The sequence below is a fragment of the Heterodontus francisci genome, chromosome 18 (assembly GCF_036365525.1).
Source record: "Heterodontus francisci isolate sHetFra1 chromosome 18, sHetFra1.hap1, whole genome shotgun sequence".
Lineage (NCBI taxonomy): Eukaryota > Metazoa > Chordata > Chondrichthyes > Heterodontiformes > Heterodontidae > Heterodontus > Heterodontus francisci.
This window is the reverse complement of record NC_090388.1, coordinates 68787338-68859426: the sequence shown is the minus strand read 5'-3', so window position 1 is coordinate 68859426 and position 72089 is coordinate 68787338. Positions and strand designations below refer to the sequence as shown.

At 42.6% G+C, this 72089-nt stretch overlaps 1 protein-coding gene across 1 annotated transcript; it reads left to right on the top strand.

Annotated features, from left to right (window-relative positions):
* The first annotated feature begins 16091 nt into the window (after positions 1-16091).
* Positions 16092-52620, top strand: LOC137379702 (synaptophysin-like protein 1). Its single transcript, XM_068050935.1, has 6 exons — positions 16092-16196; positions 16276-16346; positions 27923-28038; positions 28990-29185; positions 45099-45287; positions 50957-52620. Exons 2-6 carry the CDS (start codon positions 16278-16280, stop codon positions 51089-51091), a joined length of 705 nt encoding a protein of 234 aa, XP_067907036.1. The 5' UTR covers positions 16092-16196; positions 16276-16277; the 3' UTR covers positions 51092-52620.
* Positions 52621-72089: the final 19469 nt, after the last annotated feature.

The window sequence follows — 72089 nt, the reverse complement described above, 5'->3', positions numbered from 1 at the left end:
AGTAGGAGGTTCAATTTGAGAATTGTCTAGGCCTCCTGCCTCACTATCCCTTTCATTCTTAGCTGTCTCTATTACCTGACATACCTGTACTGGCTTATCCTCCTCCCTATGATAATCTTGCTTTAACATATTGATTTTTAAAAATTCATTCATGGGATGTGGGCATCGCTGGCTTGGACAGCACTTATTGCCCATCCCTAATCGTCCTTGAGAAGGTGGTGGTGAGCTGCCTTCTTGAACTGCTGCAGTCCATGTGAGGATATTGAATGGATAAGAAAGCCAGCATTCCAGGGTGTCTGCTAAGATGGAGAATCCACAAATGCAGGAGTTTGTTAAAACAGCTAGTCATATGACTAACCTGCTGGCCCAGGTTTTGTTTGAACTGCTCACAGCACAGTTTGGGTCAGATTACAGCTGAACTTGGACAAAGAGAGGCTCTCTTCTGACTAGCTGTCTCACGAATCTCCGTATCCACTGAAATCACTTAAAGCTCAAGAGAGGAAAGACTCCTTCATCGAAACAAGTTTTAAAGTGTGCACTGGGCCCCAATGAAACAGCAAGATGTGCCAGCAATCAAAGACTCTTTATCGAACTCGAAGAACTGTAAATAAATCCCAGCTATTACCTCAAATTTTCCCCTTTATTGTTTCTACTTTTCTGTTTCTATCTGCTTGTACATTTATCGCGAATGCATAGTAGCATGGTTGCATCGCGTATTCATAGTCATTAACCAAATTAGAGTTTAAGGTTAATAAACTTCCACCTTTCTTGTTTAAATCTAAGAAAACTTGTCTGGTTGATTCTTTGCCTTACAATTGGAAAGCAGTGAACAAGGATTCACTGAGGTGGAGCTAAAAACATGGTGTTCTTAAAAATTAAACACTATTACGGTCAAACCAGGAAAAGGCTGAGAGGGAACTCCTAGACCCCTTTCTCATCTGGTCGTAACAATGATTACTCAATAACTGATATGGGAATTAGAGGTGTCGATTTTATGGCATGTTGTTGTTTTCTCACAATCTGACACGTATGACATGTTTTACAAAACTGCACCACGTGCTTTGTAAGACTTGGTTAGTGCCGCAGCCTCACAGCTCCAGCGACCCAGGTTCAATTCTGGGTACTGCCTGTGTGGAGTTTGCAAGTTCTCCCTGTGTCCGCGTGGGTCTCCTCCGGTGCTCCGGTTTCCTCCCACAGCCAAAAGACTTGCAGGTTGATAGATAAATTGGCCATTATAAATTACCCCTAGTACAGGTAGGTGGTAGGGGAATATAGGGACAGGTGAGGATGTGGTAGGAATATGGGATTAGTGTAGGATTAGTATAAATGGGTGGTTAATGGTCGGCACAGACTCGGTGGGCCAAAGGGCCTGTTTCAGTGCTGTATCTCTAAATCTAAAATCTAAATCTTATACGTGATTTGGTCTTCTGGATCCCCATATGTCCTGCTATAGGAAAGTCATGTGCTAACCTTAATAATTCCCAGCAATATTTAGGTGGTACCCTTACCTGTCGAACAACCATCCAATCTTCAACCGCAGGTCTATGAGGCGGTCTCCACAGAGATGAGAATTTTTTCTTATGCAGTGAGTTATGATCTGGAGTTCAGTACCTGAAAGTGTGGTTGAAGCAGATTAAATGGTAACTTTCAGAAGAGAAATGGGTATACGCGTGAAAATGGAAAATTTGCAGGGCTATGGGGAAACAGCAGGGGACTGGGATTAATTGGATAGCTCTTTCAGAGCTAGCACATACTCAATGGGTCAAATAGCCTCCTATGCTGCAGGATTTTATGCCTTAGTATTAAGAAATATAGTGATGTACTTTTTTTTTTAATTGCCCACTTGAAAATTACTTGCTTTTCCCTTCCTGCTTAAATTAATTTCATCACATAGTATTTACAGCATAGAAAGAGGCCATTTGACCCATCATGCCTGTGTTCACTGAAAGAGCTCTGCCCTATGTCCCTTTCCCATAACTTTAATTTTTCAAATCTTTTGACTGCTTACCACGTTATAACATTGTTGTGCAAGAGCATACGAGGCATTGGAAGCGGCATGTTTTGCATTAGTTTGGAGGAACAAGACACTGTTGCCCAAACATTGGAGAGTGGGTGTGACAGATCAAGTGTTTCTTAATACTTCTGTATTGAATTCTGGGAGTTGGCCAGCCTGTTGTCACTTTGAATGTTGATTACTGCTTGCTGGAAGTAGCAAGTATTTCTTCTATTTCACTGCAGCTTAATGAATACTGGACACAAAGTTCACTAAGATGTTGTCTATTCTTGGTTTTTGCATTTGCCTAGTTAGGGGAACCTTGCCAAATGGTGCTAGCTAACAGACTGGGGGAACAGCTCTCACTCTCTCTCATGGGTGTAAACTTAAGCAGTAATCAAGAAAACCAGTACAGTAGATTCTGGATGTCCTATAAAGCGTGCCAGTTTGAATTTCAAAGTAAAGAGAAGAATATAAGTCAGTTTGGTAATGATGCTGTATTAGTTTACAAGCAGACGTTAACACAAGATTAATTTGGGAGTCCTAAAATATTTCCTCATAGATATGTGACCCAACTTGAGAATTACTAAAACTTCAGGACTATATTGAAATGGGGACAGTGAGCTAAGTATAAATCCCTCTCGGCATTTCTTTCAAGGAACTGGCTAGGAAATAGTTTCATACCACATTTGCAAGAGTTTTTTCCCAATAATTTCTTGTCAGTTAAGGGCAGGAAGGTGTCAAGAAAACCTACAATGCCAAATGAGGATTTTTTAATTCATCAGTTGGAAACCTACATTAAACTTTTAATGGAAAAAAAGGATTTGGAATCCTACAGTTAACTTTTAAAAAGCTGGCAGCCAAGATGGCCACCGCAATTTGCATCTGAAATACCTCACATTCCAGGACATCGAACTGGAGACACATGTCTAACAAGAAGCCCAGTCAAGACAATGCTTTGGCTAACTGAGGAGATTATCCAGATTACACTCGTTAGCAGGCCATTCAAAGCCATCTTGAGGCATTCATGAGTGGAGATGTCCCTCCAGGGGGTGAACACTGACAATACCACCTAAGAGAGGTTTTAGACTTTGGACCTCATTAAAAACAAAGAGGATTGAGAGAACCATGTGACCATCTCCCCAGGCTGTGTAAAACTTGGAGTTTTGTTACACTGAGCAGACAAGCTACTGAGACATTGAAGCAGAGGCTTCATGTGCTAACTAGGCAGAACCCCATTGTGTGTCTCTCTCACTCTCTCTCTCCACAAAACATCATAAGTTAAAAACTCATCTGCGACTGAGGACCATCCAAGCCTACAGATTGATACAGAAAGACACCAGGGGAAGAAAGGTACCTACAATTCTGTCTCCAAGAAAATCCTGAGCCAGGTGGGCCAGCCACAAGGCAAGACTTCAAGATCACAGCTTCAGCTGGAAGACAATGGAATAATCAGTAGCACCATTAATGACCGAGCTGGTCACGTCCTAAAGGACATAGCTGCTAGACTGGGTCTGTGACAGGTGCTGAGGGAACCAACAAGAGGGAAAGACATACTTGACCTCGTCCTCACCAATCTGCCTGTCGCAGATGCATTTGTCCATGACAGTATTGGTAAGAGTGACCACTCACAGTCCTTGTGGAAATGAAGTCCCATCTTCATCCACTGGGTTGTGTGGCACTACCACTGTGCTAAATGGGATAGATTTCGAACAGATCTAGCAATGCTAAATTGGGCATCCATGAGGTGCTGTGGGCCATCAGCAGCAGCAGAATTGTACTCAACCACAATCTGTAACTTCATGGCCCGGCATATCCCCCACTCTACCATTACCATCAAGATGGGGGATCAACCCTCATTCAATGAAGAGTGCAAGAGAGCATGCCAGGAGCAGTACCAGGCATACCTCAAAATGAGGTGGCAACCTGATGAAGCTACAAAATAGGACTACTTGCGTGGCAAAACACCAGAAGCAGCATGCAATAGACAGAGCTAAGTGACCCCACAACCAAACGGCTCAGATCTAGGCTCTGCAGTCCTGCCACATCCAGTCGTGAATGGTGGTGGACAATTAAACAACTAACAGGAGGCTCCACAAATATTCCCATCCTCACTGATGGAGGATCCCAGCATATCAGTGTAAAAGACAAGGCTGAAGCATTTGCAACCATCTTCAGCCAGAATTGCCAAGTGGATGATCCACTTCAGCCTCCTTCTGAGGTGCCCAGCATCATAGATGCCAGTTTTTAGCTAATCTAATTCACTCCACGTGATATCAAGAACTGACTGAAGGCACTGGTACTGCAAAGGCTATAGGCCCTGACAACATTCCACTAATAGTACTGAAGACCTGCGCTCCAGAACTGGCTATGCCCCAAGCCAAGCTGTTCTAGTACAGCTACAACACTGGCATCTACCCAGCAATGTGGAAAATTGCCCAGGTATGTCCTGTATACAAAAAGCAGGACAAATCCAACCTGGCCAATTACCACCCCATCAATCTACTCTCGATGATCAGTAAAATGATGGAAGGTGATGTCGACAGTGCTATCAAGCACTTGCTTAGCAATAATCTGCTCAGTGATGCTCAGTTTGGGTTCCGCCAGGGCCACTCAGCTCCTGATCTCATTACAACCTTGGTTCAAACATGGACAAAAAAGCTAAACTCAAGAGGTGAGGTGAACATAAGAACATAAGAACTAGGAGCAGGACAAGGCCATTCGGCCCCTCAATCCTGCCCCGCCATTCAATAAGATCATGGCTGATCTGCCTCAGACCTCAACTCCTTTTTCGTATGCCAGCTCCTCATAGCCCTCAACTCCCCAATATTTTAAAAATCTATCTACCTCCTCTTTAAATACTTGCAGTGATCTAGCCTCCACAACTCTCTGGGATAGAGAATTCCAGACATTCACTACCCTCTGAGAGAAGAAGTTCCTTTGCATCTCAGTTTTAAATGAGTGTCCCCTTATTCTGTAACTATGTCCCCTAGTTCGAGATTCCACCACTAGTGGAAACATATTCTCAACATCTACCCTGTCAAGCCTCCTCAGAATCTTATACGTTACAATAATATCACCCCTCATTCTTCTAAACTCTAATGAATAAAGGCCTAACCTGTTTAGCCGTTCTTGATAATTCAACCCCTTCATCCCAGGAATCAGCCTAGTGAATCTCTTTTGAACTGCCTCCAATGCCATTATTTCCTTTCTTAAATACGGGGAACAAAACTGTACACAGTACTCCACGTGCGGCCTCACCAACACCCTATACAGTTGTAACAAGACTTCCCTATTTTTAAACTCCAACTCCCTAGCAATAAAGACCAAAATTCCATTTGCCTTCTTAATTACTTTCTGCACCTGCATGCTAACTTTTTGTGTTTCATGCACAAGAACACCAAGATCCCTCTGTGCTGCACTTTTTTGGAGTCTCTCTCCAATTAAATATTAGTCTGCCTTTTGATTCTTCCGAGCAAAGTGCATGACCTCACACTTTCCTACACTAAACTCCATCTACCAAGTTTTTGCCCACTCACAACCTATCTATATCCCCTTGCAGATTTCTTATGTTCCCATCACAACACGCCCTCCCACCTATTTTTGTATCATCAGCAAATTTGGATATATTACACTCTGCCCCCTCCTCCAAGTCATTAATATAGATAGTAAATAATTGAGGCCCTAGGACTGATCCTTGTCGCACTCCACTAGTTACGTCTTTCCAACCTGAAAAAGACCCATTAATCCCGACTCTCTGTCTTCTGTGAGTTAACCAATCCTCAATCCATGCTAATACATTACCCCCAATACCGTGAGCTCCTATCTTGTGCAATAATCTTTTATGTGGCACCTTCTCGAAAGCCTTCTGGAAATCCAAATACATTACATCTACTAGTTCCCTTTATCAACTCTGCTTGTTATATCCTCAAAGAGTTCTGGCAAATTTGTCAAACATGATTTCCCTTTCACAAAACCATGTTGACTCTGTTTGATTGCGTTAAGCTTTTCTAAATGTCCTGCTATTTCTTCCTTAATAATGGACTCTAGCATTTTCCCAACGACCGATGTTAGGCTGACTGGCCTATAGTTTCCTGCTTTTTATCTCCCTCCCTTCTTGAACAGGGGCGTCACATTAGCAGTTTTCCAATCCGCTGGGACCCTCCCGGAATTCAGTGAGTTCTGAAATATTTTGACCAATGCCTCCACTATCTCTGCAGTCACTTCCTTTAAAATGCATGGATGCAGGCCATCAGGTCCTGGCGACTTGTCTGCCTTTAGTCCCATTAGTTTGTCAAATACTTTGTCTCTCACCATAGAGACTGTTACAAGATCTTTCCTCCTATTAGCTCCTTGCTTACCTGATATCTGTGGGATGTTTATAGTGTCCTCCACCGTGAAGACCGATGCAGATTATTGGTTTAAATTATCTGCTATTTCCCTGTTATCAGTTCTCCAGTTGCATCCTCCAAGGGTCCCGCGCTCACTTTAGCTACTCTCTTTCTTTTTATATACCTGTAGAAGTTCTTGCTGTTTGTTTTTATGTTTCTTCCCAATTTACTTTCATCATCAATTTTCTCCCTCTTTATTAGCTTTTTAGTGTTCCGCTGCTGGTTCCTAAAAAATTCCCAAATCTCTGGCCTACCACTAGTTTTCGCCGCTTTGTATGCCTTAGTTTTTGATTGGATACTCTCCTTGACTGCCTTTGTTAACCACAGGGGTTCATCCTTCTCATCGAGTCCTTCTTTTTGAACGGGATAAATTTTGCTGAGCATTATAAAATATCTGCTTAAATGTCTGCTACTGCTCATCCCTTGACCTTCCCCTTAGTCTACTTTCCCAGCCCACTTTAGACAACTCTTTCTTCATACCTCTGTAATTGCCCTTGTTTAAGTTGAGGACACTGGTTTGAGACCCAAGTTGCTCACCCTCAAACTGAATTTGAAATTCTACCATGTTGTGATTGCCACCCCCAGAGGATCCTTAACTACGATATATCACTGATTAATCCTACCTCATTACACATTACTAGACCTAAAATAGCCTGTTCCCGGGTAGGTTCTGCAACGTATTGCACTAAGTAACAATCCTTGATGCACTCTACAAATTCGTCTTCCATGTTACCTCTGCCAATCTGATTTGTCCAGTCAACATGCAGATTAAAATCACCCATGACAATTGTAGAGCCCTTCTTACACGCCTCCATTATTTCCCGAATTATACTTTGTCCTACAATGAGGCAACTCTTCGGGGGCCTATAGACGACTCCCACCCGTGACTTCTTCCCCTTATTTCCACCCAAACTGATTCCACATCATGATCTTTTGTATCGATATCACTACTCACCACCACACTGATACCTTCCTTTATTGACAAAGCTACCCCACCTCCTTTTCCTTTTTGCCTATTTTTCCGGAACATCAAATACCCTTGAATATTGAGTTCCCAGTCTTGGCCACCCTGCAACCATGTCTCTGTATTAGCTATCAAGTCATATTTATTTCTATTTGTGCCGTCAACTCATCTATCTTGTTACAAATGCTACGTGTATTCAGATAAAGGGCCTTAAGCTTTGACTATTTACCATTATTACTCATTCTGGTTCTAATTTCTGCTGCAATCTTCTGCTTATATTTTCGGCCCCTTCCTGTCACACTTTGATTACCGTTTGCCTCTTCCCTACCCGGCACCTCTGTTCTCTTGTTTCTTTTTGATTTTTTTAAACTTCCCTTCAATTGAACCCTCCCCCCCACTAATTAGTTTTACAAAGTGATTCCTGACAACGCTGGCCAGCGCCGACGTCATCAGGCTGCGCCGCGGTGCGCACATGCGCAGACGGTCTCCTGCTCTCTGCGCATGCGCTGCGTTCCGGCTTGTCAGGACCCGTTTGCGCATGCGCTTGTGACGTCATCGCGTTACGTCGTCTTCCTCGGGCAACGCGCCAGGTTGGCCTCTGCGCATGCGCTTCATGCAATGCCACCGGATATTCACGAATGTGTCAATCTTCCGATATTCACACATGCGTCAAAGCTTCGGCGCGAGTTTTTGAAAGTGGAAGGAGGAGAGGTTTCGTCTTGCATTTTATCTCAATTATTTAGTCGTTTTGGAGATTTGCTTCATTTTTATTAGACAGAGGAGATTGTTCCAAGGTAAGTTGCTCTGAAAACATTTCCATTGTCTGGGGCACTGCATGTGCTCCAGTCCCTGTTGTAAGTTGCTGTGTGCAGGCAGTACATGTGCTGCTGTCCAGCGAACAACCTTCCATCTAAACGGTCACTTTCGTTTTTGTAGCGTTTCAATGGAGTGCATTCGGTATTTCTGATCTCATCTCATGTATCCCGTGTGGTCCCTTAATAGCCTTCCTGAACTTCCTAAACATATGCCTGCCTGTTCAAAGCTCCACTTCCCCCACCTGCGGTACCCTCTCCTTGCTGTTCAGTTACACAGCCACCTGTTCCTGCACTCATCCGAGCAATGCACATGGACACACAGCCACCTCATGCCGTGTCCAGTGGTAGCACAAATGTGAATGCTCTTGCTGCGTACACAACTGGTGAGGTGGGAGTGCAGCCACACCATTCTCCATCCTCAGTGTTGCTTTAAGGCAAAGTTAGGTAAGAGTGAAAGAAATGGAAGGTGATGCTGATAGTAGTAGGCAGGATTAAATGGGAGCGTATGGGAAGGCGCAGGAGTAGCATAACCACTAGCAGGGAACAGCTGGGCTAAATGGCCTGCTTTATGTTCATAGTCCAAAAGAAATGTGCTTCTTTTTCCAGCACCCTCACATCATTCATGTTTTCCCCGAGAGCAGCATTGAACCATCACGAGATAGGGGCAGTTACATCATCCTGACTCTTATCGGGTACTAAGTGATTCATTGCGGTGTTATCAGTACATGCCTATCCTGCAGAGCATAAAGCATGCGCAACAGTAATTTCATTGGAGGGAGGGAAGCTCTGACTCTCCTGTTCTTTCCTTATTTCTTTTCATGTAAAACGTGCCCTTGAGAAAACAATCCTTGAGACTTAAGGATGGCATTCAAGCAAAGGAGGCAGTGCAGGAGAGGACGCAAGGATGTGCTGACTCCTGCATCTGAGGTGGGTAATAAGTGCTTCATTGGCGACGTTATCAATTGGTGCCTTCACTGCAGAACTTAAAAAGGTGTGCACAACAGTAATTTCAGTGGATGGAGGGAGGCAAGCTCTGACTCTGATTTGCTTTATTTCTTTTCATGTAAAACATGCCGTCGAGAAAACAACCCTTGAGACCTAAGGTCAGCATTCAAGCAACGAAGGCAACTGGATCATGCTGCGGAGCTCATCACGATGTGGAAAGGAACATTGCATTTATGGATGAATTGGGAATGCACATTGGGATGCGCTTGGGGAACATTCACCAAGAATAGACTGAGCTCAGACTCTTGTGACTTTGCCTTCTTCACATGGACAATACAGTAGTGGAATAGAGAGCCAAGCGTTCATTCACCACAAGGCTCTCCAGGAACAATCTCTTTAGCTGTGCATAGCAGAGACTCGGCCTGTCTGTCTCACAGGAATGCTGGACACAACACTCATGTATCCATGCACAGCAGCTCCTCGGATGCTTAATGAACTTAATAAAACTTCTCAATAATTAAAACCAGAATTGTTGAGGTTTTGTTTTGGATGCTATTTCCCCGACTTTGCAACTGCACTTCAGATATTCAACTGTGGTGGAGGGGTGGAGGTAGGGGGGTAGAGGGAGGGGTGGGTGAAGAGGGGGATAGAGGGGTGGGTGAAGAGGGGGAGGGAGGGGTGGGTGAAGAGGGGGATAGAGAGGTGGGTGAAGAGGGGGAGGGAGGGGTGAGTGAAGAGGGGGAGGTGAAGAGGGAGAGGGGGGAGGGGTGGGGAGAGGGAGCATGCAAAAGTCAGGGATCAGACAGTTGCAATGCCTGAAGTACTGTTGAGAAGTAGGGGAGAAAGCAACTGGATTGGGCATCCGCAGCTGGAGGGAAAGGCTGAATGGAGAGGGCCGAAAGCGAGAGGCTGTAGAGAGCCGCGGGGAGCGAGCGGCTGAAGACCTTGGTGTCGCCGGGTGCAGGGACTGGCCGGTAAGTCTTTTGCTGTTGTGTTTATGGTGCATGCACAGAAAAAGGCATTCCTCTTCCGCTCTGCTGCTCCCCCCCACACTCTCCCCCATCGCCGCCCTCCCCCCCACCACTCTCACCCACCGCCGCCCTCCCCCCGCTCTCCCCTCTCTCCCTCCCTCCCACTCTCTCTCCCTCCCTCCCTCTCTCTCCCTCCCTCTCTCCCCCTCCCTCTCTCTCCCCCTCCCTCTCTCTCCCCCTCCCTCCCTCCCTCTCTCTCTCTCCCTCCCTCTCTCCCTCAGCTCTCCCCCACCTCCGCCCCTCGTCGCTGCCACCGCCGCTGCTCTCCCCGCGCTGGTCTCCCCGCCACCCGCGCTGCTCTCCCCAGCCCGCTCCACTCTCTCACTCCGGCCATTGTATGCTGCTACGTGTTTGTTAGGTTGCCTCTGTGTGATTCTTTGACCAGCGCCATCTTTAGTCCTGACAGCTGCTACAGTCGCAAGCTGTGACGTTTTAGTGGCACATGCTGTATTTGTGCATGTGCCAAAACAGCGCCACCTACCGATAGCGTTGTCAATAAATGCAGTCTTAGTTTTAAGCCCTAGCTACAACCCTAGTTATACAATTTGCCAGGATACTGGTCCCAGCATGGTTCAAATGAAGCCTGTCCCAACTGCCCTTGACCAAATACGGCATCAAGGACCCCTAGCAAAACTGGAGTCAATGGGAGCCTGGGGGGAAAACTCTCCACTGCTTGGAGTCATACCTAGCACAAAGGAGGATGGTTGTGGCTGTTGGAGGTTAATCATTTCAGTCCCAGGACATCACTGCAGGAGTTCCTCAGGGTAGTGTCCTAGGCCCAACCATCTTCAGCTGCTTCATCAATGACCTTCCTTCAATCATAAGGCAGAAGTTGGGATGTTCGCTGATGATTGCACAATGTTCAGTACCATTCGCAACTCCTCAGATATTGAAGCAGTTTGTGTAGAAATGCAGCAAGACCTGGACAATAATCCAGGCTTGGACTGATAAGTGGCAAATAACAAGTGGCAAAGACTATCAAACAAAAGATAATCTAACCATCTCCCCTTGACATTCAATGGCATTAAAATCCCTGAATCCACCACCATCAATATCCTGAGAGTTACTATTGAGCAGAAACTGAACAGGAGTAGTCATATAAATACCATGGCAAGCCTGTCCACCATCTTCAAGGTACAAATCAGGAGTGTGATGGAATACTCTCCACTTGCCTGGATGGGTGCAGCTCCAACAACACTCAAGAAACTTGACACCATCCAGGACAAAGCAGCCTCCTTGATTGGCACCCCATCTACAAACATTCACTCCCTCCACCACTAATGCACAGTGGCAGCAGTGTGTACCATCTATAAGATGCACTGCAGCAATGCACCAAGGCTCCTTCAACAGCACCTTCCAAACCAGCGACCTTTAACGCCTAGAAGGACAAGGGCAGCAGTTGCATGGGAACATCACCACCTACAAGTTCCCCTCCAAGCCACGCACCAACCTGGCTTGGAACTATATTGCCATTGCTTCACAGTCGCTGGGTCAAAATCCTGGAACTCCCTCCAAACAGCACTGTGGATGTACCTACCCCATATGGACTGCAGCAGTTCAAGAAGGTGGCTCACCACCATCTTCTCAAGGGCAATTAGGAATGAGCAATAAATGCTGGCCGAGCCAGCGATGCCCACATCCCATGAACAAATATAAAAAACAATCCAACCCCACAGACTGTGTATTAATTTTTACTTGTTCAGGATTCTAATCCAAACCAAACTATTTCTTACCACTCCGTACTCTGTGTGTCTCATGTGCGCGTGAGTGAAAGTATAGCGTAATTTTATTATTTTATCTTGATCGGATTTAGTTTTTTTTAAGTGCAATAAACTCACCTCTTTCTTGTTTAAATTCAGGAAACCTGTCCGATTGGTTCTTTATGATCACAACAAAAGAAAACAGTAAAACACTCACTGAGGTGCTAAACGCAACCACTGTTTAAGAAGGAATAAACCCTTTTGTGGTCAAACTACCTTGTGACCCCTCTTCACCTGATCATAACAAAGGGATAAATATTCAACAAAATCTTCAATATTCTCTACCATTATATCTTGTGGAGATTAATTTCATGAGGTCACACTACCTGCACTAGACTACAAGGGCCTCAATTGGAGGGAAAAACTGACAGCATATAAAGGAATGTAGTAATTGTTTGATTATTTGTCTGTAGCTATTGGATTGTTCTGGTCATTTGGTGATATTTGCCAAATATATTTAGGCCTTAACCATTGACTAGAAGTTGAAGTTCAGCTGATCCAATGGATTCTGCAAAGGATTCTCTAACTAAAGTCTAGTTTGTTTTGTTTTGACAAAGTTAGGGATTATCTAGTCTTATAAATGATTTCTTCCACCCTTTTCTGGTGCTGTGAAGTAAACTACTAGAAGCAATTCCTTCCTCTTAATAGTTGGGATGTATCTATTTTGATGTTGGATACTGTCAGGCATACGGCTGAACAAAATTGCCCAGATCTACAAGTGTAGAACTTTTTTTTGATTGGTTCAGGACTGCATGAGATAACCTTCATGTCCAAATTTCCCCCCTCCAATGTCCCTTTCTTTTAACCTCCCCCGTAACGCCCCACATCCAATTTCCCCAACCCCTCCCCCGGCAATGTTGGACTTACCTGTCATGCAGACCCAGCTGTTTTTCAGTCCATCAGACTCCCAACCTGGCTGGCTGTCAGGTTCTGCTGTTAAATTCAGCAGCGTCTGCAGGAAACTCATACTTCTGCCTGCTCTTCTCTGGCACCAAGTATCAGCCCCAGGTGTCAGCCATGTTTCAGTGTGACAGATCCCCAGGACCAGATAGTTTCCATTGTAGTATTTAAAGTAGGTCAAAACATTGCAGATGTCCTAACTTAATGTTCCAAGTGTTCTTGGTTCGGGAACTGCTCCTTTAGATTGGAAAATTGAACATGTCACTCAGGACAGGGGGAAACCAGGCAATTAAAGATCAATTAGCCTAGCATCTGTTGTTGGGAAATTACTCTAGTCTATAATTATGGTTCGAGTACCTTAAGACCTTGAAAATTTTCAGCTGATCGGAGAGAGCCAGCATCACTTTATTAAACAGTAGGTCATGCCTGATGAACCTGATTGAATTTTTTGAGTAGGTCTCTAAAGTAGTGGCCAGGGTTATGTCAATGGATGTTATTTAAATGGACTTTCAGAAGACGTTTGATACGTCTCAAAAGATTGCTAGCTAAAGTTGAAGCTCATTGAATGGAAGGCAAATTATTGACCTGGTTTGGAAATTGTCTGATTGGCAGGAGACAGAGAGGAGGGATAATGGGCTGGTACTCCTAATTGACAGTGGAGTCCTGCAAGGATCTGGGGGCTTCAACTATTGACTACATTTATTAATGATTTCGATGTTGGGATGGACAGTCATACATCCAAGTTTGCCAATGACACAGAATAGGCGATATGTAAGCAGTGTAGATGGAAGCATAAAATTAGAAAAAGATATTAATAAATTAAGCACATGGGGAGAACTGTGGCTAATGGATTTCAATGTGGGCAAATATGAGGTCATTCACTTTAGACTTAAAAAGTACTAAAATGGCTTAAGAAGATCAAAGTACTTTCTAAATGGTGAAAAGCTGGAAACTGTGGAGGTCCAAAGAGACTTGGGGTCCATGTACATAGACCATTCAAATGTCATGGACAGGTACAGAAAATAATGAAAAAAGTTAATGGAATGCTGGCCTTTATAGCTAGAAGACTAGAATACAAGGGCATAGAAGTCATGCTTAAGCTATACAAAGCCCTGGTTAGACTACACCTGAAGTACTTTGAGTAGTGCTGGGCAACATACCTTAGGAAGGATATAATGGCCTTGGAGGGAGTGCAGCATAGATTTCCCAGAATGGATACCTGGACTTCAAGGGTTAAATCACAAGGAGAAATTACACAAACTAGGGTTGTATTCCCTGGAATTTAGAAGATTAAGGGGTGATTTGATCAAAATTTTCAACATATTAAGGGGAACAGATAAGGTACATAGAGAGGAACTATTCCTGCTGGTTTGGCATCTAGGACTAGGAGGTATAGTCTAAAAATTAGAGCCAGGCCTTTCAGGAGTGAATTTAGGAAACCCTTCCACACAAGAAGTTTAAAAATCTCTTCTGCAAATGGCAATTGATGCTAGGTCAATTGTAAATTTTAAAACTGAGGTTGATAGACTTTGTTAACCAAAGGTATTTAGGGAGATGGGGCAAAGGCAAAGACATATGGAGTAAGGTCACAGATCAGCTGTGATCTTACTGAATGGTGGAACAGGCTTGAGGGACTAAATAGCCTATTCCTGTTCCTATGTTTAGTGCTCGCACTCACACCTCTGAGTCAGATGGTTATGGATTCAAGTCCCTTTCCAGAGACTTGAGCACAAAAGCCAGGCTGACCCTCTAGTGTACTGCTGATGGAGCGATGTACTACTGTCTTTTCATGAGACATTAAACTTGCAGTTGTACGTAAAAATTCCCATGGTACTATTTGAAGAAGAGCAGGAGAGGTCTCCCTGATGTGGTGGTCAATATTTATGATAGGGTCATTATCACATTGTTGTTTGTTGGACTTAGTGCAATTGCCATTGTGTTTCCTACATTACAAGTGACTGCACTTCAAAAAAAACTTCATTGATTGTAAAGCCCTTTGTTATGTCCTGAGGTCTTGAAAGGAGCTATATTAATCTTAAATTAGTTACAGCACAAAAGGAGGCCTATCAGCCTGTCATATCTGTGCGGGTTCGCTGCAAGAACAACTCAACTGGTGCCACTCCCCCACCCTTTCCCCATGGCCCTGCAATTTTTTTTTCCTGTTCAGGTGCTTATCCAATTCCCTTTTAAAAGACCCGATTGTATCTGCTTCCACCACACTCTCAGGCAGTGCATTCCAGATCCTACTACTCACTGCGTAAAAAGGTTTTTCCTCATGTCGCCGCTTGTTTCTTTGCCAGTCACTGTAAATCAGTGTCGCCTAGTTCTTCACACTTCCGTCAATGGGAACAGTTTCTGTAATGAGCAGCTGTTTATGTTGTCTGATGCAACATAAATGAGATGCATGGAGTTCAGTTGATTGAATATCTCAAACAGATTTATTAAACAACTAACTATTATATGGAGTACAGAACTAACTATTTACAGGACTTGTCTCTTGCTGTTACAGTAGCAGAGTGACTCTGGCTCTGAGTCACATGACTATCCACTGGTACTCAGCTTATTAGCATACTAAGATCTTAAAGGGACATCACTCTCAATGGCAATCACACAATAGTTTCTCTCTATCAACTCTGTCTGGACCCCTCATGATTTTGAACATTTCTTTTAGATCTCCTCTCAACCTTCTCTTGCCTAAGGAGAGCAACTTCTCCAGCGTCTCCAATTTATCCATGTAACTGATGTTCCTTATGCTTGGAACTATTTTTGTAAATTTTTTCTGCACCTTATCAAAAGCCTTCACAACCTTCCTAAAAATGCAGTGCCCAGACTGGACACAATACTCCAGTTTTACAAAAGTTCATCATAACTTCCTTGCTTTTGTACTCTCTGTCTATATTTAATCACTTTCTCAACCTGCCCTGCCAACTTCATCTATACTCCTAGGTCTCTCTGTTCCTGTGCCCTCTTTAAAATTGCCCTCTTTGTTTTATATTGCCTCACCTCATTCTTTCTACCAAAATGTACTTAACACTTCTCTGCCCTTTGTACCAACTTATGTTTATCCTCGCAATTCACCTGTTTTCTGTCATCTTCAAATTTTGAAATTGTACACCCAAGTCTAAGTCATTAATATCGGTCAAGAAAAGCAATAAATGCAAATTCCTTTATTTCAACTAGTGCAATAGTCTGTCGCCAGTCTCTTTATTTGATCCCAAATGTCATTTCAGCAGTTGCCAGTGGGTGAGTGTTTTTCCCCTGTGTGGGCCGGAAGCTGAGCTTACAGACTGGTTTGGCCAGTGGAGGAGGAGTCTGACATCTCATTGCTCCATTTCAGCTGCTGCTCAAGGAGGAACTTTGTGGCCAGTTGCTCACCGGAAGTGGAGGCGGTGGACAGGTAGGAGTGGGGTGGCAGGAGCAGCATTGCAGTTGCTGACTGTTCGCCCAGATTTACTGCAACTCTCTTCCCTTTGCAGAAATGGCCGGGCTGCAGCTCGACTTCGGGCCCCTGAAGGAGCCGATCGGTTTCATCAAGCTCTTGGAGTGGGTGAGTTGCAGCTTCACGTCTTTCATTAATTAATTGATTGTAAAGATGGCCGGGCCGGGCGCTGTCAGCTCAGGAAAGGGGGTGGAGTCGCTTCAAACTCGAGCTCGGCCCCGGCCCTGGCCCTGGGACTGGGGCGGCGGGCCCGGGGCCCTTCCCAGGGCAGGATTCCTCCTGCTCGGCTCTGCCTTGTGATCAACCCCGGGGCTTGGCGCCAGCTCCTGGAGCAGACTCTTCACTGGAGGGGAATTCCGAGCAGATTTTTCTGCCAGGTCGTTGAGTCAAAAATATGCAGAACAAAAGCTAATTTATCAGTGAAAGTAAATTAATGCTCACTGGTGATATCAGAGTTTGATTGTTAAATTAATGTCTGATTAGTGCTGTTAATGTGTGGTGAACTTAATGTATGACTATTAGTGAAATTTATGATTACTATTTAGAGAAATGTTCGATTAGTGACTGATTTATTAAACGGGGTGGGGTAAGTACATGTTAGGACAGGTTTTTTTTACCCTAGCTGTTCCTCCTGAAGGTGTTCATTCTTGTCGGCTTCCATGGTAACAACCATCACCCATGGGGATGTTCGTGTGTGATTTGAGCCTCAGTGCTGTTTTACCCAAGGGAGAGTTGAGGGGGGAAATGCATCACAGGTAGGCTTAGGCTTGACATACCCTTGGTTTAGGTTTCATGCTGTAGTTCACGCTCACATTTACTTAGGATAGAAGCAAAATACTGCGGATGCTGGAAATCTGAAATAAAAACCAGAAATGCTGGAACCACTCAGCAGGTCTGGCAGCATCTGTGGAAAGAGAAGCAGAGTTAACATTTCGGGTCAGTGACCCTTCATTTACTTAGGATAGATTTGTTCTGACCCTGATGGTGGAATTGTAAATCCAATCGGAGTAAGTGCTGTATCTCTAAATAAATAAATAAGGTAGATGGTTTTAATAATTTAAATGGCATTATCCAGCTGCAGGTGAGAGTTGTGGTAGTTGCAGCACAAACTGGGTTATTTGCCATAAATCACCAGATGCATAGTGCACAGTGTTGTGGGTGTTGAGACACATGAAGTAAAGTGCATTTTGTAACTTAGTGGCTGTCTTGGTGAGTATGATTGTAAATTTGAGCATGCAAGATGCTTGTACTGTTTGTGTTAATGTTTTGAGTGAAAACTGAACTGGTAGCTCTGTGGTACTTTACACAACTTGTGATTTTGAAATCTTCTGGTTGTGGGTTTGGTAACTTACTTTTCAGACTTGTTTTTTTAAAACCACATTCCACTAAACCTACAACTGCTTAAGTCAAACGAGTTAAAAGTGCCACCATTTAAAAAAAAATGTGTATATTTCTGGTGTCACTGTAATTTTTTTTCAGTTTATAGCCTTGGTTGCTCTGGACAAGCAACTCCATTAGGATGTGTTAATGTTCCTTTTATAGACAAATATTGGGAGCGCACTCATGGGCAGTCAGAAAGGGCTTCCATCTACTATTCCTTCTCTTTTGGGCCTCCTTATCTCGAGAGACAATGGATACGCGCCTGGAGGTGGTCAGTGGTTTGTGAAGCAGCGCCTGGAGTGGCTATAAAGGCCAATTCTGGAGTGACAGGCTCTTCCACAGGTGCTGCAGAGAAATTTGTTTGTTGGGGCTGTTGCACAGTTGGCTCTCCCCTTGCGCCTCTGTCTTTTTTCCTGCCAACTACTAAGTCTCTTCGACTCGCCACAATTTAGCCCTGTCTTTATGGCTGCCCGCCAGCTCTGGCGAATGCTGGCAACTGACTCCCACGACTTGTGATCAATGTCACACGATTTCATGTCGCGTTTGCAGACGTCTTTATAACGGAGACATGGACGGCCGGTGGGTCTGATACCAGTGGCGAGCTCGCTGTACAATGTGTCTTTGGGGATCCTGCCATCTTCCATGCGGCTCACATGGCCAAGCCATCTCAAGCTTAATCAAACTATTCCTTAATCAAACTAATTTCCCTTTGTGTAAATAATTTGAGTTTAAATTACAAGTGTATGTACAAAAATTTGCTATCTGAGCTATTTGGTAATGGTTTCAGTATTTAAAAAAAAATTACTTTGTGACCAAAGCAAATATGGTGTAGTTTGAAATTCTTGAGTTTGGATTTCATGAAATGATACAGCACAGATGGAGGCCATTGGGTGTGGCAGCTCTCTGGAAAAAGTTACCAGTCAATCTCTCTCCCCTGTTCTCTCTTCATAACCCTGATTTTTTTCCTTTTTGAGTATATATCCAATTCCCTTTTGAAAGTTACTCTTGGACCTGCTTCCACTGCCCTTTCAGGCAGTGAATTCCAGAACATTACAGCTTATAAATAAAAAAACATTTCAACTCTTCTCCCTGCTGGCTTTGTTGCCAATCATCTTAAAATCTGTGTCCTGTGGTTACTGACCCTCCTGCTAGTGGAAACACTTATTCTATTAAAACCCTTCATAATTTTGAACATTATGCATTTTTTTGAAGTTCATATTCCTCCTTGTTTCTCTTCACTGGAATGCTCAGACAAATATTAATCTCCTGACATACACCTTCGATGCATCTCTCACTTGCTGTCCTGGAAATTTGAACTGCACAATTCTTCCTGTTGGGTAGAAGGGATTGGAAGCTTTGTTCCTGCTTCCTGAAGGCTGAAGGGTGGAAAATATTGGGTCAAGAATTCGCCTTTGGCTGTGCTGCATTGCTGCCCAAATCTAATCCATTAGAGTTTTAACTACCTCTCGCTTTTGAGGGCAGTTGTTTCCCAAGTGTTACTGTTTGTTTATTTTAACAGTTTTGAACTGAAATAACTTGAAATTAAGACTGTGCCATTGGTGGCGATGCCTTTAGCTGCCTAGGCCTTAAGTTGTGGAATTCCCTCCCTAAACCTCTTCAACGCTCTACTTCTCTTTCTTCCTTTATGATGCTCCTTCCAACCTACCTCTGTGTCTAAGCTGTTTGGCCATTTGCCCTAAAATTGCCAATGTGGCTCGATGTCTAACTTTGCTTTATAATCCTCCTGTGAAGCGCCTTGGGATGTTTTATTATGTTAAGTGTGGTATATAAATATGTTGTCAGTGGCCGACTCTAGGACTAAGTTAAACATAGGACCCCAACGTTGCTGTTAGCGTTTAGCTTGTGTATTTTTGAGGTCTTAAATTTTAAACAGTATCTCGTGTTGCTATTCTGAATTTAATATCTTTGTTATCCTTTTTGAGTTAGGAACACTAGTCTATTCAGTCAGGCCTGTATATATCTCTAGGGCAGGTATTACAACAACATGCATTTATATATCCCCTCCATCACATTGCTGTTTTTGGGAGCTTTCTGTGTGCAAATAAGCTTTCATGCTTCCTCCATTAAAACAGTGACTACACTTTAGAAGTACTTCATTGGCTGGAGAGTGCTTTGGGTCATCCTGAGGTTATGAAGGGTGCTATGTAAATGCAAGTTTTTTCTTTTCCTTAATGTATAAAATGTTCTAAATTATTCAGTTGGTTAACTTTCCTGGTGGTACACACATAGTAGTTCTTGGTGGGGGGGGTCACTGGATGCACCTTTCCTTCACTTCAGCGCTGTGTCCGAGCCACCACTCAGCCGCCTTGTGCATGGAATTTTGACAACTGGGATTCAGTGTGGTTTCCTCATCGTTTCCATACCTCCACCCAGACGAAAGAAAAAGCTCAATGAAAGCTACAGGACCAATTTAGTTTTCCTCAATCTGGTTGCCACAGTAGCTGGATTGAAGTTAGGGACTGGCCATATGAGGAGTCAAGACTGCAGACCAGAGTCCTATCATTCAGCAATGCAGTATGCTGAAGCATTGTGAAGAGTGGCCTCCGTATTCAAGACAGGAATTGAAATTGAACTTTTGGTTATGCGGCTTAGATTCTCTTTCTTGGGTTCAATTAATTTTAGTATATACAGTTTATTTTAATACGGATACTTTTTGATTGGTTAGGAATCAAGTTGCAATGAACACTCAAGCCTTTGCTGTATGTGCTTTAAAAATAATAGCCCAGTGGCCAGCACCTTTAAACCACTGACAATTTCTCCACCTGCTCGTTTTGATAAAATGTCAGTTTGTTTTCTTCTAGCCTTCAATATTGGTTGCTTCTAAAACCTATTTCAAAACCCTGCACCCAGCTATTCTTGCCCTCTTTCCTAGCCTCATGCAGCAAAGGTGAAGTCCTTTTCATTCAGTCCTGTAGATCGCAAGCCATTATGTTTTATACAGACGACATTGTGAGTGTCTACTTTGCTCTTTTAAAGGGCTGGTTTATTTGCTAAGTTTTTACTTAGAGGGGGAAATTAAAAAGAAACAATTTTTTTTTTAAAGTTTAGATTAGGGAGGGTGGCTGAGGGATGTTAAAATAATGTTTGTGTAATGCTCTGATAGATAAAAAATATATGCTGTATGTTCCAGTATGGTGTCTGAGATGTCCGAACAGATGGCATGCTATGTTTGTGTAATCTTTACAACCACTCATCTCTGCGCTTCCTGCATCAATTGGATGAGTGAACTGCAGATTCATTTGTGGCTTTGAAAAGGCAGTTTGCTCTGTGGTTTCTGTACCAGGAGGAGAGCTCAATCTGACGTTGATATAGTGCAGCTGATAGGTGTTAGTTCCACCAACAAGTGAAAGTTCCAACCATTAATAAATGATCGTTGCTTCTTAACTCTTTGCACTGGCCTGGGGAGAATTCAATTCTTTGAATTTCATCATGACTTCTTGTTTGAAACAGTGGTGGTAAATGGAAAAGAGCACACAAAGAGCACATGGCTGGGTGCAGGTTGGTGCCTGTTTGTGTTCTTCACTGAATAATGAGTCTTTTAGAACACAAGAGGTTGCTATGTTTGGAGATCTTTTCCATGAGTGAAAGAACACATGAAACTACTGATAGGATATTGGTCATTTTCAGCTTTGCTAACTGGTTAATTTGGATATGATTCCAAGAATTGTTATGCAGCCAGTAATTTGATGTCGCTATCAGCAATGAGTTATGATTACAGCCTGCTCCATTCAGATTGTTGCCAATGAATTCCCAGTTTGCTGTGTTATTTGTGTTGCTTAATTCAAACTATTGAGTAATTCAATTTTTTTGTGCACTAAGTGACTATCAGGAGGCAACTGTATTAACATAGCAATTTTATTTTGTGAAGTGTCACTTCACTGGGCTGTGGATGGGTTTACTCCTGCCTTAGATTTAAAAACCACAAGCTCTGTTGGACAGCGCAACTTCAGAGAAAAATTGTCTCTGCAATATTCTAATCTTTTGTGCTAATACTGCACACAAAATCTTTTTACTTGTATCTCAAGCTTTAAATATTTGTGCTATTTGGTAAAACTCCATAAGCGCTATCCTCAATAAAATTAATAACTTAAATAAATTCCTTGCAGTCGACAAGATGGCTGGGGAGGGAAGAAAGGACCTGAGTAATGGTTGTAAAGTTCTCAAATTGCACGCTTGCAGTTTACTGTTGTCCGGACTCTGAGTATATTGCACCTTGTTGTGTGCTCTAAACATAGTTTCTGCCCAGTACTTGGGCTGTCTACGCTTCTCATCAGCAGATGGCATGGACCATTTGCCATCACCATAGGAGTCAAATACAAAGTTGTTTATTTGAGCACACCCACTGTTTCTAGCAGTTCAGTAAGTATTTATCCACTTAAAAGGCTCTGCCTATCTCAGGCAAAGTTGGATCTTCACCAAAAACAACAATGCTTTTTAGCGGCTTTAACGTAATAAAATGCCCCAAGGCTCTTCATAGGAGCGTTATGAAGCAAAGTGTGACACCAAGTCACAAAGTGAGATATTGGTCAGGTGACCAAAAGCTTGGTCAAAAAGGTAGGTTTTAAAGAGTGTCTTAAAAGAAGAAAGCGAGGTAGGAAGGGTATTCCAGAGCTTGGAGCCTAGGCAACAGAAGGTGCGGCCACCAATGGTGGAGTGATTAAAATCAGGGATGAACGAGAGGCCAGAATTAGAAGAGTGCAGATGTCTTGGAGGATTGTGGGGATGGAGATGATTCAAGATGGGGAGGGGTGAGGCCACAGAGGGATTTGAAAACAAGGATAAGAATGTTTTCAATCTATGTTGCTTGACCAGGAGCCAGTAGGTCAGCGAGCACGGGTGATATGGAAACAGGACTTGGTACCAGTTAAGACATGGGCAGCAGAGTTTTGGATGGCCTCGTGTTTGTGCAGAGTAGAATGTGGGAGACCATCGAGGAGTGCTTTGGAATACTGTAGATTGCAGCGTATAAGTTGACCCCGGTGTCGAAGACAACCCCATTTTTCTGGTCCCAAAAATCATATTTTTGCATGTACTTGGTGTATAAGTTGACCCTCTTTTCTCCTCCCCTGACCCTTTTCAACCACAATATGCTATACTCCCATTAGTCGTCAGCCTCAATTTTTTGCCCCACAAATGCATGCTTAACTTATAACTGGCTGCAAGGGATCAAGTAGGCTATATGGCTGTGTTACGAAGATGTGTGGGAGTTTAAAATGCACCCACACAGAGCAGACACCATGTGGCGAACAACGAAGAGAAATGGGTCTTCCAGCAAAATGAATGAAGTATGAAGATGGTTTTCAGTAGATTCCATTTTATGCTCGGCATATAAGCTGACCCCAGATTTTTGGAATGATATTTGGAAGTTTCAAAGGTTGATTTGTATCCTGAGATCTACAGTGGTCAAGTCTAGAGGTAACGAAGGCATGAATGAGGGTTTCAGCAGCAGATGAGCTGAGATAGGCGAATTCGGGCGATGTTCCAGAGGTGGAAATGGGTGGTCTTAGTGATGGAATGGATATGTGGATGGAAGCTCATCTCGGGGTCAAATGTGATACCAAGTTTGGCAATAGACTGGTTTAATCTCAGACTGTTGCCAGGGAGTGGAATGGAGTTGCTAGCTGGGGAACAGAGTTTGGAGCATTTCAAACTATTTCAATCAGCTGTTCATACCTTCCAAAAGTGCAACTACCATAGCGATGAGATTCTGGATGTAACTGCAACCAAGTAAGAGAGGCAAGTGCTAAGAAAGATTGTATTTTTAAATAATATTTTGGTTACTTTTTGGTTTTACACTCTGCCATGTATAGAGGGCAAATCATGTTAACACTAACTTAAGCGGTGGGGACTGTATTCCGAAACAATACAAAATGAAGGAAGAAAGTAACAACGTGTGGTGTTTTAGAGATTGTTAGCAGTGTTGGTCAGAGCATTCATGTGGGCTTACGGCAAGTTGCGAAAGTTGTTTTTGTGAGTAAAATGGCACCGGGATTTCACTACTTTGCCTGCAATAGCTTCTCAATTTTGTGTTGGTGGGGGGGGGGGGGGGGTGCGTGTGCGTGTGTGTATGTGCGTGCGTGTGGGTGGGTGCGCGTTTGATGGTATGCATCCGTCCACCTGCCTGTTGTGGGCGGTAATAGTTCTGCCTGAATTATACTGTTGTGAAACCACCTTGCGTTGTACAATGCAGTGTTCTGTCTCCTGGAATATGTTTTGTAATAGTCACCATTTGAAAGTGAGAATAGCTTAAAGGAGGAGCAAAATGTCAGGGGTTGTGGTGGTGGAAGAAACAGTTGGGGAGGACAGGTATTTTATCCTACCTCACTGGAATGCCGCATCATTGCAGGCATCTGAATAAGGACCATTTGATCTGGATGATAATAGGGAGGTGCCTAGGCTGGGAAAATAATGCTGGTTACAGTACAGTATTGGTCTCCTTTTATTCAAGGAAGGATGTAAATGCATTGGAAGCAGTTCAGGAAAGGTTTACTAGACTAATACCAGGAATGCGCCGGTTGTTTTATGAGGAAAGGTTAGACAGGCTAGGCGTATACCTGCTGGAGTTTAGAAGAGTAAGAGGTGACTTGATTGAAACATATAAGATCTTGAGGGGTCTTGACAGGGTGTATGTGGAAAGGACATTTTCTCTTGTGGGAAAATCTAGAACGAGGGTCAATGCTTAAAATTAAGGGGTCATCCATTTAAGATAGATGAGGAGAAATTTTTTTCAGAGGGTCATGAGTCTTTGGAACACTCTTCCTCAAAAGGCAGTGGAAGCAGAGTGTTGAATTTTTTTTTTTTACAAAGTGACTTCTGACAATGCAGGACAATGCGGCGGTCTGCTGACATCAGCGTGCGCCAAGCTGCGCACATGCGCAGCTACAGCTTGCCAGGCCTAAATGGCTCATGCGTGGGATGACGTAATCGCGCAGCGCCAACGTCATCGTGTATCTGCGCCTGGTCCATCTTCGCATGCGCAATAAAGCGTCTTCGGGTATCCAGCCCCCCCACTCGGCTGGAGGAAGCAGCTGGATGGGAGACTGAGGTTGGAGCTCTCTTTTCTTCGCCCCCCTCCCCTCGGCAACTCGCTCCAGGCCTTGCTGCTCCTTCCTCCCCCCCACTCTCCTGGCCGATTTGTTCCTCACTTCACGGCCCGCTTTGCTTCTTAGCACAGCGCGCGGAGAACGATCAAACATGGGAGCGAGCAGCCGAGAGGAGGGAAGCGGCGCGGCCTAGAGCTAACAGGGAAGCGGGGAGGCAGCGGCCAGAGAGCGGCGTGGCGCGAGCACGGAACAATCGGCCAGAGAAATGAGGGGAGGTGCAGCGAGCAGATGAGGGGGGGGAAGCGAGTTGCCAAGGGAGCGAATGTCTAGTGGGGTGGGAGTTGTTAGCTGCGTTCGGGTGAAATCAGTCCTATAAACGAATCACAGTAATGAATTAGCAGCACGTTTTATACTCTTTTTTTTTTCATCAATCGGGGTGCCAGTTCACACTCTTCCAATGGAAATTCAATCATAAAATTCCTTTTGTATTTAATAGGATTACTGGAATATTAAATGGATTTGAGGATTAGTTAGTATCCTATAACTACATAGCATATTACTGGGCTTCTATCCAACTTAATGTAAGGTTAGTTTGTTAGAATGATCTAGTCATAAGCATTTCTTGTGATAAGTTGAGCAGCTCCATCTTTAATCCTGGCAGCTGCCTGACCATTGTAGACACTGACGTTCCAGTTGAAGAGCCTGTATTTGCGACTGTGCAAGTAATGCGCCACCTGGTGGTTGCATTGTCAGCAAATGCAGCCTTTTTTAAAGATCGCGATAGATAGATTGATTCTTGATGAGCAAAGAGGTGAAAGGTTATTGGGGATAGTCAGGAATATGAAGTTGAGGTTACAGTCAGATCAGCCATGATCTTGTTGAATGGCAGAGCAGGCTCGAGGGACTGAGTGGCCTACTCCCGTTTCTAATTCTTATGTTACTGCTTTACATTGACCTAAACTGGTAGGCTTCCAAAGGATGGAACAAAACATGACCAAAGTCTCCGAAGGGGCATACTTTGAAAGTGTTTTCTGTAGAATACCACTGTAGATCAGTACAATATTTACACGTGTTCAAGAAGTGGTTTAGATGTTTACAATCTATTTATCTACCATGAATTGCCATAATCCTTGCTTCCTGTTGCAAATGTTCGGAAAACTTTAGTGCAAACTGTATCCTCCTAGTGATGTCCGAACAACATGCGATTGTGAAGCAATTCCTAGTGAGCACTTTCTCTTTCCTGTTGCGTTTGTAAACCAGTATCCTAATATGAAAGCATTCAGAAATCGGGAGGAAAGAATTTGCAGTCGTTGGGCTATGCAATGTAGAAACCTGCTTTTCCTTCAGATGAGATAACTTAGTATGGGTCAGAGATTGAATTTGGTGTCTTTCTGGCTCATACGAAATTATTGGACAGGAAGAGACCTGCTCGTCCATCACAGTCGGGGCCATGCTCACAGTGGCTCGAGCATCGTGATTAAACTCCACCTCTCAACACCATATAACTTTTTTTTAAAAAGGGCAATAAGGGCAAAATTGCTTGGGAAAATTCCTTCTACGACCCCCTCAGATGATCAAAACCAGTCCATCGACTAATTATTATCTATAAAGACATTTACCTTTTATATGATGCAATCTCTGCTCCAGTTCGGAAGCAGTCCAGCTCTGTCTTGAAAGCATAGAGAGAGTGAACACCCATCACGCCAGCTGACAGTGTATTCCAGAGACTTACTATTTGCTTTTGCCCTCGAGATAAAATGAGAATCTTTTGGCTTTTCAACATGGTGGACAATATGGCGGACCTCATCAATGTGCGGCTCCACCAATCACCTGTGCCTTGCTTGCAGTTGAAAAAATGCCTATTTGTCCCCGCCTCAGGAGTAGAGTTTTCAAGGAAACAGGACCCGAGTTTAATGAGACTGGAGTATGGCTGACATTTTGGGCAGAGTGGGAAGCGACAGGAGGCAGCGTAGTCAAAGTGCTGAGTAAAACCTGGCGACAATGTGAAGATCATTGCTTCAGAATTAAAGAACTGATTTGCTGGCGGTTTGTAGAGTTTCAGGATTCATACTTAAACTTTGAAATGGTGAGAGCTATCTAAATGGATTCTTTAGGTGAGTTGGACAGTGGCTTCTGTAGAAGAATTTCTTAAATGTTCTTAAATAAAAATAAATATATTCAAGGTGTGAGCTGCTATCCTGTCCCAGTATAAAGGAATTTCTTGGAATAGGAGAGGAGTTTGGACAAATGGGGTAAAATCATGTTGGGCACACAAGTGCTTTAATTAGTGCCGAGCTGAAGTCGCTGTCAAGGACTTTGTAGCCCAGTGAACTGTGTTTTTGGAAATGTAAGAGCTAAGCTGAATTTTGGAGGGCTGGGCCCTTGAGAAATATTTGAACATCAGGACACTGCCTTTTTTTTCCTGATTTTCGTGCTCAGTACCACTCTTGGGCTCAAAAAAAAATGTACATTTGTGCACAGCATTCACCACTTGCAATACAAGTTAGCTCCGTTCTGACTGCTCAGATTTCAGAGTTGATGCGTTAGTGTACACAGAGTAGCAATGGTCTCTAGGCAAAGCAGGTCTAAAAGCTGCAATAGTTTGAATCTCTGGCTCTAGCTTGTATAAAACAAGCTTATTTTCATTGTAGTTAGTGTCTGTCGCTGAGCTCACTAATTCTATTAGCAGGGCTTCGTTATTTCAGGAGGGGTTGGATTTTGTTTGATGCTGGGGTGGTTGAAATATTTGCCAATTATCCATTTATATCATTTGAAAACATGGAAATCTTGCCATGGCTATTCAAATTTGCTGAACTAAGAATATGTCCCCACTCGCACACTTAACAGTACTTTTACTGTTTTGGTGGGCTGTAGATGGGTTGTTCTCAGCTATCAGTGACACTCCTAAATGTAGAGTAAATGGCAGTGGAGATCCAATTTTGATTTTCCTCTACCAGGACCTGAGCTGTGATAAAGAGCTGAGCATCTGCTGCTCTTTGTCAGATAAGATTCTCTTTTGTGCGATCTTTTGAAAGTGCTCACCGCTGCCTTATATCTCAGTACCACACCGTTCAATATGTTCACCGGCAAACTCAGTGATCCCATATTTGGCAGTTTAAAAGTTATGAAGAGGATTACAATTTGAACAGCTAACAATGAACCATTTTTTTATTTTTAAAAAGTTGCCAAAAAATTAAAGCTTGTTTTCATCGCTTAATTTTTGTTTTAACATAAACCCAGATATTTGCAATTTTTGGATTCGCAACCTGTGGCGGATTCAGTGGCAAAACAGCTTTGCGTGTGCAATGCAAGAATGAGACTCGAGAACTTGCTGCGGTCTTTCAATATCCATTCAGGTTAGTGTGCTTTGGGTTTTATTCTTTTGAAATAGTATTGAGAGTGTCAAGTCCAATTCTAGTCACTTCATAATGTTGTAACTTGTGCAGGACATGTGATATTGCATGCCTCTAAGTTAAATTAGCTTCGTAGCTATGCTGTTTATTGGGCGGGTTCAATTTGTCAACTTTCTATGTCAGCATCATTCTACGGCCGGATGCTTCAATTCAATGAGTGGCGCAGTGGTTAGCACTGCAGCCTCACAGCTCCAGCGACCCGGGTTCAATTCTGGGTACTGCCTGTGTGGAGTTTGCAAGTTCTCCCTGTGTCTGCGTGGGTTTCCTCCGGGTGCTCCGGTTTCCTCCCACATGCCAAAGACTTGCAGGTTGATAGGTAAATTGGCCATTATAAATTGCCCCTAGTATAGGTAGGTGGTAGGGAAATATAGGGACAGGTGGGGATGTGGTAGGAATATGGGATTAGTGTAGGATTAGTATAAATGGGTGGTTGATGGTCGGCACAGACTCGGTGGGCCGAAGGGCCTGTTTCAGTGCTGTATCTCTAAACTAAACTAATGGAAGCTTCCAGTGATTTTTGTGAGCAAGTTTGACTCTGTTGCATTTTGCAATCTTGAAATTTTTTTTTGCATTTAAAAAAATTCACTAAACCTGTGCCAGGGCAAGACCTTTCCACTATTTGCTGGATGGGCAAATAATTAGAACAATTAAACAAATACATGATGTAGACAGGGAATGAATGAGGTAGTATTTTTCCCTATAGTCACAGCATGTTATTGAGTGTTGTAGAGCAGTTATGGTGTTAGCATTTAAATGACAGCTTCCACATTTATTGTGCTAGAACTTTGAGGGAACAGTTGAGCATTTTTAAGAAAAACTTTGTAAGAGAACAAGTGAATTGAAAATATAATTTTTATGTAAAAGTAATTGTGGAATTTGTATGATATTTTCTAGGTTGAACTCTGTTCTGATTGTCCCCAAGGATACGTGCAATCATACGGAAAATATTTACCTAATGGGAGACTTTTCATCCTCTGCTGAGTTTTTTGTTGCAATCGCAGTGCTAGCGTTTCTCTACTGTATCGCTGCCCTTGTTCTGTATGTTGGGTATCTCCACATCTATCGTGATGGAAACCGTGGGCCGATTATTGTGAGTAACTCGAATATTTCGATGAAACTGCCAAGTGGATAACTGTACACATTATAATTCAATCATAATTGATCAAGTAGTATCTTTTGACAGATTAAAGTGTTTTTAGTCCTTATCAACCATAAACTATCTGGGATAAAATCAGTCTGGAGGGGGAGGGTTTAATAAGTCAAATTGTTAACAAATATTTACCATGCTTTTGCTTGTCATGTAGGGCTTCAAGCACTTGCTTATAGTGCCAGATCTCAGTACTAACTTCAGCTGATTATGCCATACTAGGCTTTCACATAGAAACAACCAATTTACTCTGTCAGTCAACTGGGTATATATTTGGAGCCCTGTTTGGCTATAGATGCCCACTTGTAGGTGATTGTGTGTTTTTTTGCTAGACTCATATATTCCTTATGCTTACATACATTGGATGAACCAAAATGTAATGTGCCAACAATCTGAACCCTACTTTTAAATCAGGACCAGGGAATGTTGTATCTATAAGCTTCATCTTGTGACCAAGCAAGGATGTAAAAGTTCACTGCATTTGCAAGATTTAATTGTTGGTGAAATAGAGTATTCCTTCAATGATTTTAGGCTTTTGCCATTGCAACCTATATTCCAGAAACCTACAGTATAGATGTCGGTGCTTAATGAGGAAGGACTGAAATATTGTGATTGGGTCTAGAAGGGGTGAACCTTTTGACATGAAATTCAATGCCCAATTGGAGAGACTCTCTCTCTCTCTCTCTCTCTCTCTCTCTCTCTCTCTCTCTCTCTCTCTCTCTCTCTCTCTCTCTCTCTCTCTCTCTCTCTCTCTCTCTCTGTAATTGCACCTATTAATGGCAATCAGTCATTAATTAGCACTGTTGTGAACTTGCTGTATGTTCCACTCCATTCAAAGGGGTTCAAATTAAGAAAATATCAATTTTAAAAAGCAATGTGACTTTAAACAGCATGTTAAGATGAGCCCTTCTAAACTAGCAGCTGTCATGATATCAAACATTTATTGCAATGGAATTATTACAATGCTTGGACCTACAATATACATTCTACACAGTGTAGTATACGTGGTGCACTGTGATACTTAGTGAACAAAATTCAGAGATTAAAAGTTTACTTCTAAATCCTTATTGTTGTGGACCCTCACCACTGCTGATCTATTTAACAGCAGAAAAAGATTTTTTAAAATGGGTTTGATGCACAGCAGTATCCAGTTAGTATAGACATTTCAAAGTTGATACCTAGGCTGATTCTAATTGTCCATTTCATGGTTTCCTTATGGAACAGCCCGTGATGCAAGGACAAAACTTCAATAACATTCTTCTAATTTGCAGAGAGTGTATTGGAATGGGTATTAGTTACAATCCTTGGTACTTTTTACTCAGCTTTTAATAGCTTTTAGAGAATCATAGCTACCACACAAAATGAAGTTTTTTGATCCATTGTGTCTGTGCTGGTTCTTTAGAGCTTTGCAATCAATCCCACCTCTTTTATCCTTTCAAGTACAAAGAACAAATAACAGTACAGCACAGGAACAGGCCATTCGGCCCTCCAAGCCTGCGCCAATCCTGATGCCTGCCTAAACTAACACCACCTGCACTTCTGGGGCCCATATCCCTCTATTCCCTTCCGATTCATGTATTTGTCAAGATGTCTCATAAATGTCCCTATCGTATCTGCTTCCACCACCTCCCCTGGCAGCAAGTTCCAGGCACTCCCCACCCTCTGTGTAAAAATAACTTGCCTTGCACATCCCCTCTAAACTTTGCCCCTCGCACCTTAAACCTATGTCCCCTAGTAACTGACTCTTCTAGGGCATATTTTATGTTTCAAGTATGTTAGTGATGAACATCTTTCATTGTTATATATTTTTAAATTTTTGCTCGTTTTAATGTCTCTAGTTTTTACAGATCTAAATTATTATTCTCATTCATGATTGAGTCAAAATGGGTAGCAAGGTTCTTGAGATTTAAAACGGCTTATCATTTTATTTCCTGCTGCACATATAAAAGGACAAATTTGAATTGTGGTAAGTTATATGGCATTTTAGGATGTGCTAATCTATCTCATGGGATCTGTTCTGTGATTGAGATTTGTTCTGTTAAAATCTTCAAGTAGCAGAAGTATATTGTTGGTTGCAACATGTGGCTGTTTCCATCTGATATTTTTCCAGGCTGTGCTTGCGGTGTTCCTAAATTACCTGCTCATATGTGAGACTTTCTGGAAGCCAACAAAAATAGTGATGTAGAAGGCAAGCTGCTCTAGGTATTTCCAGTAGGCTGGAGACATTGCGCTTATTCTATGTCAGTATGACTTTGCACTCCCAGCTGTGAAGCAGTGTGCTTTAATTGACTCTTACTGGTGTACATAGTCTCCAGAGCCTTGTGTGTCCCAGGATTTCTTTTCATAAGTGTGTGTAACTAGAAAGGGAGAATTTAATTTTTTTTATTCATTCATGGGATGTGGCCGTCGCTGGCTAGGCCAGCATTTATTGCCCATCCCTAATTGCCCTCGAGAAGGTGGTGGTGAGCTGCCTTCTTGAACCGCTGCAGTCCATGTGAGGTAGGTCACCCACAGTGCTGTTAGCAAGGGAGTTCCAGGATTTTGACCCAGTGAAGGAACGGCGATAAAGTTCCAAGTCATGATGGTGTGTGACTTGGAGGGGAACTTGCAGGTGGTGGTGTTCCCATCCATTTGCTGCCCTTGTCCTTCTAGTTGGTAGAGGTCGCGGGTTTGGAAGGTGCTGTCTAAGGAGCTTTGGTGCGTTGCTGCAGTGCATTTTGTAGATGGTACACACTGCTGCCACTGTGCATCGGTGGAGAAGGGAGTGAATGTTTGTGGATGAGGTGCCAATCAAGCAGGCTGCTTTGTCCTGGATGGTGTCGAGCTTCTTGAGTGTTGTTGGAGCTGCACCCATCCAGGAAAGTGGACAGTATTCCATCACACTCCTGACTTGTGCCCTGTACATGGTGGACAGACTTTGGGGAGTTATGAGGTGAGTTATTCACCGCAGGATTCCCAGCCTCTGTCCTGCTCTTGTAGCCACTGTATATGGCTATTCCAGTTCAGTTTCTGGTCAATGATAACCCCAAGGATGATGGTGGGGGATTAAGTGATGGTAATGCCATTGAATGTCAAGGGGAGATGGTTAGGTTCTCTTGTTGGAGATGGCCATTGTTTGGTACTTATGTGGCGCGAATGTTACTTGACACGAATGGTGCTGAACATTGTGCAATCATCAGCGAACATCCCCACTTCTGACCACCTGATTGAAGGAAGGTCATTGATGAAGCTGCTGAAGATGGTTGGGCCTACCACACTACCTTGAGGAACTCCTGCAGTGATGTCCTGGAGCTCAGATGATTGACATCCAATGGCACAGTGGTGCAGTAGTTAGCACCGCAGCCTCAGAGCTCCAGGGACCCGGATTCTGTTCTGGGTACTGCCTGTGCAGAGTTTGCAAGTTCTCCCTGTGACCGTGTGGGTTTTCGCCGGGTGCTCCGGTTTCCTCCCACAGCCAAAGACTTGCAGGTGATGGGTAAATTGGCCGTTGTAAATTGCCCCTAGTGTAGGTAGGTGGTCGGGGTAGGGAATATGGGATTACTGTAGGGTTAGTATAAATGGGTGGTTGTTGGTCGGCACAGACTCGGTGGGCCAAAGAGCCTGTTTCAGTGCTGTATCTCTCAAATAAAATAAAAAATAAACCACAGCCATCTTTCTTTTGAGCTAGATATGATTCCAACCAGTGGTAATTACAGTCAAGTGTGGGGAGAGAAGGAAAGTAGCCATCACTCTACTTGCCGTGTTACCTCAAATAACAAGATGGTCAGTGCTTTTTGATGAAGCAACTTTTAACTGTGGCGGTGTAAATTATTCAAGTCGGTTGGTTTTATGGAGCAAGTTATATTACTTAAAACTTTGCTAGATAAAATGACTTAAAACTGCAGAACCTGAATGAAGTCTGAACCTTTTGAATTTCTCATTGACCTTTTTCTGTAATCTCTGCCCTGTAAATCTGTGTTTAAATGTTTTATTCTAAAGGTCTAAGCAGCAGGCACTTATTTTCTGCCGATATGACATGAAAAAGCTGTGATTTTGCGAATCAGCGGTTCACGCCTTCTGTGCACAGCGAGGTGTCAATGTCTCTTGTGCCGGGGTGGGGACGTACTTTTTAAGATTTATTTTTCGAGACTTCTGGGCTGCTGAAGCATCCTTTATGTTGACAGTTTCTTATGCTTCCATTTCCAGCTGTTGAGTATCCCCTCACTACCTCAACTGTTCACACGTTCGGTGCTTTATAAATGTCATGGTAATTTTTAAAAAAAATTTCTCGTTATGCCTCCTTGTGCTTATCTCATTAACCATTTCCTGTGTTCCACTTGAACAGTTCACAGGTTGTTTTGTGCCTGTTCTATTTCTCTCTCCCTTCCCTTTGGTCTGTTCCTCGTTTAAATACGAACATATGATTTAGGAGTAGGCCACTCGGCCCCTCGAGCCTGCTCCGCCATTCAATAAGATCATGGCTGATCTGATTATAACATCTCCACGTTCCCGCCTACCCCCGATAACCTTTCACCGCCTCGCTTATCAAGAATCTATCTACCTCTGCCTTAAAAATATTAAAGACTCTGATTCTGCTGCCTTTTGAGGAAGAGTTCCAAAGACTCTCAACCTTCAGAAAACATTTCTCCTCATCTCTGTCTTAAATGAATGACCCCTTATTTTTAAATAGTGATCCCAGTTGTAGATTCTCCCACAAGGGGAAACATCCTTTCCACATCCACTCTGTCGAGACCCCTCAGGATCTTCTATATTTCAATCAAGTTGCCTGTTACTCTTCTAAACTCGAACGGACACAAACCTAGCCTGTCCAACCTTTCCCCATAAGACAATCCACCCATTCCAGGTATTAGTCAAGTAAACCTTCTCTGAACTATATACAGTGCATTTATATCCTTCCTTAAATGAGACCTATACTGTACATAGTACTCCAGATGTGGTCTCCCCAATGCCCTGTATAACTGAAGCATAACCTCCCTACTTTTGTATTCAATTCCCCTCGCAATAAATGATAACATTCTATTCACTTTCCTAATTGCTTGCTGAACCTGCATGCAACCTTTTGCAATTCATCCAGTAGGACACCCAGATCCCTCTATCTCCGATCTCTGCAATCTCTCACCATTTAGATAATATGCTTTTTTTATTCCTCCTGCCAAAATGGACAGTTTCACATTTTCTCACATTCTACTCCATTTGCCATATTTTTGCCCACTCATTTAACCTATCTATATCCCTTTGTATAAAAGCAAAATACTGCAGATGCTGGAAATCTGAACTAAAAACAAGAAATGCTGGAAATACTCAGGTCTGGCAGCATCTGTGGAGAGAAAAGCAGAGTTAATGTTTCAGTTCAGTGACCTTTCATCAGAACTGGCAAAAGTTAGAAATGTAATGGGTTTTAAGCAAATAAAGTAGGGGTGGGGCAAGAGATAACAGAAGGGAAGGTGTTGCTTGGACCGGGTCATAGAGAATAACTGACTAGAAGGTTATGGAGTAAAGGCAAATGGTATGTTAATGATGTGCTGAAAGACAAAGCATTAGCCCAGAGAGGGTGTTAATTGACAGAAAAATGAACAGCCCTGGCCCAAAGCATAAACATGAAAAATAACAGTGGGCAGGCACATGGTTAAAAAAAAATGAATGATGAAACAAACAAAAAAAAAGAAAAAAGAATTAAAAATAAAAAGGGGGGCCCGTCATGCTCTGAAATTATTGAACTCAATGTTCAGTCCAGCAGGCTACAGCGTCCCAAATCGGTAAATGAGATGCTGTTCCTCGAGCTTGTGTTGATGTTCGCTGGAACACTGCAGCAAGCTCACGACAGAAATGTGGGCATGAGAGCAGGGGGATGTGTTGAAATGGCAAGCAACCGGAAGCTCTGAATCATGCTTTCGAACTGAGCGGAGGTATTCCGCAAAGTGGTCACCCAATCTGCGTTTGGTCTCCCCAATGTAGAGGAGACCACATTGTGAGCAGTGAATACAGTATAATAAATTGAAAAAAGTACAAGTAAATCGCTGCTTCACCTGAAAGGAGTATTTGGGGCCTTGGATAGTGAGGAGAAAGGAGGTAAAAGGGCAGGTATTACACCTCCTGCGATTGCATGGGAAGGTGTTGGGAGGAGTGTTTGGGGGGGGGGGGGGGAGTGTTTGGTAGTGGCATCATGCTGGACATGGCGGAGGATGATCCTTTGGATGTGGATGGTGGTGGGGTGGAAAGTGAGGACAATGGGAACCCTGTCGCGGTTCTGGGAGGGAGGGGTGAGGGTAGAGGTGCGGGAAATGGGCCGGACATGGTTGAGGGCCCTGTCAACCACAGTGGGGGGGGGGGGTGAGGGGAATCCTCGGTTGAGGGAAAAGGGAAGACCTATCAGGAGCGCTGTCATGGAAGATTGCATCCGTCAGAGCAGATGCGTCGGAGACTGAGAAACTGGCAGAATGGAATGGAGTCCTTACAGGAGGCAGGGTGTGAAGAAGCATAGTCGAGGTAGCTGTGGGAGTCGGTGGGCTTGTAATGAATATTAGGAGACAGCCTATCCCCGGAGATGGAGACAGAAGTCGAGGAAGGGAAGTATCGGAAATGGACCATAGAAGGGTGTAAATTGGAAGCCAAGTTGATGACGTTTACCAGTTAAGGGTGGGAGCAGGAAATGGCACCGATACAGTCATCAATGTACCGGAAAAAGAGTTGGGGGAGGGGGCCTGAGTAGGACTGGAACAAGGAATGTTCAACATATCCCACAAAAAGACAGGCATAACTAGGACCCATGCGGATACTCATAGCAACACCTTTTACTTGAAGGAAGGGAGTGGAGTTGAAGGAGAAGTTGTTCAATGTGAGAACAAGCTCAGCCAGGCAGAGGAGGGTGGTAGTGGATGGGGACTGGTTGGGCCTCTGTTCAAGGAAGAAGCAGAGAGCCCTCAAACCGTCCTGGTAGGGGATGGAGGTGTGGAGAGATTGGATATCCACAGTGAAGAGGAGGCGGTTGGGGCCAAGAAACCTGAAATTGTCAAAATGACGTCGGGTGTCAGAAGAGTCACAGATGTAGGTGGGAAGAGACCAGGGAGAAAAGATAGTCAAGATAGAAAGAAATAAGTTCAGTGGGGCAGGAACAGGCTGAAACAATGGGTCTGCTGGGACAGTCTTGTTTGTGGATTTTAGGAAGGAGGTAGAAGTGGGCTGTCCGGGGTTGTGGGACGATGAGGTTGGAAGCTGTAGAGGGAATATCTCTGGAGGAGATGAGGTCAGTGGCAGTCCTGTGAACAGTAGCTTGATCGGTGGTGGGGTCATGGTCCAGGGGAGGTAGGAAGTTGCGTCTGAGAGTTGGCCCTGAGCCTCTGCGAGGTAAAGGTCAGTACGCCAGACAACAGCACCACCACCCTTGTCTGCAGGTTTGATGAACTGAGAACGGAGTCCAGCAAGTTCAGAGGGAAGACAGGTTAGAGTGAATGAGGGGGGGCGGAGAAATTGAGACGGCCGATGTCGCGCTGACAGTTTTCACTGAAAAGATCAAGAGTTGGTAAGTGGGTGGAGGGAGAATGCTGGAGGTGGGTGAATCCCTTTATAGCTTCCTTATGTCCGCTTCACAACTTTGTTTCCTATCTATCTTTGTTATCAGCAAATTTAGCAACAACACTTTCGGTCCCTTCATTTAAGTCATTTATATGAATTGTGAAAAGTTGAGGCCCCAGCACTGAATCCTGTGGCACACCAGTCGTTTCATCTTGCCAACCAGAAAATGACCCATTTATGCCTAATCTTTTTCCTGTTAGTTAACCAATCTTCGATCCGTGCCAATATCTTTCCCCCTACGCCATGAGCTTTTATTTTCTGCAGTAACCTTTGTGGCACCTTATCAAATGCCTTCTGGAAATCCAAGTACAATACGTCCACCGGTTCCCCTTTTATCCACAGCACATGTAACTCCCTCAAAGAACTCCAATAAATTGGTTAAACATGATTTCCCCTTCACAAAACCATGTTGACTCTGCCTGATTACCTTGAATTTTTCTAAATGCCCTGCCATAACGTCTTTAATAGCTTCCAATTTCCGTAAGACACCATGTTAATCTAACTGACCTGTATTTCCTGCTGTCTATCTCTATCCCTTTTTAAATAAAGGAGTTACATTTACTATTTTTCAATCAAATGGAACCTTCCCTGAATCTAGGGAATTTTGGAAAAATAAAACCAACGCATGATCTATTTCACTAGCCACTTCTTTTAGGACCCGCGAATGAAGTCTATCAGGGCATGGGAACTTGTCAGCCCACAGCTGCAACAATTTGCTCAGTACCACTACCCTGGTGATTGTAATTTTCTTGACTTCCTCCCTCCCTTCGATTTCCTGAATCCCAGCTAATACTGGGATGTTACTTGTATCCCCTATAGTGAAAACATATGCAAAATACCTGCTCAATTCATCTGCCATCTCCTTATTTTCCCTTATTCGTTCCTCAGACTCACTTTCTACAGGACCAATACTTACTTTGTTAATTTTTTTCTTTTTTAAATATGTTTAAAAACTCTTACTATCTGTTTACATTTCTAGCTAGCTTTCTCTCAAAGTCTGAATCTTTCCTCATCAACCTTTTAGTAATTTTCTAGCTGTTTTTTATATTCTGTCCAATCTTCTGACATGCCACCCATCTTTGCACAATTATATGCTTTTTCTTTAAGTTTGATACTAGCTTTAACCTTTTAGTCAGTGGGTTTCCCCCCTTGGAATTTTTCTTTCTCATTGGAATGTATCTATTCTGTGTATTCTGAACTATCCCCTGAAATGTCTGCCACTGCATCTCTATTGACATATCCCTTAACCTAATTTGCCAGTTCACTTTAGCTAGCTCTGCTTTCATGCCCTCATAATTACCCTTATTTAATTTAAAAATTCTAGTCTTGGACCCAATCTCCTCTCCCTCAAACTGAATGTAAAATTCATTCATATTATGATCGCTACTGCCTCGGGGCACCTTCACTGAGATTATCAATTAATCCTATCTCCTTGCACAGTATCAGGTCTAGTATAGCTTGCTCTCTGGCTCCAGAACGTGCAGTTCTAAGAAACTATCCTGAAAACATTCTATGAACTCTTCATCTCGGCTGCCTTTGCCCATCTGATTTTTCCAGTCTATATGTAGATTAAAACCCCCCATAATTATCGCTGTACCTTTCTGACAAGCTCCCATGTGTTTACTTTGGAGAGAGAAGCAGAGTTAACGTTTCGGGTCGTTCCGAAGAAGGGTCACTGACCCGAAACGTTAACTCTGCTTCTCTCTCCACAGATGCTGCCAGACCTGCTGAGTATTTCCAGCATTTCTTGTTTTTATTTCAGATTTCCAGCATCCGCAGTATTTTGCTTTTATTATACCCATGTGTTTACTGTTGGGGAGGCCTTTACTCCCACGAGTGACTTCTTGCCTTTTATCATTTCTCATCTCTACCCAAACTGATTCTATATCCTGGCTTCCTGAACTCTGGTCACCTCTCTATTGAGCTGATGCCATCATTAATTTACAGAGCCACCCGCCACCTTTTCCCAGCTTTCTGTCCTTCCTAAATGTCATGTATCCTTTAATATTGAGGTCACAATCTGTGTCATCCTGTAGCCATGTCTCTGTAATGGCCATCAGATAGCGCAACTAGAAGTAAATAAGTACTATCAGTTCATCTGTTCTGTTTCAAATGCTACGTGCATTCAGATACAGAGCCCTTAGTTTTTGTCCTTTTTAAAATATTTTTGTAACATCTAGCCTTATCTGTTGATTTACTCTTAGATTTGTACTCTGTCCATTCCTGTCGTTTTCATTTTCCATATTAATACTGTTCTCGTTTGCCTTGTCTCTACTCTTTGTACCATATTTTCCCAAATTTGATCCCTTGCCCCCACTATTTAGTTTAAAATCCTCTCTACTTCCCTAGTTATGCAACTAGCTAGATCACTGGTCCCAGCAGGGTCAGGTATAGACCGTCCAATGATGCAGCCACCACTCTTGCCAGTACTGGTGCCAGTGCCCCATGAACTGGAATCCACTTCTACCGTACCAGTCTTTGAGCCACGCATTTATTTTCCTAATCTTATTTGTCCATTGCCAATTTGCATGTGGCTCAGGTAGTCCAGAGATTATTACCTTTTGAGGTTCTGCTGCTTAATTTGGTGCCCAGCTCCTCATACTGACTAAGCAGAACCTCTTCCCTTGCCCTGTCTATGTTGCTGGTACCTACATGGACCACGACAACTGGATCCCTCCCCCTCCCACTGCAAATTCCTGTCCAGCCCTGAACAGATGTCCCGCACCAGGCAGGCAACACAGCCGTCTGGACTCTGGCTCTTTGCTGCAGAGAACAGTGTCTATCCCCCTCACTATACCGTCCCCTACTACCACTACATTATTTTTTGTTCCCCCCCACTTGAATGGCTTCCTGTAGCACGGTGCCATGGCCAGTTTGCTCATCCACCCTGCAGCTCCCACCCTCATCCAAACAAACTGAAAGGTCCTCAAACCTGTTGGACAATTGCAAAGGCAGAGACTCCTGCTCTCTGGGTCCCCTTCTGTCCCTGACCACTGACCAAATCAGAAGACCCTATTCTAAGGGGTGGGACTGCTGTGTGGAACAAAGCGTCCAGGTAACTTCCCCCTCCCTGATGCATCAGTGTTTATAGTTCGGCCTTCAGCTCACTGACTGAGCTGAAGCTCCCCGAGTCGCAGACACTTGGTGCAGACATGTTTGTCTGAAAGTCATAGTCTTACAGCATAGAAACAGGCCCTTCGGCCCATCGTGTCCATGCCGACCATAATGCCTATTATACTAATCCCACCTGCCTGCATTAATTCCATATCCCTCTATGCCTTGCTCATTCAAGTACCTGTCCAGATGCCTCTTAAATGTTGCTACTGTTCCTGCCTCCACCACCTCCTCTGGCAGCTCATTCCAGATACCCACTATTCTTTGTGTGAAAAATTTACCCCTTTGATCCCCTTTAAACCTCCTCCCTCTTACCTTAAATCTATGTCCTCTAGTTTTAGTCACCCCTACCATGGGAAACAGACTCTGGCTATCTACCCTATTTATGCCCCTCATAATTTTATATACCTCTTTCATGTCCCCTCTCAGCCTCCTTCACTCCAGGGAAAACAGACCCAGCCTATCCAATCTCTCTTTATAACTAAAGCCCTCCAAGCCAGGCAACATCCTTGTGAATCCTTTGGATCACGCTAATGTCCATGAGCTCCCACATACCGCAGTTGCAACACATCACCTGCCCTGCCATCTTTACAGTGTTTAATATACTTAATTGGAAATACTGACCAGCCAATCTATTAAGCTATGCAATTGGTAAATAGAATCTAATGACTATGATTGCCTGAGTTTTGAAGGATAAATGAGAGAAACTCTCACCAACCAATCAATTATTTTCCTGTGACACTGATTTTTTTTTTCGTTCAATGCAGTTGTTCTGCTCTGGTGGATTGGACTGGACTGGCTAGGATAGCTCTTTTAAACTCTGTTGCTGAACTCTGTGTGCTCCCCTCTCCCGCTCTTTTTAAATTCTGCTGCCACTCCTGTTTATTTGTAACGTTCTCTAGCTTTGACTAAGGGTCAACAACCAAAATGTTAACTCCTATATTCTTGCCACAGCTGCTGTCTGGCCTGCTCAATGTTTCCAACGTTTGGAGTTTTTTTCCTCCTTTTGTGTGTGATGTTTATGTTCCATTTTTTTTCTAGTGACACTAGATAACTTCTGTTTCCCTTCCGGAAGGAAGATTGCTGCATTCTGGATTCTACTTTGATTGCTACATCTGAAATGTGAAGTGACATTGCTGGAGCAGGTTGAATTTGTCTGTGTGCTATCACTAATACTGAAGGTCACAGCCAATGCCAGTAGTTGCAAAAGCCTTGTTATTTGTTGTATTTGGGATGGCAGACCAAAAAGGGACAACTGACATCTTTCCATACTTTTTTTTCCTTCAAGAACTAACAAGTTTTTTTTTTGCGATAGACTTCTGCAGAGAAAATTTCTGTATTTTTCAGTGTGTGTGTGTGTGAGTTTCTGTGAGGGGAATTTAAAAAGGGGGAACTTTTGTATTTCAGACTGTTAAAATACTTTGCTTCGTTACTGGTTGTCTTGTTTTGTAATAAACTGATAATTTTGTTATTTATTAAAGAAACCTAGTTGGTGTATTTTATTCTGGGGAAAGAGAGTATATGATTGACCGTATCGGTAACTGGGTAAACATTTGAAAAAATATGTTGTGGCATGTGGAGAAGTGGAACTAGAAAAGACAGTGCACTGCTCCTGCCTCGATCGTAACAATTGGCACCGTATCCTTTCCCCTCTCCTCTCCACCAACTGCCCCCCTCGGCCAAGAAGTCAACTTTTTTTCAATGGTTTAACTGTTCATTCTTGCATGTGTATGAAATCAACCAGGAGTTAATTATGAACTAAATGTCCAACAAATTTAAATGATGCACACAAAAGAATTTGAGTTTACTGTTAAAGAAATTGGAAGATAACTGTGGCTCTTGCAGTCACAATTGATTTTCATTTTGTGCTGCAAACCTGATTATAATCTGCCATTTGACTACCTAGATAGTTATAATTTTTTTTTTGTTCATGGGATGTGGACATTGCTGGCTAGGCCGACATTTATTGCCCCATCCCTAATTGCCCTTGAAAGTGGTGGTGAGCTGCCTCCTTGAATTGCTGAAATCCTTGTGGTGTAGGTACACCCACAGTGCTGTTGGGAAGGGAGTTCCAGGATTTTGACCCAGCGACAGTGAAGGAAGGGCGATATAGTTCCAAGTCAGGATGATGTGTGGCTTGGAGGGGAACTTGCAGGTGGTGGTGGTCCCATGCATCTGCTGCCCTTGTCCTTCTAGGTGGTAGAGGTCATGGGTTTGGGAGGTGCTGTTGAAGGAGCTTTGATGAGTTGCTGAAGTGCATGTTGTAGGTAGTACATACTGCTACCACTGTGCATTGGTGGTGGAGAGAGTGAATGTTGAAGGTGTTTGATGGGGTGCCAGTCAAGCGGGCTGTTTTCTGGATGGCGTCAAGCTTCTTGAGTGTTGGAGCAACACCCATCCAGGCAAGTGGGGAGTATTCCATCACACGCCTGACTGTGCCTTTTAGATAGTGGACAGGTATTGGGGAGACCTGAGGTGAGTTACTCGCCACAGAATTCCCAACCTCTGACCTGCTCTTGTAGCTTCAGTATTTGTGTGGCTGATCCAGTTCAGTTTCAGGTTAGTGGCAACGCCCAGGATGTTGATAATGGGGGATTCAGCGATGGTAATGCCATTGGACATCAAGGCAAGATGGTTAGATTCTCTCTTGTTTGAGATGTTCATTGCCTGGCACTTGTGTGGCACAAATGTTACTTGCTACTTATCAGCCAAAGCCTGGATGCTGTCCAGGTTTTGCTGCATCTGCACCCAGACTGCTTCAGTTTCTGAGGAGTTGCGAATGGTGCTAAACATTGTGCAATCATCAGCGAACATCCCCATTTCTGACCTTATGATTGAAGGAAGGGGAATGAAGCAGCTGAAGATGGTTGGGCCCAGGACCGTACCCTGAGGAACACCTGCAGTAATGTCCTGGCACTGAGATGATTGACCTCCAGCAACCACAACCATCATCTCTTGTGTTAGGCCTGACACCAATGAGTGGAGAGTTTTCCCCCTGCTTCCATTGACTGCAGTTTTGTTAGGGCTCCTTGATGCCCTACTCGGCCAAATGCTGCCTCGAAGTCAAGGGCAGTCACTCTCGCCTCACCTTTTGAGTTCAGTTCTCTTTGGCCCATGTTTGGACAAAGGCTGTGATGAGATCAGGAACTGAGTGGCCCTGGCAGAACCCAAACTGAGCGTCAGTGAGCAGGGTATTGCTGAGCAAGTGCTGTTTGATAGCACTGTCAACAACCCTTCCATCACTTTGCTGATCGAGAGTAGACTGATAAGACAACATTGTTTGTGTTGTATTTGTCTTGCTTTTTGAGGACAGGGCATACCTGGGCAATTTTCCACATTGCTGGCTATTTGCCAGTGTTGTAGCTGTACTGGAACAGTTTGCTGGGAACGCAGCTAGTTCTGGCGCACAAGTCTTCAGTACTATTGCCAGAACATTGTCGGGGCCCATTGTCTCTGCAGTATCCAGTGCCTTCAGCCATTTCTTGATATCACGTGGAGTGAATCAGATTGGCTGAAGACTGGTATCTGTGTTGCTGGGCCTCAAGGAGGCCAAGATGGATCATCCACTTGGCACTTCGGGCTGAAGATGGTTGCAAATGCGTCAGCCTTGTCTTTTGCACTGATGTGCTGGGTTCCCCCATCATTGAGGATGGGGATATTTGTGGAGCCTCCTGTTAGTTGTTTAATTGTTCACCATTCATGACTGGATGTAGCAGGACTGCAAATCTTAGCTCTGATCTGAGCTGTTTGATTGTGGAATTGCTTAGCCCTGTTTATATCTCTCTGTTTCTGCTGTTTGGCATGCATATAGTCCTGTGTTGTAGCTTCATCAGGCTGACAACTCATTTTTAGGTATGCCTAGTGCTGCTCCTGGCATGCCATCCTGCACTCTTCATTGAACTGGGGTTGATGATGATGGTAGAGTGGGGAATATGCTGGGCTGTGAGGTTGCAGATCTGCTGTTGCTGATGGCCCACAGCGTTTCATGGATGCCCGGTTTTGAGATGCTAAAATCTGTTCGAAATCTATCCCATTTAGCACGGTGCTAGTGCCGCACAACACGATGGTGGCTGTCCGCAATGTGATGGGACTTTGTCTCCACAAGGACTGTGGTGGTCACTCCTACCAATACTGTTATGGACAGATGCATCTGTGACCGGTAGATTAGTGAGAACGAGGTCAAGTAGATAATTTCCCTCTTGGTTCCCGCACCACCTGTTGCAAACCCAGTCTAGCAGCTATATGAGGGAAGGTTGTGTTTATCACTCTTTCTCTCCCTTCCTGCTTCCCTCATCACTCTGGACCACCAATTAAAGCTGAACTGAGAAAGGTCCCATTTGTTTGATTTAATTGCATGTGTTTTGGGTTTTTCTTGCGATGATGTAAGTACTGCAACAAACTTGAGTTACCCAGTTCTTAACTTCAGTCTGTAGCTGGCAGTTAGTTACTGGTTTACTTGTATGGATGGCCTGGGTTAAGTTTAGCAAATGTGCTGAAATCTTTATCTGTTCATTATTTTATAGAAACTGACAATGCTCCACGCAAACATCCTTTCAACCCTCTTCATCTCTTTATTGGCATAAACTTTTATTCCTTTCTCCCTTAAGTACTTCTTTAACTTCCCCCTTTAAATGCAACTATATTTGCCTCAACCACTCCCTGTGGTAGCAAATTCCACATTCTAACCACTGTCTGGATAAAGAGGTTTTTTCTGAATTCCCTATTGGATTTATTGATTGCCTTTTATTTATGGCCCCTAGTTCTGATCTGTCCCCACAAGTGGAGCATCTTTACGTATACCAAATCCAACTGTTCCATCATTTTAAAGACCTCTATCAGGTCACCTCTCTGCCTTCTCTTATCTAGAGAAAAGAGCCTCAGCCCGTTCAGTCTTTCTTGATGGGTATAACCTCACAGTTCTGGTGTCATCCTTGTAAATCAGTTTGCTATGAGCAGAAATTAAGCCCCTAAATCGACCCAGGGTATATTCAATAGATTCATGTACTTGGATTTTATTACCATTGTGAAAGTTACATTTATTTAACAAGAAAATGTGATGTTTTGTTTAATCACATTGTGTTTGAATTGACCACATTGTGGGAAGTTTGAGGTCAATCATTTTTTCAATGTTTGGAACAGCACTTTTATTTCCTCCTCTGTTGTTTTCTAGGACTTTATTGTGACAGTGATTTTTGCCTTCTTGTGGTTGGTCTGCTCTTCAGCTTGGGGGAAAGGCCTCACTGATCTCAAATACTCTACAAATCCAGCTGTCATCATAAAACATGTTCCATTTTGCCAAGGATTGGCTGAATGTTCTTCACTAGGCGTGTCCGGCATGGGAAGCTTGAATGTTTCTGTGGTAAGTGCACTTGGTTTTATTTAATCCTTCATCTCCACCTATCTTGTGGTTAAATTATTAACCTGTACTAATTGGCTGTCAATTTGTTAAAATAGACATTATGTTAAGGCTTAAATATGCAGCAGGTTTAGAAAATTACTAGCGTGCACATGGATTTGGAGGGGGGAGTGGAAGGAGGTGCAGAGAATCAAACTGGGAAAATTACTATTTTGGGGTGGTTTGTGTGTGATCCTTCACCTGTTGTATATCATTATTTCACTTTGTTTGTGTTGCTCTTTTTGTGCACTAAAAAATCTTGGTGTGCCTTTTGTTCTGAAAATTCCAAAAATACAATTTTTAAAATCTTATTGGATAAGTTGTACAGCACAGAAGCAGGCCCTTCAACCTATCGTGTCTGTGCCAGCCATCAAACACCTATCTATTCTAATCCAGCACTTGGCCCGTAGCCTTGTATGCTTCAAGTGCTCATCTAAATACTTCTTAAATGTTGAGGGTTCCTGCCTCTACCACCTCTTCAGGCAGTGTGTTCCAGATTCCAACCACCCTCTAAGTGAAAGTTTTTCCTCAAATCCCCTCTAAACCTCTTGCCCCTTACCTTAAATCCATGCCCCCTGGTTATTGACCCCTGTGCTAAGGGAAAAAGTTTCTTCCTATCAATGCCCCTCATAATTTTGTATACCTCAATCATGTCCCCCCTCAGCCTTCACTGCTCTAAGGAAAACAACCCTAGCCTTTTCAGTCTCTCTTCATAGCTGAAATGCTCCAGCCCAGGCAACATCCTGGTGAATCTCCTCTGCACCCTCTCCAGTGCAATCACATCCTTCCTATAGTGTGCTGCCCAGAAATGTACGCAGTACTCCAGCTGTGGCCTAACTAGCATTTCATACAGCTCCATCATAACCTCCCTGCTCTTATATTCTATGCCTTGGCGAATAGAGGCAAATATCCTATATGTTTTCCTAACCACCTTTTATCTACCTGTACTGCTGCCTTCAGTGATCTATGGACAAGTACATCAAGGTCCCTCTGTACTTCCTAGGGTCCTACCATCCATTGTATATTCCCTTCCCTTGTTAGTCCTCCCAAAATGCATCGCCTCACACTTCAGAATTAAATTCCATTTGCCATTGCTCCGCCCATCTTACCAGCACATCTATATCGTCCTGTAATCTAAGGCTTTCCTTCTCACTTTTTACGACACCACCAATTATCGTGTCATCTGCAAACTTACTGATCCTACCTCCTATATTAGCGTCTAAATCATTAATGTACACTGCAAACAGCAAGGGTTCCAGCACCGATCCCTGCGGTACACCACCAATCACAGATTCCAGAGGTGCGGTGAGAGTGACTGCTTTTGACATCAAGGCTGCGTTTGGCCATGTGTGGCATGAAGGAGCCAGAGTAAAATTTGAAGTCAGTGGAAATCGGAGGAAAAACTCTCCACTGGTTGGAGTCATACCGAGCACAAAGGAAGATGGTTATGGTTGTTGGAAACGAATCACCTCTGTCCAAGGGTATCACTGAAGGAGTTCATCAGGGCAGTATCCTTGGCTCAAGCATTTTCAGCTGCTTCATCAATGACCTTACTCCATCATAAGGTCAGAAGTTGGGATGTTGCTGATGATTGCAGTGTTAAATTCCATTCGCAACTCCTCAGATACTGAAGCAGACCATGTCTGCTTGCAGCAAGACCTAGACAACATTCAGGCTTGAGCTGATAAGTGACCAGTAACATTTGTGCCAGGCAATGACCATCTCCAGCAAGAGAAAGGCTAACCTCCCCTTTACATTCTATATCTTGACGTTGTCGAATCCGCCACCATCAAAACAACATCCTGGGGTTCATCACTGGCCAGAAATTTAACTGGACCAATTGCATAAATACTGTGGCTACGAGAGCACATCAAAGGATATTCTGCAGTGAGTGGCACACCTCCTTAATCCCCAAAGCCTTCCCATCATCTACAAGGTAAAATTCAGGAGTGTGATGGAAAACTGCTCATTGCCTCTGACTGCAGCCCCAAACACATCAAGAAGCTCGACAACAGGACAGAGCAGCCCGCTTGATTGGCACCCCATCCAGCAGCTTAAACGTTCCCTCCGCCAACAGGGCATGTGGTGTATTTGAATTTTCAGAAGGCATTTGATAAGGTCCCACATAAGAGGTTAGTGTGCAAAATTAAAGCACATGGGATTGGGGGTATGATGCTAGCATGGATTGAGAATTGGTTGACAGACAGGAAACAGAGTAGGAATAAACAGGTCTTTTTCCAGGTGGCAGGCAGTGACTAGTGGGGTACTGTAGGGATCAGTGCTAGGACCCCAGCTATTCACAATATATATTAATGACTTGGGTGAGGGAACTAAATGTAACATTTCCAAGTTTGCAGACGACATAAAGCTGGTGGGGACTGTGAGCTGTGAGGAGGATGCAAAGAGGCTCCATTGAGATTTGGACAAGTTGTGTGAGTGGGCAAATGCATGGCAGATGCAGTATAATGTGGATAAATGTGAGGTTATCCACTTTGGTTGTAAAAACAGAAAGGCAGATTATCTGAATGGTGATCGATTGGGAAAGGGGGAGGTGCAATGAGACTGGGTGTCCTTGTACACCAGTTGCTGAAAGCAAGCATTCAGGTGCAGCAAGCAGTTAGGAAGGCGGATGGTAAGTTGGCCTTCATTGCGAGAGGATTTGAGTACAGGAGCAAGGATACTGCAATTGTGAGACCACATCTGGAGTATTGTGTGCAGTTTTAGTCTCCTTATCTGAGGAAGGATGTTCTTGCCATGGAGGGAGTGCAAAGAGGATTTACTGGGCTGATTCCTGAGATGGCAGGATTGACGTATGAGGAGAGATTGGGTCGACTAGGCCTATATTCACTAGAGTTTAGAAGATTGAGAGGGAATCTCATAGAAACCTATAAAATTCTAACAGGACTAGACAGGCTAGATGCAGGGAGGATGTTCCCAATGGCTGGGGAGTGCAGAACCAGAAGTCACAGTCTTGGGATACGGGGTATGCCATTTAGAACTGAGATGAGGAGAAATTTCTTCAGAGGGTGGTGAACCTGTGGAATTCTGTACCGCAGAAGGCAGTGGAGGCCAAGTCATTAAATATATTCAAGAAGGAGATAGATATATTAATGCCAAAGGGATCAAGGGATATGGGGAGAAAGCGGGAACAGGTACTGAATTAGACGATCAGCCATGATCTTTTTTGAAAGGCAGAGCAGAGAAGAATGGCCTCCTCCTCCTGTTTTGTGTTCCTGTGTTTCTATGCATCATGGCTGCAGTATGTACCATCGACAAGATGCACTGCAGCAACTTGCTAAGGCTCCTTTGACAAATTTTGAGACCTCGAAGAACAAGAGCAGTAGCAACACCACCTGCATGTTCCCCTCCAGGTCTCACACCATCCTGACTTGGAAATGTATGTATCCATTCCTTTATCGTCACTGGATCTCCCCACCTAACAGCACTGTGGTTGTCCCTACACCACAAGGACTGCAGCAGTTCAAGAAAGTGGCTCAGCACCACCATCTTCAGGGGAATTAGAAATGGGAAATAAATGCTGGTCTTTCCAGCGATGCTCCCATCCTATGAATGAATCAATTTAAAAAATAAAATAAAATAAATTCTGTTGGTGCTGGAACAGGAGGTTCAGTGCCAGCTGAAAGCAAGTTGTACATCTCACCACTTGTATCTCCACCAGTCAACACTGGTGCCAGCCAAGGAAGCGATATTGTCAATCAGTGTAATCCACAATTAACCTTTGGTACAGGTCCACAATAGGATTTTTCTTCATAGGAACATGGAAAATAGGAGCAGGAGTAGGCCATTCAGCCCTTCGAGCCTGCTCCGCCGTTCATTATGATCATGGCTGATCATCCAACTCAGTAGCCTGTTCCCGCTTTCGCCCCATACCCTTTAGACCCAAGAGCTATATCTAACTCCTTCTTGAAAACATAAAATGTTTTGGTCTCCACTGCTTTCTGTGGTAACGAATTCCACAGGCTCACCACACTCTGGGTGAAGAAATTTCTCCTCATCTCAGTCCTGAAAGGTTTACTCCATATCCTTAGACTATAACTCCTGGTTCTGGACTCCCCCACCATCAGGAACATCCTTCTTGCATCTATCCTGTCAAGTTCTGTTAGAATTTTATAGGTTTCTATGAGATCCCCCCCCACCCCACCTCACTCTTCTGAACTGCAGCGAATATAATCCTAACCGACTCGCTCTCTCCTCGTACGTCTGTCCCGCCATCCCAGGAATCAGTCTGGTAAATCTTTGCTGCACTCCCCCTATAGCAAGAACATCCTTCCTCTGATACGGAGACCAAAACTGCACACACTATTCCAGGTGTGGCCTCACCAAGGCACTGTATAATTGCAGCAAGACATCCCTGCTCCTGTACTTGAATCCTCTTGCTATGAAGGACAACATACCATTTACCTTTTTTACCACCTGCATGCTTACCTTCAACGACTGGTGTATGGGAACACCCAGGTCTCGCATATTCCCATCTCTCAGTTTATAGCCATTCAGATAATCTGCCTTCCTGTTTTTGCTACCAAAGTGGATAACCTCAGTTATCCACATTATGCTGCATCTGCCATGCATTAACCCACTCACTCAACTAGTCCAAATCATCCTGAAGCCTCTCTGCATCCTCCTCACAACTTAACCTCCTGCCCAGTTTTGTGTCATCTGCAAATTTGGAGATATTACATTTAGTTCCCTCACCTAAATCATTAATGTCTATTGTGAATAGCTGGGGTCCTAGCACCAATCCCTGCGGTACCCCACTAGTCACTGCCTGCCAATTTTCTATCCATTGCAATACACTGCCCCCAATCCCATGCGCTTTAATTTTACATGCTAATCTCTTATCTGGGACTTTGTCGAAAGCCTTCTGAAAGTCCAAATAAACCACATCCACTGGCTCCCCTTCATCGACTCTACTAGTTACATCCTCAAAGAATTCTAGTCGATTTGTCTAGCATGATTTCCCTTTTGTAAATCCATGCTGACTCTGCCCGATTTCTACCACTGTTCTCTAAATGCTGTGCGATAAAATCTTTGATAATGGACTCTTGAAGTTTCCCCACTACCAACGTCAGGTTGACTGGTCTATAATTCCCTACTTTCTCTCCATCTCCCTTTTTAAATAGTGGGGTTACACATGATGCCTGAGAGGGTTGTGGTGCCAACTGGCACCTTTTGTTTTTCTCCCCCCCCCCCCCCCCCCCCCCCCCCTCCCTCCCTCCCTCCCTCCCTCCCTCCCAAGGCTTGGGGACGGGAGTAGTACCTAATCTTGTTCAATTGTTGATAGCACAGGGCTCCCAGTGCCTTCTGACACAGAATACTTTTGGAAGAAGAGGCTCTCAGCATGCAGGGTCATGTGGATTCCTGAGTGTTGGCAGTAGTGTGTCCCCTCTTCTTTTTTTGGTATCCTAAGATCTGTCTTCTGCAAATTCCTATAGACTGATGGAGCCTCTTTTTTTGTTTCCTGAGCTCTGCTTTACCCCAAAGGGCCACAAAGTCATTGATTTTCCCCATGACTCCCCTTTTATAAGAAAAACTTTGAAACAATCTTAAGACTGCTTTTAAAGCTGTGGCTTGTGATGCATCACAAAATTTGTTGTTTTATTTCTCCTTTTCAGGTGTTTGGTTTCCTCAACCTGATCCTGTGGTGTGGAAACGCATGGTTTGTGTACAAGGAAACTAGCTGGCATGCTCCACCTGAACCTCCTAAACAGGATCCAGGGAATGTGGCATCACCACCTCAAAATCCATAGTGGTGCAGTTGAAAAATTATTGAGGCATGTGTTTGCCAACTCACTAAAGCATACAGTAGGTTTCATAATTACACATAACACTGCATTCGCTTGTTGGGAAACTGCATCTATTGTATTTGCTATTTGTGCTGCTGTGTCATATGCCTTTTTGGCAGGGTGGGGGTTGGCGAAGAGATGAATGTGTGTAGTTCCAATTAAGTTAAGGTTTACAACAGACATCAGTAATAGTGTTCATGATCTGTTACACCGCAAGTACGCAACTCAGTGGAGTCCTTTCAAGATCCATCTAATATGCCAGCTATTTTCAGCCTCGGTTGGTGGTTACTGCAGAGTATTTATCATGTACCCTGAAAAAAAACTCTAATGATCAGAAACTGACCACCTGCCAAATTTACTTTTGTCCCAGCTCTTTAATCTTGATGGGAAGTATGATATGCAAATCATCTTTTTAAATTAAAAACCCATTATGGAATATAAAAGTAGAGGATAGCTCTTGAATCTCTTTCGACGAAATTGAATGCACAGTTTTGCTTTTTAAGTTTATACGGTTAGTCTCATCTTTACATTGTACTGAATACTTTGTACAGGAAAGATGTTGATCTTTAATGGGCTGTGCTGTGTACACATTTCAAGCTATTGCCATGAGGAGCATTTTTATTACGTTGCTGTAAACACTTCTCATTTTTTCTTTGCTTTGTCTGATTTCTTGTACAGAAACTATGAAAGGAGTGTTTAAAAAAAAAAAATTATTTCTTTTCGCCAAATCTGCACATGCTTTTACAAAGGGGTGTTAAATCATTAGTTTCTTTGGTGCAGTACTTGATGAATAACACTTAGTCAAGTTTTATGTAGTTCCACCCTAGGCTTGTCTGATTTTTTTTTTAATTGAGAAAAGTGAAAATCCTAGTTGTTGTAATGGCTCACTTTCATTGTATATTACATATTTTGTAAAATGAAGGTTGTTCAGTGCAAGCTGAAAAATATTTATGTATCCAAGTCCTTGCTTGCTTTATCGTGCTGTCTTAAAATGTATTGGTTTCTGACTGGTGCTGTTATTCAATGGCTAAGGGCTGTCAGCATGGTGTGATAAAGTATCAAATGTATTTGAGCTTTTTTTTTATATATACATACATACACTGCCTCTCCATTTTCGATTTTGGAACTACGCTTTTGTTTGCCATTAATCCTCTGCTTCACTTGTGGAGAGGGCAGGGAGAAAGGAGGAGGAAAAAATTGATTTTTGCTTCATAGCCATTGCCAAGTTATCAATGTGATTAAAATTCCAGATTTTCACTGAACTTAAGTGCCTTTTCCTCATCAGACACTGGCTTGCATTTTGAAAATGGAATTCTCAGAACAGCCCATTTGATGCTGCTGAAAGACATCCTATCACCTCAAAGCTGCATCAGGTGTTAAGCCAAATTTGATAAATGCTTTAGCTTCTAAGATTGTCTGTCTGTTCTGTTTTTTTAAAGGCCTCTGTTTAAGAATTCAGGAAATATAAATAAAAGATTTTCTGTTGACAATGACCCTTTGTTTTTTTAATATTTTATTGTTTTTTTTAAATATTCAAGAATACAATATGTTCAGAAAAGATAGTGAAGGAGGAAAGGGAGTGGGGTGGCAGTACTGATTAGGGAAGACATTGTGGTGTTGGAAAAGGAGGATGTCCTTGAGGGAGCAAGGACAGAATCCATTTAGAGTCTAGAAGTAAAAAGAGTATGATCACGCTACTGGGGTATTCTATAGGCCTCCAAATAGTGAGAAAGATAGTGAAGCAAATCTGAAGGGAAATCAGATGCGCAAGAACTATAGAGTACTGATATTGGGGGACTTTAATTAGCAAATATCGATTGAGATAATGTTGCATTAATGTTAGAATAAAGGAAAAGGAGGTGGAATTTCTGAAATGTGTTCAGGAGAACTTGACCAGTATCATCTTGGTGCAGTTAGTTAATAAGACATTGCTCCACCTGGTGCTGGAAAATGAGGTGAGCCAAGTGGACCAAGTGTCTGGGGGAACATTTGGCTAAAAGTGATCGTATCATAAGGTTTAAATTAGTAATGGAGAAGAGCAAGGAACAATCTAAAGTAGATCTTCTAAATTGGAAGAGGGCTAACTTCAGTGGGATGAGAGGGGATTCAGCCAAGGTAAAGTGGAACCAAAGACTGACAGGAAAAGCTGTAATGGAATAATGGGTGATATTTGAGATGATTCAGGTACAGGCTAAGTACATTTCAACATGATTGAGAGATAGGGGACCCAAAGTCAGAGCTCCTTGAGTGATGAGGGGGATAGAGAATATGATGAAACAAAAAAAAGCATCCATGATGCATGTCAGGTGAATTCTTCAAACCAGAACCAGGCCGAATACAAGAAGTTGAGGGGAAGTGAAAAGGAAAATAAGGCTGGTAAGAGAATGAGAATAGAATGGAAGTTAACATAAGAGAACCCAAAAATCTTTTACTGGCATGTAAATAGTTAGGGTAGTAAGAGGTGGGTGGGGCCTATTGGGGAGAGTGGGTGATATATACTTAGAGACACAGGGCAAGCCTCGACTACTTAAATGAGTATGTTGTATTTTACTAAGGAAGAGGTTGCTGACAAAGTATCAGTAGAAGCGAAGATGGTAGAGGTAATGGATTGAGTGAAAATTGTAAGGATGGATATACTGGAAAGACTGTGCTTTAGAGTGGATAAGGTGCCTGGTCCAGATGGCTTCCATCACTGGTTGCTCAGGAAGTGGGAGTGGAGATAGTGGAAGGGTTTGCCGTAATCTTCCCTAGATATGATCGGTGTGTCAGAGGATTGGAGTGGCAAATATGCTACCCTGTTTCAAGAAAGGGTGTTAGGGTATTGCTAGTAACTACAGGCTAGTCTGTTTAATATTAGTGGTGGGTAAGGTTTTAGAAAAAAATAATTGGGAAAAAATCAGTAGGCTCTTGAAGTTTGAGTTAACTAAGGGTAGCCAGCTCAGATTTGTGAAAGGCAGATTTTGCTTGACTAATTAAATTTTTTTGATGAAGTAACAGGGAAGGTTGATGAAGGGGAAGTTGTCAATATGAATTTTAAGAAAGCACTTGATAGCGGTTTATGTGGAATTTAAGGAAGCGTTTGATAAAGTACCACATAAAAGGCTGGTTAACAAAATTGAGGCTCACGGAACAGGAGGGTCAGTGTCAGCTTGGATAAAATATTGGCTTAAGGACAGAAAACAGCAAGTCGTGGCAAATGGTCGGTCTTCAGATTGGAGGATGATTGACAGTGGTGTTCCCCAAGGGTCAGTGCTTGGACCACTTGACTAGGATTTTGGAATATAAAGTAAAATTTCAAAATTTGCCAATGATACCAAACTTGGAGGATGGCAGACAGTGAGGAACAGTTTCTTCAGATTGGAGGGTAGCTAATGTCACCCCACTATTGAAAAAGGGAGGTAGAGAGAAAACTGAATTATAGACCAGTCAGCCGTATGTCGGTAGTGGGGAAAATTCTAGAGTCCATTACAAAAGGTTTTATAGCAGAGCACTTGGAGAATAGTGGACAGAGTCAGCATGGATTTACGAAAGGGAAATCATGCTTGACAAATCTATTAGAATTCTTCGAGGATGTAACTAGTAGAGTTGATGAGGGGGAGGCAGTGGATGTGGTTTATTTGGACTTGCAGAAGGCTTTCGACAAAGTCCCACATAAGAGATTAGTGTGTAAAATTAAAGCGCATGGGATTGGGGGTGGTGTATTGTGATGGATAGGCAATTGGCTGACAGACAGGAAACAAAGAGGAGGAATAAATGGGTCTGTTTCCAAATGGCAGGCAGTGACTAGTGGGGTACTGCAGGGATCGGTGCTGGGACCCTGGCTATTCACAATATATATTAATTTAGATAAGAGGACTAAATGTAACTCTCCAAGTTTGCAGATGACACAAAACTGTGTGGGAGGGTGAGTTGTGAGGAGTATGCAGAGGGGTTCAGGGTGATTTGGACAAGTTGAGTGAGTGAGTGGGCTGATGCATGGCAGATGCAGTATAATGTGGATAAATGTGAGGTTATCCAATTTGGGAGCAAAAGCAGGAAGGCAGATTATTATCTGAACAGAGGGGAATATGCAACGAGACCTGGGTGTTCTTGTACACCAGTCGCTGAAGGTAAGCATGCAAGTGCAACAGGCAGTAAAAAAAAAAAAGGCAAATGGTATGTTGGCCTTCATAGCGAGAGGATTCAAGTACAGGAGCAGGGATGTCTTGCTGCAATTATACAGGGCCTTGGTGAGGCCACACCTGGAATATTGTGTGCTGTTTTGGTCTTCGTACCTGATGAAGGATGTTCTTGCTATAGAGGGAGTGCAGCAAAAGTTTACCAGACTGATTCCTGGGATGGCGGGACAGACGTATGAGGAGCGAGCGAGTCGGTTAGGATTATATTCACTGGAGTTCAGAAGAGCGAGGGGGGATCTCATAAAAACCTATAAAATTTTGACAGGACTTGACAGGGTAGATGCAGGAAGGATGTTCCTGATGGTGAGGGAGTCCAGAACCAGGGGACATAGTCTAAGGATATGGGGTAAACCTTTTGGGACTGGGATGATAAATTTCTTCACCCAGAGAGTGAGAGCCTGTGGAATTCGCTACCATAGAAAGCAGTTGAGGCCAAAACATTGTATGTTTTCAAGAAGGTTAGATATTGCTCTTGGGGCGAAAGGGATCAAAGGATAGGGGGGTGGAAAGCGGGAACAGGTTACTGAGTTGGATGATCAGCCATGATCCTAATGAATGGCGAAGCAGGCTCGTAAGGTCTATTCCTGCTCCTGTTTTCTATGTCTGTGTTTCTATACCAATCGATGGCAACAGGACATAGGCTAGTAGAATGGGCAGACAATCGGCAGATGGAATTTAATAGAAATAGGTGATGCATTTTGGCAGAAGGAATAGGGAGAGACAATACAGACTAATTGGCACAGTTCTAAAGGGTGTGACAGGACAGATGGCCCTGGTGGTTCATGTGCATCAATCTTTGAAGTTGATAGGACATATTGAAAGAGTAATTAGCTCGACATATGGGATCTTAAGCTTCATAATTAGAGATATTGAGTACAAAAGCAGGGTAGCTATGTTGAACCTTTATAAAACTCTGGTTGCCATCAACTGGTCCAGGCAGCGGGCTGTCAAGGGGGTTGTTCGGCCAGACTGCCTGCCTGCCTTCCATGGCTACATCCTTACCCAGGTATTCCTTGGAGGGAGGACGTGGTGTCCACCAGGTACGCTTGGGTACTGGGAGAGCTGGAGTGCATCATCATCCCTGGGAATGTTACTTGTTTTTTGTTTCATTTATATTAGTGGTGCACTTTCAGAAGGAGCATTGAGTACTGCTTTTATTAATAATCTCCCAGTGATCCAAAAGGGGTATAAAGCTCTAGTAGGCTGCAGCTAGAGTATTGTGTCCAGTTCAGGTCACCACACTTTCGGCAGGATGTGAAGGTCTTTGAGAGGGTGCAGAGAGGATTTACCCAAGTGATTCCAGGGATGAGGGATTTTAGCTGCAAGCTTCGGTTGGAGAAGCTGGGGTTGTTCTCCTGGGAACAGAGGAGATTGAGGGGAGATCTGATAGAGGCGATTATGACAGGTTTAGAAAAGGGAGACAAGCAAAAGCTCTTCCCATTTATTTATTTATTTAGAGATACCGCACTGAAACAGGCCATTAGCGAATGGTACAAGGAAAAGGGGACACCGATTTAAGGTTTTGGGCAAGTGATACTGGGGGGGATGTGAGGAAGAACTTTTATACGCATCGAGTGGTAATGCCCTAGAATTTGCTGCGTACGAGGATGGTGAAGTGGAGACGATGAATGATTTCAAAAGGAAATTCAATGAGTAAATGAGGGGAATAATCTTGCAGGGCTACGGGGATAGAGGTGAGGGAATGGAACTGATCGGATTGCTCTACAGAGAGCCAGCATGGACTTGATGGGCTGAATGGCCTCCTCCTGTACCATAATGTCTAAATGGTGCTGAAGGAAAACAGTGAATGGAACACAGGCAAACTTAATTTGCACTATAAACATTTTTTAAATTTTATGGATGCCAGGTATCTGAATTTCACACATTTAAGCAACTTCTCAACTTTATATATAGGACAATCCTGTTTCTTCCATTTCTAGTTTTGAATTGTTTGAGTGTCGAATATACCCTGCCAGATGAAAATATATTTGAGTTATAATAAATCTTTTGCATAATTTTTTTTGTATAGGCAACTTGCTGGAATTGCTACGAGGTTTTTTAAGAAAGCATCTTGAAAATTTTGTAAATTCTCATCTGCAAATTAAATGTAATGAATGGCTTGGAAATTCTTGTGGTAAAATGTTGGGTTTCTAATTTGAGACACTTAGATTTATAATGTGGTTACTCCAGTGAATAGAAGATGCCAGCTCTCGGCCAAATTGCAGTTTCGCAGATCAATCTCTGGAGGAAAGTATTGACACTTGGTCTGTTCTTCCTCCATACTCCTAACTGCACCAGAAAGGAAGTATATCGATCTCCTGTGCTGCAAGGCGGTGGGGGTGGGGGGGGGCATGAAGACAGCTATAGGACAGATAATTTCACTCAAAAGATACAGCTAACTGCCAGCTGTTGGAATTTTACATATCTGTTTCAATCCTGCCCCAATTTCCAAACTGAATTCCCAAATATTGAAATGATCTGGAGAGTACAGAGTTAGTTTTCGTCAAAACTTCTATTTCTGAACATACAAAATTAATGGGCAGTTACATTAATCCTGTTCCACACCTCATGATGGCTGGAGTGCCTTTCCCTGCCTCCCTCTGCAGCCTGGGCTTAGGATGTCTGATAAATGGATAACATTTTTTTAACGTGAAACTTTTGGTAGGATTTTTTTCATGAAATATGACAATTTGATTTTTGCTCTCAGTGGTTGTTTGAAACTTCAGTAATATTGCATTGTGGACTGGTCTGATGCTGCTCTGCTTTCAGCATGAGAGCTGGTATAAACTGAAAGGGGAAGGTAAATTATATCAAAGTGATGAGGGAAGCGGAAGGTGACAAGTGTATTGTGTATTTTGAGGGAGCAAACTAGAAATAATTGGTGTGAGGGACGGGTGTAGTTGAGGAAATAGCATGAAGTAGGAGGAGTGCTAGTATTTGAAGGTCAGTGAGAGAGGGGTACTGTGTAAAAGGCACAGCGAAAAAATGTATAAACTGCAATTGATGAAGGAACAAGTTAAGAGTTGATGCGAAGGAGCGCATGTGCTTCAAGGAGGAGTCAGAATAAGGCTGAGTATTGAATTGAAGGAGGAAGTAAGGATTAAGAGGTGGTTCTGTTGTGTTGAGAAGAGAACAAATCATCTCATTTGAGTGACAGAAAGTGAAGGAGCTAAAGAAATGATGGTTATTGAATTTGAAAATTCATCTGGAGAACCTATTGTTTGAACTGTGTCCCAATACTTGAAACTTGTCTCTTAGACTCACGGCAAAAGGCAGTTTCCCATGATCACACAATATCTCCAGTGAACTGAAACCAGCTTTCTTACGTATACATATTATACGTTATGACCAACAGTTTACCTTTGTTGTCCTATATCTAGTCCTGCAGTAGAGAGACCAAGAGCCAGAATAATAAATCCCCTTGTTATATGAAACAAATACTATAATCTTGCTGCTATCTTTTGTTGGACTGATTAATACTCTATAAGTGAACACAGTATCATTTATAATAAATCTCACCTTACTTCAACATACTTCTGTAGCACTTTTCATAGCAAAAATATCGAAGTATGCCTGAATGTCCCTTTTAGCAGCAAAAGGGATTCTTGACCATAAAGTTCTCTGAACCTGGTCAGCCATGAATTCAAAGGAGAGTTCATTCCCCCTTTAGATTTTGCTTCTTCACAAACCTTCCTGACTGAGTCTAATCTTTGTTTTCTGGCTGTTCAAGAAGCCAACAGCTTCATTTCTAAACCTTCCTCAGTTCTCCATGTCTAATGATTTGTCAGTAGGTGTACCAACTAATCTTTTATTGCTGGATCCGTTTACTTTGAATCAGCCACACACTAGTGAACAAGTTAGGGACTGGATTGCTGAATATTCTCTAAGGCTTGGGACTTCCTAATCAACAAAATGATTATTTCCTTTAATATATTATTACCTTTACAAGCAGAATGAAACTCTAATTAAATCATTGAGGAGGTTTTGACATGGACTATGGCAGAAGAGGAATGTAAGCTCAAAATTCTATTTTATAATGTTTGATATATTGGGCTGCATGTTCCATATCTTGCAGTCAATCATCAGAGATCGCCAAAATTTGAATGCGTGCTAGCCTGTTTAGTAAAATGAGAGTGGTGGACAACTTAATTTTGGAGCAGTGTGCAAAAGGTCAAATATTTATCCCATGTAATGAAATCTCACCATCATTTAGCATTGAAGGAAGATATTACCTCAGCGTTGTGGATGTAAAATTGAAGTCTTTCTCATGCACAAATGGAAGCAATGTCTGGTTTTAGAAACTTTTGAGTCATTGCACAGCTCTTTGACAAGATGAAAACTTCTCTCAACAGTAATACCCAGTGGTAAGGATCCAGAAGCAGATCTTTCTTGGGAGATGCTACACATTTTCTTCTTTTCTTTTCTTTTGGGCCTCCTTATCTCGAGAGACAATGGATACAGCCCTGCAGGTGGTCAGTGGTTTGTGAAGCAGCGCCTGGAGTGGCTATAAAGGCCAATTCTGGAGTGACAGGCTGTTCCACAGGTGCTGCAGAGAAATTTGTTTGTCGGGGCTGTTGCACAGTTGGCTCTCCCCTTGCGCCTCTGTTTTTTCCTGCCAACTACTAAGTATCTTCGACTCGCCACAATTTAGCCCTGTCTTTATGGCTGCCCGCCAGCTCTGGCGAATGCTGGCAACTGACTCCCATGACTTGTGATCAATGTCACACGATTTCATGTCGCGTTTGCAGACGTCTTTATAGCGGAGACATGGACGGCCAGTGGGTCTGATACCATCCAATGCAGCCATTTACTGTTTACAATTTCACCATCCTATTTGACCCCGAGCTGAGTCCAACCCATAACCTATTTATCAAAAAGTCCACCTCCAGAATATTGCCCAACATGGATATGAAATTGGCTGAGTGACAGGAAACAGAGAGTAGTGGTTAATGGATGTTTTTCGGATTGGAGGAAGGTTTGAGGTGGAGTTACCCAGCGATGTGTTGGGACCCTTGCTTTTCCTGATATATATTAATGACCAAGACCTCGGTGTACAGAGGATAGTTTCAAAGTTTGCAGATGATACGCAACTTGGAAGCATTGTGAACTGTGAGGAGGCGAGTAGAACTTCAAAAGGACATAGACAAGTTAGTGGAATGGGCAGACAGGTGGAAGATGAAGTTCAATGCAGAGAAATGTGAAGTTATTCATTTTGTTAGGAAGAACATGGAGAGACAATATAGAATAAAGGGTACAATTCTAAAGGGGGTGCAGGAGCAGAGAGAACTAGGTGTATATGTGCATAGGTCATTGAAGATGGCAGGACAGGTTGAGAGAGCGGCTAATAAAGCATACTGTATCCTGGGATTTATTAATAGGGGCATAGAGTACAAAAGCAAGTAAGTTATGTTGAAGTTGTATGAGACATTAGTTCGGCCTCAGCTGGAGTATTGCATCCAATTCTGGGCGCCACACTTGCGGAAAGACATGAGGGCATTGGAAAGAGTACAGAAAAGATTCACGGGAATGGTTCCAGATATGAGGAATTTCAGTTATGAAGATAGATTGGAGAAGTTAGGATTGTTTTCCTTGGAGAAGAGAAGGCTAAGAGGTGATTTGATAGAGGTATTCAAAATCATGAGGGGTCTGGATAGAGTAGATAGAAACTGCTCCCACTCATGAAAGGATCAATTTTGTTCCATGACATCTGTCATTTAATCTCTCCTGCCCTCTGCCCTATCACACACCTTCCCTTTTGTTGTTCGTCCCCGCCCCCACACCCCTCCACCACCTTTCACTTGCTCAAAACCTATTACATTTCAAACATTTGTAAGTTCTGATGAAAGGTCACAGACTTGAAATGTTTACTCTTCCTCCACAGATGCTGCCAGACCTGCTGTGTATTTTCAGCATTTCTGTTTTTATTCCTAAAATCCACCTCTTTGACCAAGTTTTTGGTCACCTCTCTTTAACTCCTTTGGCCTGGTGTTGATTTCCGTCTGATTACGATTCTGTGAAGTGACGTGGGACATTTAAAGGTGCTACATTAAATACAAGTTGTGTTCAAATTGACATTCTTCTTGAATTCATCTTGTGCACATGTTCTTGGGCTCAACAACACTGGAAATGTGGATCTCAAGCAAAGATATGGTGACATTATTAATGCCTGGCAGCAGTCATTAATAAGAAAACCTGAATGCATTCCTGATGGAACTACTGAAGAGAGCAAAAAGGATCAGGAGCCTGTTTCAAAAAAACTTTTTATACACCTTTAGTCAAGAATTTAAATTTACTTAAGTTCAGGAAGGTTGTAAAACAAACAATATGAGCTGTAAACAAGGTAATTGGAGGCAAAAATAATTGCATTGAAAGTGAATACAACGTTATTGCTAAAAGACAATTGTGTGTGTGGGAAATGGAAACTGAAAGAGAACTGAAGTCTCAGTTTCTATCAACCAGTAGTTCAAGAAGGTTGTATAGTGAGAAGCTGAGGTTTTATTGAAATATTAATGGAGGGAGGAAATCTTGAAATTAAGGAAAATATGGAAAGCAAGGACTAAACTTTTGATCATATTTTCCAAGACTAAATTTAAAATATTATTTAAAATTGGGAATAAAACTAGTGAAATAAAGCCTAAGGTTAGGCATTTCCTCTGGCTTCTCCTGCTCTGCTAGGAGCCCTGTTTACACATATATAAGTCAGGAGTTTGTTCAAACCAGAGACGGACTGCTGTGCATGCATGTAGCACTTTAACCTTCCCTCCACTTTTTCCCTCCTCTATTCCAACCTCTCCTCCACTTCCTCCATGTCTGTTCCTTCAATTAATTTTCCTATCCTTCCTTCTAATTTCCTATGATTGTTTCCACATTCAACCCTATCTTTCTTCCGACCTCTCTCGCTCCTGTTCATTTTTGTAATACTTGCCTCTCCCTGTCCCCACCACCAACGCTCCCCCCTCACCCATGTTCCGATAAGATTTCAGCACTGGTGACAACTGGTCACAGAAAGAGCAAAACAAAAATCTAGAATGGTGTGGGTCACAAGGAAAGCACAAAAGTGGGGAAGGAGCCTTTCCACCATTCTGGGGTACGGTGCTACGAACTGTCTCCCTGCGTGGCAGAGTTAGGCGTTCAAAGGAAGAAACCCTAATAGATGGACAGTTGAATAGGCTTAGAAGAAGAGGAAGATTGACTCGAAATTCCTTTCCTAAAAGAAAACAAATATGAGTGTGGGGAAACTGATGCATAAAATTAATACAAATTCTGCCAAGGGGTCATATTTACCAGGCTACGGGTTAGTGCATGGCTGGGTTTAGGATGTTCAGAAACCTAGACAGGTAGGCTGTGCTGTCTCTGTGATAGGCAGAGTCAGAGTTGCTGCAGGTAATTTTATGGCTATAACGTGGCTGAACGTGTGTTCATTCAAAAAAATAATTTTACAGGTTGGTAGTGGGGTGTATCTTGTAGATATATTTCTTTTTGTTTGTTGTACAAGGATTTTTTTTTGTATTAAAACTTAGGATTCTGTGTTTTTAAAATCTTGAAAAGGATTTCAGTGGACATTGAGACATCTGGAAAATAACTGGACTTTTATGGATGTTTTGAAAGGAAGTTCAAAAAAAGCTGAACTGGTAAACAAGGACTGGAGTGCAGGTAATTTCAAGAAAACCAGCAGGGGGTTGACCTCAGAGCTACCCTCTGTTCTGACAAGAGAGAATTTATGACTGGGCTTGTAATTTGTTTATGGAAGGTTTTGGTTTCATTTTTGAACTTTAAAAGCCAATGGATTTGGATTAAAGCAGGCATTCTGAAATTTGATCAGAAGAAGAACCAGGGAAAAAGTATTACCTCTCTATAAAGAATCATTGCTCTGGAGAAGCAAAATCTTGTATGAAGTAGTACTGTTGCCTCTTGCATTTTTGAAGAAACACTAAAAGTCTTGCATCTTTGAAAAAAGGACTTTTACATCGAATGTGAGAACTGACACCTGTTGCTACACCCCTGATGTAAGACTTATGTGATGTCTGCTGCAGTTGAATTTCCTTGAACTTCTACCCATCACAGACTGTTCATCAACCTCGCCTGGAAAGACTTAAAGAGGCATCCAATTATTCAACTTTGGGACATCCTGCCAAACTGAAGAATTTCTTTCCGGATCATGACCGTCTAAGTTTATTGTTCCATTGATACAGCTGTAAACCAAAATCTTTTTTTTTCCCTCAGTCGGTTTTTGGATGTATGTGCGTGTGCATGAGGTTTAGGGAAAATGAGGAGCTTTAATAGGGCGGCACAGTGGTTAGCACCGCAGCCTCACAGCTCCAGGGACCCGGGTTCAATTCTGTGTACTGCCTGTGTGGAGTTTGCAAGTTCTCCCTGTGTCTGCGTGGGTTTTCTCTGGGTGCTCCGGTTTCCTCCCACAAGCCAAAAGACTTGCAGGTTGATAGGTAAATTGGCCATTATAAATTGTCACTAGTGTAGGTAGGTGGTAGGGAAATATAGGGACAGGTGGGGATGTTTGGTAGGAATATGGGATTAGTGTAGGATTAGTATAAATGGGTGGTTGATGTTCGGCACAGACTCGGTGGGCCGAAGGGCCTGTTTCAGTGCTGTATCTCTAATCTAATATCTCAATTTGTATAGCGATTTACTTCATTATTGGTTAAGACTTGGTTTTATAATAAATGGTTAATTTTGTTGTTGATTAAAGAAATTAAAGAAACTTGGTTGGTGTGCTTTATTTTGGGTAGAGTATCTAATTGGCTGTTTTCGGTAAGTGGGAAAATTTATTGATATGCTGTGACCTGTGGAGAAGTGGGACTGAATTAACAGTGCATTCCCCAGCCTCGGTCGTAACGATTGTGATTGGATAGAATTTTTGTAGCAGAATGCAATAGAGGGAAAAAATTTGTGTAATGAATGCGGAATGTCTTTTGATCTAAAAAAGGACTGCAGATTGTGTAAGAATTGCAATCCATCTCCTTTATTACATGTGAGTTTTATTAATTTTGAATGACCTTCCCATCTTTGGAGGCATTGAACTAAGATGAGGTCACTTTACAGGAAGGGACCAGAAAGTCTGAAGGTGAGCAACCCTTGCCAATTTCAAGCAGCTGGTAACACAGGGATAGAGGGGAGTTTATTAATTATTTTAAACTGGGAAGGGAATTGTGACTGTTGCTAATTATCAGAAGTAAACACTTTTTGAAATATAATTGTAAAAAAAATTAAGTCAATTAACGTGAGAGTTTCAGTGACTGTTGAAAGAACAGAGAATCGGGGGCAAATGCCCATGCAATAGATACAAACACTCTTTGTTCATTGGATCTCTGAACAAACACTTCCTATTGTTATTGCCTTCAATCATTTATAATAAATTGGCTCATTTTTAGTGATCTCATCACGAGCTAACTCTCAAAATGGTGACCATGTCTTAAGGGTACCATAGGCTGAGCAAGTAGCACGATCGATTCAATTTAATGTAAAGAATGCTTGCATTTCTTCCTGCCATCTGAAAAGACATATGAAAGCATAGTGTGTCAATGTACCAATGTAAATTGGATTTTGAGTTCATTGATTTTTCTAGTCATTCTGTTTTATTTTCTATTGCATGCTAAGCCTCATTTAAGAAAGAGGGAATGTTGTAGGGTGTTACATATAATGTGGGAAGGCTGAATGAACAAAAAAGATAGGATTGGAGTAGAAATCTTCTGCATTGCTAAAAACAAAAGTATTTCTGTTTAGAGAATGAGATTGCTGCAAAGTTCAGTAGAGATAAACAATTGCTGCATTCAGAACATCTACAAGCAGACCAAGCTGATAAAGTTGGCTGGCAGTGATTCAAAAGTCATTTTCTACTATAAATAAACCTAGAAATTGAAGAATTTAACTCCACAATGCTGTTTAGATTCCACTGACACGAGATTTTAAATATTAAGACTATAAAGAAGATTGGGCCTACGCTTTCATGGTTCTGCAGACCTGTAGATTATGGGTAGCTGTAATTGTAATAAGTGTTATCTGGTTGTTTAGATGACATAAGGCAGCAATGCAAATTTTGAGTTTGAGAGACATTTTTTCATGGCAGTTCTACTGCTTCAAATTCTGCACATCATTGTCAAAAATCTTTCCATTTGACACGATGCCCCTGTTATATCCAGTTAAGCCCTGATTTTACGCTTTGCCATATCTGCTAAGGTTTTCCTAGAAACCTCTTTCCACCCTGCAAAAAAGTCCCTAATCCTTGGTGTCATGATGTTTTTAGTTTGCTTTTGCCATCTTTGTTCTATATTTATCCCAATTTACGTTTATTGTTCTTGGATGCTTCTTTACATATGACTCAGTTTTTAACTTTCACATTTTTTAAACTGCGTGACTCCAAAATACCCTGACAACAACAACAACATATACAACCGTGATGCTTTTAGTTGCACCAGTTGCCATAAGGAATAGGGTGAATGGACTGATGGCAACCTATACCAAGTTGGAGATATGTTCTTGGGATCAAGCAGGAAGAGGCTAATCAGCTGGTGGTGAAACACATGCAAGTGATAGAATAAATTGGAGGGCAGGCACTCCTGAAGAGAAAGTGGAGGAGAAGAAAGCAGGGATGGTGCTGCCAGAAGTTGGTAAGTGGGATGCAATGGGCACAGAAAGCCAGTGCCTGTAATAGAGATAGAGGCATACATGACAACCTAGAAAACTCGTCAAAGCTCACAAACTGCTTCATAAAAGCTAACAGTAGAAAATTAGCCCATCAGATAAGCCTAAATGACAAGATGAGGAGTGCAATGAAAGTGCAGTGGGACATAAGCAAGTAAAAATCGGCGGTATCCCCAACTTTTATTGTTGGGGGAAATTTTAAAGTGCAGTTTGCAGCAATAGTAAATTTAGAAATTACTGAAGTGGGACATGAGTATTGAAAGGGTGGTTTATTTTTGGGGAGATCTGGAGATGCCTCCCCAGAAAGTTTTGATTTTTGACACTTTATTTTTGTACATTTTCTGGCACTTTGGAGCTTACTGTAATTCTGCCTTTCAAGCCAAAAACCATTTCTTCTTGAAGGGTTAGATTTGAAATAAGAAAATAAAGGCAATTTTATGGATTTCAATATGTTAAAATAACAGGGTAGAAAAAGTTGAGCATTTAGCTACTATTATCGTGAACATTAATTTCCAACTCAATTTATCTCTTTTAAACCTGTTGAGTTTTATTTCCTTCTGAACTAAGAATCATTACATATTATAATCTTTCAACATTAAGTAAAGTGCACAATCGGAACATGTGTGGGGCACTGAATTTTGTACTCTTGGAAACACCTACCTACTTGACTGCCTCCTGTCTAGGGATGGTTATGTTCTTATTGATGTTTAACACATGGATGCCATCTGCTCTGAATATAGGTGGCATGGGCTTTTTTCCTGGTTACATAGAAACAGGAGTATGCCATTCAACCCCTCAAGCCTCTTCTGTTGTTCAATGAGACCATGACTGATCTGTATTTTAACTCCCTCTACCTGCCTTTATTCCATAGCCCTTAATACCCTCGCCTAACAAAAATCTATCTCAGTTTTGAAATTTTCACAGACCTAGCCTCAACAGCTTTTTCGAGGATACTTCACAATAGCAAAGGGATCTCAGCTAAACTGAAAATAGCCATGCCACATAACATAACTAGGCACTGCAGCTCACATGCCTACAAGCCATCAGTCTGTATTACACATCACCACAGTACACTGTAGCAACATTCCAAATATGGGAATCATATTTGTTACTTATTTAAAATAAGTAAAGTTCATTATTATTCTATCCCACTACTTTCAAACCCTGGCAATACCCTCTGTGTAGGAATACGCAACAAAGCTAATTAATACATTCACGGCAAAGGACTTTCTCCTAATCTCAAAAACATGGCTGCATTTAGTGTTGAAGCCTTCAGATGAGACAACAGACAAACATGCTCCAGAAAGTTCCTTTAGGGAAAATTTTAAAAACATACTAAAGATATTTGGGTAAACATTAACTTTGTACAATAGTGTAAGTGAATCGGAAACCTGTTTTATATTTCTCCTCATCTTTATTTGTATGGTATATAAACATTTGAAGCACAGGAAAATATGGGGAGACAACATGACTGTGGGACTGATTTTGGATTGCTCTGGCAACGGCTAGCATAGCTACAGTGATAAATGGGCTCCTCCTGCATAGTAAACATTTCCATTTCTAAGTCTACCAACAAGGACACAGTGATTTTGGATTGCTGTTTGTTAGATTTAATCACCTGACCTCCTTATTTCCCAGCTGTACTACTTAGGCGAATCAGAACAGTAACCAAGCATTTCACTGGGTGGGGGAATGGAAACCACGTGTAGATCCACCTCTCGATAATTCTCATGTGCATCCTCTGGTCACAAGGAGCTTTGAGGATAGATGAGGTGTGGACCACCTGCAGATCCTCACTTCTAGGCTGCAGGAGCCACGTAGCGTAGGAGGGCACAGAAGCGACGAGAATAAAGTTGGTTGTGTGCTTTCATAGCAGGTGAAATATCCTTAAAACCAGTAAGACCAATGGAACAGAATTTTCGGGTTGCATTGAGGTTGTTGAAGATCTCCCCAAGAGGTATTGCCATTTCCAAATCGAATGCTTTCCTGACATACAATCACATACTTGTTAAGGTATCTAGAAAGGATAAAACTAAAATCAGGATAGGCTTGTATTCATTGCACCAAACACTGAATCCCTCTGTGCCACTTTTTTATTAATATGTTGGAAAGATCAAATATCACACTGTTACATAATCTCCAAAACTCAGCAAATGAATGATTTCATTGCATCGTAATAATTTCAAAAGGATCGATAATTGTGACTGTAATACAAATTTGAAAGCTTTAAAGATGTATACAGATAAAACACACGTTACACAAAGAAGAATATAGGTAAGTAAGTCAATTGAAAAAATAATGTGCAACATCAATTGTTCATTGCCAGCTCAACAAATTTGTTTTTGAGGTTTTGAATTAGCACTACAGTCAACAACATGAAGAGTATGATTTTCACTGAGGAACAGTCTGGGTTTTTGTGCTAACCTGTTCATTTGAACAACACAACCCATGAGTGCCTATGCTTTTGAAAAGTGCACACTTTTGCTTCTGGAAGGCAAACGGGTTCCTGCAGGTTCTCTCTGGAATGAGAGGGATTATTTCAGAGAAAGACATGGATTCATGCAGGAGTCCAACTTGTGTGTGTGCATTAAACAACAACAACTTGCATTTATGTATCACCTTTAACGTATTAAAACATCCAAAGGCACTTTGCAGGAACACTATAAAGTAAAATTTGACACTGAGCCACATGATGTATTCGGCAAATTACCAAAATCTTGGTCAAAGAGGTAGGTTTTAAGGAATGTCTTAAAAGGAGGAAAGAGAGAGAGCCAGAGAGGGTTAGGGAGGGAATTCCAGAGCTTAGAGCTCAGGCTGCGAAGGCACACCCGCCAACGGTGGAGTGATTAAAATCGAGGATGCTCAAGAGGCCAGAATTAGAGGAGCACAGATATCTCGGAGGGTTGTCGACTTGGAAGAGATCACAGAGATAGGGAGGGGTGAGGCTGTGGAGGGATTTGAAAACAAGGATGAGAATTTTTAAATAAAGGCATTGCTTAACCAAGAGCCAATGTAGGTCAGCGAGCACAGGGGTGATGGGTGATCAGGACTTGGTGCAAATTAGGACATGGGCAGCAGAGTTTTGGATAACCTCAAGTTTACAAAGGGTAGAAAGTGGGAAGCTAGCCAGAAGTAGAACGCTGATGAGCAGGGGTGGAATCAGATGATGCTACAGAGGTGGAAATATGTGATCTTAGTGATTTCATGAGTATGTGGTCAGAATGTGAAGCAATCTGTCCGCTATCAGAGGATATAAGGCTAAAAAAAAAATTTGACTACAAATAAGGGATTAAAAAATTTTTTTTAAAAAAGTGTTAATCTTCCTAAAAGGTTAAAAGTTCATTTCTAAAATACTAAAAGCCTCAACGAGAAAGCTTGCCTCATCTTAGAGCCATAAAGGCAGCTTCTGATAAGGAGGATTTACTCCTAAATGTCACAAAACTCACCACACAGTAAAACATTGATAGCATGGTTTTGTAAACTGTCACAAAAGCTACCACAGTGTAATAGTTCATAAGATGGTTTTGTGTGGATAGCCCATAATCACAGTCAACTGAGCTAATCAAACCCAAAAACACAGTTAGATGACTAATCAAACATTGACCATCATGGTACTCGCAGTTAGGCTTTCGTAGAAATCAAAGAGGACAGACTTTACCTAAAAATGATTAGTTATGCAACCTTTCTTAGGAATCAAAGAGGGTGGATCTTAACTAAAAATTAACAGTTATACCGCCTTATTTAGGAAATAAAGGAAGAATGAGGTTGAGGTAACACCCCATATGTAAGAAATTAATTATGCAACTTGGGAGCACACATTGGATTTTCAAATTCGTCGGACATGGTAAAGGTTATATCTATTACAGTGAGGTGATGATAGTTCTCCCCTTAACTGGGTCAGAGGTATCTCGCTAAACTATAGTCTTCTACTCGGGGATTTAAGGTAAATATTACGTCAATAATTAATTGATATCCTACTTAAATATTTTACTGTAATGATATTTAGATTTAAAAATTGGAGTCTCCACTGGAAACAAGATTGTACTTTCTATTCCTGGAACTATTAACGTTGAGATTGACTATCTCACCAACAATGAACTGCATGTTTGGTGCTTTAATAAACTTTTATATAATTTAGAAATTATATTGTCTCACAGAGACTTCTATATTGCTAACTTGTGAACCCGTCTCCATACAATCTGGTGGGGAGGTACATTACTGAGGAAAGATCCCCAGACCCGCATAACATCTGGGTTATTATAATCTGGAAGAAATTTGTTGAGAAGATAATCTGGATGATGGTAATATTCTCAGCTGGTTCCCTTTAGAGAGAGTTAGATCAGTCCTTCAGACCAATTCAAGTGTCTTTGGGATCTGTCTTTCTCAACCTTAAGTTGAGAGTGATCAACTGAGAAGTCTGCCTGATCTGGGATCGCCCCAAAAAGGTCTAGGATTATAATCCAACAAAAGAAACTCATCTCAGGATCAAATATGACACCAAGGTTGTGAACAGAAAGTCTGGTCTGTGGGAATTGCTGTGATTCTTGCAAACGTGGATGTCAGCGCATGCTCCTAATTTTGCTTTGAAGTTTTGTTTTGGGAGATTTTTAAAAGTTAGGGCCAATAGCAAAATTGGATACTCTTTTGATTATTTCTATATATAGTCGATCCGTTGGACAGATTAATTTTGGATTAATCATTTTGGCTAAACTCATACACATGTCCTAGGCCCAAGCATCTTCAGCTGCTTCATCAATGACCTTCCTTCAGTCATAAGGTCAGAAGTGGGGATGTTCGCTGATGATTGCACAATGTTCAGCACCATGCGTGACTCCTCAGATACTGAATCAGTCCGTGTAGAAATGCAGCAAGATCTGGACAATATCCAGGCTTGGGCTGATAAGTGGCAAGAAACATTCGCGCCACACAAGTGTCAGGTAATGACCATCTCTAACAAGAGAGAATCTAACCATCTCCCCATGATCGCTGAATCCCCCACTATCAACATCCTGGGGTTACCATTGACCAGAAACTGAACTGGAGTAGACATGTAAATAAAGTGGCAACAAGAGCAGGTCAGAGGCTAGGAATCCTGTGGTGAGTAACTCACCTGACACCCCAAAGCCTGTCCACCATCGACAAGGCTCAAGTCAGGAGTGTGATGGAATACTCTCCACTTGCCTGGATGGGTGCACATCAATATCTGAGGAGTCATGAATGGTGCTGAACATTGTGCAATCATCAGCGAACATTCCTACTTCTGGACTTATGATGAAGGGAAGGCCATTGATGAAGCATCTGCAGATGGTTGGGCCTAGGAGGGAATCTGAAACACACTGTCTGAAGGGGTGGTAGAGGCAGGAACCCTGAATATTTAAAGAAGTATTTAGATGAGCACTTGAAATTCCATAGCATACAAGGCTACGGAAATGAGATTAGAATAGATAGGTGCTTGATGGCCGGCACAGACACAATGGGCCGAAGGGCATGTTTCTGTGCTGTATGACTTTATGACACTACCCTGAGGAACTCCTGCATCGATGTCCTGAAGCTGAGATGATTGACCTCCAACAACCACAACCATCTTCCTTTGCGCCAGGTAAGACTCCAACCAGCGGAGAGTTTTCCCCCTGATTCCCAATGATTTCAGTATTACTAGGGCTTCTTGATGCCAATACTTGGTCAAATGCTGCCTTGATGACAAGGGCAGTCACTCTCACCTTATCCCTTGAGTTCAACTCTTTTGTCCATGTTTGAATCAAGACTGTAATGAGATCAGGGGTTGAGTGGCCCTGGAAGAACCCAGGGTGTGGGTGGGGGGTGGTATGGTGCAGGAAGTGGAGAAAACTGTTTCCATTGGCCGAGGGGATGATGGGAAGGGGTTGAAGGGCAAAGGTGACTAAGTTCGGGAGGGGGAAGGTTTGGCTTGAGAATAAAGCTTTTTTTGGTGGAAAAGTGTATGGTCATTGTTGGCGGGGGGTGGGGTGGGGGAGGTATTAGAGGGGCTTTCAGCTTCTTTTGATTCCTTACAATCAATGTGAAAGCAATATGTCTTTAAAAATGTAAATTTGGTTGTAGGGCCTGAAGCCCTTTAAAAATGGGGCCACGCCTGAGTGTTGGAGCTG

Bases quoted from the DNA above. Each gene is read 5' to 3' on its own strand.
- LOC137379702 (XM_068050935.1), top strand. From the start codon at position 16,278: ATGGCCGGGCTGCAGCTCGACTTCGGGCCCCTGAAGGAGCCGATCGGT. The intron at 28,039-28,989 runs GTTAGTGTGCTT...GATATTTTCTAG, and splicing joins GTCTTTCAATATCCATTCAG to GTTGAACTCTGTTCTGATTG. The intron at 29,186-45,098 runs GTGAGTAACTCG...GTTGTTTTCTAG, and splicing joins GAAACCGTGGGCCGATTATT to GACTTTATTGTGACAGTGAT.